General features: G+C 37.2%; 4 protein-coding genes across 21 annotated transcripts in view; 1 reads left to right on the plus strand and 3 right to left on the minus strand.

Annotated features, from left to right (window-relative positions):
• The first annotated feature begins 5,571 nt into the window (after nucleotides 1-5,571).
• Nucleotides 5,572-6,087, plus strand: LOC127788222 (uncharacterized). The gene has a single exon (XM_052316332.1). It carries the CDS (start codon nucleotides 5,572-5,574, stop codon nucleotides 6,085-6,087), a length of 516 nt encoding a protein of 171 aa, XP_052172292.1.
• Nucleotides 6,088-17,155: 11,068 nt separating this feature from the next.
• On the minus strand, nucleotides 17,156-31,347 carry LOC127788553 (pentatricopeptide repeat-containing protein At1g79540). Of its 16 annotated transcripts, none has more exons than XM_052316977.1 (7): nucleotides 30,856-31,342; nucleotides 30,490-30,561; nucleotides 27,579-30,258; nucleotides 20,220-20,397; nucleotides 18,912-18,970; nucleotides 18,135-18,756; nucleotides 17,156-17,703 (listed from the first exon to the last, which is right to left on the minus strand). In XM_052316977.1, the coding sequence occupies exon 3, from the start codon at nucleotides 30,206-30,208 to the stop codon at nucleotides 27,827-27,829; it is 2,382 nt and encodes a 793-aa protein (XP_052172937.1). In that variant the 5' UTR covers nucleotides 30,209-30,258; nucleotides 30,490-30,561; nucleotides 30,856-31,342; the 3' UTR covers nucleotides 17,156-17,703; nucleotides 18,135-18,756; nucleotides 18,912-18,970; nucleotides 20,220-20,397; nucleotides 27,579-27,826. The 16 variants fall into 16 exon arrangements, with proteins under 16 accessions (XP_052172937.1, XP_052172935.1, XP_052172942.1 ...); XM_052316975.1 differs by having other exon boundaries at nucleotides 18,135-18,762; XM_052316982.1 differs by lacking the exon at nucleotides 20,220-20,397.
• A 6,825-nt stretch (nucleotides 31,348-38,172) lies between these two features.
• LOC127788555 (AP2-like ethylene-responsive transcription factor At2g41710) lies at nucleotides 38,173-53,829 on the minus strand. Of its 3 annotated transcripts, none has more exons than XM_052316986.1 (9): nucleotides 53,486-53,829; nucleotides 50,190-50,272; nucleotides 50,047-50,055; nucleotides 49,872-49,960; nucleotides 40,466-40,539; nucleotides 40,344-40,394; nucleotides 39,920-39,975; nucleotides 39,142-39,770; nucleotides 38,173-38,711 (listed from the first exon to the last, which is right to left on the minus strand). In XM_052316986.1, the coding sequence occupies exons 1-9, from the start codon at nucleotides 53,710-53,712 to the stop codon at nucleotides 38,658-38,660; spliced, it is 1,272 nt and encodes a 423-aa protein (XP_052172946.1). In that variant the 5' UTR covers nucleotides 53,713-53,829; the 3' UTR covers nucleotides 38,173-38,657. The 3 variants fall into 3 exon arrangements, with proteins under 3 accessions (XP_052172946.1, XP_052172947.1, XP_052172945.1); XM_052316987.1 differs by having other exon boundaries at nucleotides 39,142-39,764; nucleotides 39,920-39,978; XM_052316985.1 differs by having other exon boundaries at nucleotides 39,920-39,978.
• A 6,650-nt stretch (nucleotides 53,830-60,479) lies between these two features.
• The window catches only part of LOC127788551 (uncharacterized), an 11,502-nt gene continuing 4,801 nt past the window's right edge, over nucleotides 60,480-67,180 (minus strand). Inside the window, exons 11-22 of the mRNA XM_052316965.1 lie at nucleotides 65,840-66,003; nucleotides 65,619-65,736; nucleotides 64,313-64,537; nucleotides 63,912-64,102; nucleotides 63,420-63,587; nucleotides 63,229-63,334; nucleotides 62,875-63,012; nucleotides 62,576-62,734; nucleotides 61,924-62,130; nucleotides 61,289-61,483; nucleotides 61,147-61,218; nucleotides 60,480-60,855 (exon numbers count right to left, since the gene is read on the minus strand). Of these exons, the coding sequence (XP_052172925.1) occupies nucleotides 60,697-60,855; nucleotides 61,147-61,218; nucleotides 61,289-61,483; nucleotides 61,924-62,130; nucleotides 62,576-62,734; nucleotides 62,875-63,012; nucleotides 63,229-63,334; nucleotides 63,420-63,587; nucleotides 63,912-64,102; nucleotides 64,313-64,537; nucleotides 65,619-65,736; nucleotides 65,840-66,003 (1,902 nt within the window). The 3' untranslated portion in view covers nucleotides 60,480-60,696. The remainder of the gene's footprint in view (nucleotides 60,856-61,146; nucleotides 61,219-61,288; nucleotides 61,484-61,923; nucleotides 62,131-62,575; nucleotides 62,735-62,874; nucleotides 63,013-63,228; nucleotides 63,335-63,419; nucleotides 63,588-63,911; nucleotides 64,103-64,312; nucleotides 64,538-65,618; nucleotides 65,737-65,839; nucleotides 66,004-67,180) is intronic.

The following is a 67,180-nucleotide window of genomic DNA, read 5'->3' on the forward strand; positions in this document are numbered from 1 at the left end:
AAAATGCAAGACTCAATTCAATTTCATTTCAGAAAATATAATTTGATTTTTATTTTTAATTTTATAATTATAGATGTCTTGACATTTTGTATTTCAAAAGCCATAGCATTCACTTTTAAAAAATTAGAAAATATCAAAAAAAAAATTTAAAAATAAATACAATGAATTTTTGAAACATAAAATTATATATATATCATTTTATAAAATTATTTTTGAAATGTGTTAGACCGGGAGGTGCTATGGCACACACCAAGAGGGGGAGTGAATTAGATATTTTAAAAACTTGATAAAACTTGAAATCATTTTCATGGAAAATTTGATGCAAGTGAAGATTATTGAAATGCTTGAAATAATAAATGAAATAAAAGCACAAACAAGAGATGAACACAAGAATTTATAGTGGTTCGGCTTAACCCAAGCCTAATCCATTACCTTAACTCTTCACTAAGGATTTTTAAAACAATCCACTATCAACCCCCTACTAAACCCGAGTAGGTCCTCTAGTCATCGACTAGAAAATTTACAAACCTCCCAATCAAATAGGCTCTCTAGCTACACAAGCTAGGAAATATAAGAAATATACAATTGGAGATAATCTAAGAGATGAATCTCTTAGTTACAATATCTCTCAAAATTAAACAAGGCTTAAATAGATGTATATAAATTTAGATCAAAGCCTTGAAGAGAGAAAAATAAAACACAAACGATTTTAAATACAAATGTTAATACAAATGAGAATAACAGTAAGCTTAAATGATTTCATTCTCGTCCATTAGCCTTCTCTTGATCTCCTTGATATGTATATATAAGCATCCCAAGAATCTTACCCAAAACTAGACGTTGGAGAATGAGAAACTAGCCATTGAAGATTGAAAAACTAGCCATTATTGATTTTTGAGAAATGAACAGTCGACAGACAAAATAGGTTAGTCGACTATTTCTTCAAATAAAACTAGGCATAGTCGATAGACAAGAAAGTATAGTCGACTATCTTCTAACACAAATTAACTATAGTCGACAAATACATTCACATAGTCGAAAGAAGAAAAACCATAGTCGACTATTCTTACATGATAGTCAACAGAATGAAAAATAGTCGACATAAGCCATATATAGTCGACATATTATACAAGCATAGTCGACTATCTTTAATAACATAGTCGACTATTGACAGGCATAGTTAACAGCACTAAACCATATAGTCGACTATCAATTTTGAAAAAAAAATGAAAACTTAACTGATAACATGAAGAAACACACTTGATTGATACAAATCATCACAAGATATTTATATTTTCATTTACTTTAATACATAAATATAAATAAGAAAGTACTCTCCATTTAGATTCAATAAAAATATGTAAAAAATTAAAATCCATAAGAATAAGAAAGTAAAATTTGGGTTTTAGTAGAAACTTAGGATTTTGTGATTTTACCACCTCCAAGATATACACTTTCTATTTCTTGAAAAATTTGTTAAAAATAATTTTATCACTAATGAATGTTAGCTGTTGAAATACCAGAAGTTAGTTTTATAAAAAGAAAACATTTTCATATATGTCTTCTTATAAGGTGCTAAACTTCTAGACTTAGAAAAATATGACTTTGAAATCTCGATATTTGAAATTCATTTGGTTTTCATTTTCACAAAGTAATAATTGATATTGAAATTGATTTATGTTAAAAACCACAACCTTGATTCATGACTTAGGGATTAAATAAAGTATTATTTTTCATCATCAAAACTAATATACAAAAGTAAAACAACAAAAGGGACATGCTGTGCATTTTAAGCTAAAGAAAAGATTGAATGGGACGTATTGAATTAGAGACTTTGTATACAACCACGAGTGTCCCCTAACCATATATTTATAAGATTTTATTAATAAAACATTATGTATTACATTAAAATAAAAGTGGTCATGAATTAATATGAGATTTAAAACATATCTTTCTATAGCACCGATCGATATTAAGTACTTCATGGTTTGGGGCTTTAGTCAGTCTATTAATAATCGTTTTTTTCTAGATATATTCGACATTCCCACTTTTTTATTCTAGTTTTTAAGTATAAGTTTGAAATCATTATTTTTGTAATAATATTCTCCAAGTTTCAATGCTTTGTTTTTTCAAGATTGCAAGAAGTTTAGAGCTCAAGATTAGTGAGTTTGTTCCTTTATTAAATTTTTTAGAGATGAAGAACACCAATCACCCAAATAAATAATAATAAACTTTCAAATATATCACAAATAATATACATGTCCAAAAGATAATACTTGTCGTGATGAAATGTCAAATGATACTAAAATGTAACTATGTGACATTAACACACCATGTAGAAATAAGAGACAAAATAATATATATAGGTCGAATCACTTATCTTTAAAAATATAAAATTATATGTTATTTCATGCCTTGCATGCTAACGTGGTTTGTGCCTTGAACCTTAAAAATCATTTTTAAAATTTTTGTCTACATTTTTATAAATTTTTTTGCTTCTTTATTTTTTCTTTCCTTGTGTGCATGTGCAAGTGACACACCCATAATCTACACACCTTTGGACTGACTCGTGTGATTCACGTACCTAAATTTAGCCACTTTCGCTTATCTTTTCTAATGATCGCCTTGTTATCAACTATTATTGTAATTTGTCAATCAACTCTTTTTTTAATCTTTTTTTCCTCTTTCCTTTTTTTATTTCTCTTTCATTTTTTTTTTCTTGGTTGAAACAATTGCTTTTGTCATCACTAGTCGTCAAACTAGTTTTCTAGCAACATGGGTAACTTTCGATGATATTGAAAACCTCGTTTGAAATTCACTAAAACTCTTCAATTTTGTCCTAGTCTCCTATTTTTCTTTTAGGTCTCTATTGACCCTCAATTCCTCCCCCATTTTTACCTAAATGCACCTAATATCAGACAATACTCTATTGACACCTACTTTTCCATCGAACACCCAACATCACTCAAAACTTCACTAAATCACTTGATTTCTACACCAAATTCTTCCTATCTATCTCTTCTATAAAGATCCTCCAACAACAACCCTCAAAATCAATCAAAACTGACTAGTTTGTACACCCAAAAGCCTCAATTGGAATCTTCATTTTATGGTTGATTTCCATTACCCTACCCTCCCCCCAAATCCACCAATCAATATGAGGATATCAACTGGCAATTATTTAATCGACCAAGTTATGTAACATAATTTTTTAATTTAACAATTGATAGTAAAGTTTTGTCTTTTGACAAACTTAACTAACATCTATACCATACTTTTGTTAGGAAATGTAATGAGTGTAATTAACATCTTACTTAAATCTATGAACAAAAATTCTAGGACCACTCAAAAACTCGATTAAGGTGAGTTTAATTTTTATTTTTTAATTTTCCCTCTCTAAATCATTGATACAAATTTGAGCTCCTTTTGTGTCCTTATATAATTATATTGTTTTTTTGTTGTTTAACATTCTAATTGAACTCAATTTCAACTCAATTGAGTAAATTTACCAAATAGTTTTTTTATAAAGTAATTTATAAAAACCACCTATGAGATTTTGAAAATAGAAATTGGTACCTCTCCATTTAGGTAAATGTCATAAGTGAGGTGGAATAGCAAAAAATGCCCCTAGTTTTAAGATTATTTTAAAAATAAAAAAATATTGGTGATCGTTGACAATCACTAGCGGTCGACAAAACCGTAACGATTGTTTGTGGCTTCTATCACCTAGGGTTCTATTCCTAAACCCTAACAATTGTTAGCATTTACATCAAACAGCGAGAGAGATTTTCTTTAGTGACCCAATGATGCTCTTAAATCTACCTATCAATCCCTATCGCGTTCTGTGATGGTCTCAAACCTCATCAACAGTAAGGAAACCCTATCTCTAATGGGGTTGTTAAAAAACCCAAATAGATATGGGTTTCTCTTTCACAATTGGGTTTGCTCTTTCTCTCCAATGACCTTGATAGAGATAAGGTTGCCAATGGCTAGATTAGAGAAAGGGTTTTGAAGTGCATTTGGTCAACTAACCATTGCCATTAAAAAAAAGATCAATATAACCTATTTGATTTTAGTAACGGCTGAACCTAAATGGGTTTTGTCATGGGAGATAAAGATAGGAAGCTATTTAATAATAGTACAATGACAATGGAGTTTTATGGTGGAAGAGCAAAATAAATCAAAACCAAGGGGGTTGTAGGTGACTTCTTCAAGTAACAATGAAGATTAATAATGGTAGTGGAGATAAAGGAGATGACTGGTGATCTTGACCAAATAGTTGATTTGGCTTGGTTCACCATACATTAGTGACAAATAGATGGGGGATGTTGTGGTGTCGATAGAGGAAATGTGTTGGGTCTTCACTCTTGATGGTTTAACAAGACAATATAGAAAGCTTAAAACACTGGCAATAATGCTTATTTTCATTGAATAAAGGCAAGGATCAAATTAACAATAGAGATAGTGGGTTTTGACAGCTTTGGCCAATCCTTAAGTTGAGAGATAGAGAGAAAGGTCAGTGATTTGGGCTGTTGGTTTGACATGCAATGAAATAAATTATAACATAACCTAAAGATTGAGAGTAATTACTGTATTATTTTAAATGTCAAAAATGTCACTTACACTTATCTTAAAACTTAAAAATACCAATTTTTTTTTTTATAATCAAACTCACTTTATAAGTACACAAATTAAATTCACAAATGTGTTAAATTGAACATTCATTGCCCTAAATTGTAAATTCCCATGTGCTTATGGTCCTCCTCCTTGTAAAGATCTCCTCAGCGCTTTGGCCTGTAACCTTTGCATCTGCAGCCACCCTGGAAGACTCACATAAACATGGCGTTGATTTTTCTCTATTAAAACACCAACTTTAAACCCTAAAACCGCATGCCATGAGATGTTGTTGTTGCTCCTGCCACGAAGAAGCTCCCATCCCATCTTCTTCGACCCACTTCCCCATTCATCTCCAACTCAAACCATTCCAAATCCCTCGGCCTCCACGCCACTCCTGATCAAGTCTTCAAAATCATCAATGAAGGAGTTTACTGCAGCTTTTTGTTAGAATAATTTTTTGATTTTTAGGAAAGTCCTAGTCTTTAGGGATAACTACTTGTATTTGAATTATTCCAAGTTTATGTTACCACTTGGCCTTTATTTTCGCCAAAGTGGGTTACTTTCTCATTTTCTATTATTGTATATTAATTGAATGGCTATTTAAGCCAAGGTTACTATCAATAAAACTAAGTCATCCAATCCAGTTTGTTGTGTTCTTGATTTTAGCTTTCACATTGGATCAAGGTTCCCAACAATCTGGTATCAGAGCTCCCACTGGGCCTGACAAAATCAAAGCAACAGTTTTTGAAGTTCTTACAACAGCACAGAAGATGACTACTAAAGAGAGTTTTATACAGCCAGCCATTCCTCGCTTTGATGGTCACTATGACATTGGAGCATGCTAATGGAAAATTTCCTATATTTAAGGAATTTTGGGAGCTAGTGGAGCCTGGTTATGTTGAGCCAGCAAGTGAATCGTTGAAGACATATGCACAATAAAAAAAGAATGACGAGATGAAGCTAAAGGACTTGAAAGTGAAGAACTATCTCTTCCAGGCCATCGATTGCACAATTCTTTACACCATTCTCAAGAAGGATACTGCCTGCTTAATATGGAATGCCATGAAAAAAAAGTTCGAAGGGAATGCAAAGGTCAAGAGGTCTCATCTTCAAGCTCTCCGTAGAGAATTTGAAACTCTTGAGATAAGGTCCGGTGAACGAGTGACAAAGTATTTCTCTAGGGTCATGATAGTGGCAAACAAGATGCGAATTTATGGAGAAGATATGCATGATGTTAAAATGGTGGAGAAAATTCTACGCTCTTTAACTGAGAAGTTTAACTATGTTGTTTGTTCTATTGAGGAGTTAAAGGACATTAATGCTCTCACTATTAATGAGTTACAAAGCTCATCAATAGTACATGAACATAAATTCCAGAGGCACAATGATGAGGAGCAGGCCTTGAAGGTGACACATGAAAAAAGAAGATGTCGTGGTCATGGTGGCTACAGAGGAAGAGGGACAGGTTGAGCAGGTTTCAACAAGGCAACTGTGAAGTGTTACCGATGCCATAATCTTGGACATTTTCAGTATGAATGTCCTTCTGGGAACAAAGAAGCAAACTATGCAGAACTTGATGAAGAAGATGAAATGTTTCTGATGTCTTTATGGAGCTGTATGAGGCCAGAAGAGAAGATGCATGGTTCCCTGATTCAGGGTGTTCTAATCACATGTGCGACAATCTAGCTATGTTCAGTGAACTAGATGAAAAATTTTGGCATTCGGTGAAACTGGGGAACAACACTAAGATGAATGTGATGGGAAAGGGAACTATGAAGCTGTTGCTGAATGGAGTCAATCATGTTGTTGCCGAGGTATACTATATTCCAGAGTTGAGAAATAACCTCTTAAGCATAGGGCAGTTGCAAGAAAGAGGCTTGGCTATTTTGATCAAGGGAGGGATGTGTAAGATATTTCATCCAGCGAAGGGTTTGATCATTCAAACCAACATAAGTGCCAATAGGATGTTTATCTTGTTGACTCAGTCTCAAGTTTCTTCTCAAGCACAATCTAATAAGTGCTTGCACACAAGAGCTCAAAACTTGTCTCATCTTTGGTATCGAAGGTATGGGCATCTAAGCTACAAGGGTTTGAGAACCTTGCTAGATAAAAACATGGTACATGGACTTCTTCAACTCTCTGCCTCAAGTGTGATATGCACTGATGGCATCAACGGGAAACAACACCGTGATCCTATCCCAAAGAGGAGTACTTGGAGAGCAACTTAGAATTTGGAACTTATTCATACGGATATTTGTGGTCCGATCACTCCTACATCTAATAGCAACAAGAGGTACATTTTGTTATTCATTGATGATTATAGCAGAAAAGCTTGGGTGTATTTTCTAGAGGAGAAGTCAGGGGCTTTAAATTCTTTTAAATGCTTTAAGACTATGGTTGAGAAAGAAACATGGATGTTTGTTAAGTGTTTGCACACTAATAGAGGAGGAGAATTCAATTCAAATGAGTTCAATGATTTCAGCAAACAAAGTGGGATTAAGAGGCAATTGACCACCGTTTATACTTTGCAACAGAACAATGTAGCTAAAAGGAAGAATAGAACCATGATGAACATGGTTTGTTCAATGTTATCTGACAAGAACATTCCCAAGACCTTTCGGCTATAGGTAATGAACTGGACTATCTATGTCCTCAATAGGTGTCCTGCATTAGCTGTCAAGGATGTTACACCAGAGGAGGCTTGGAGTGGAGTGAAACCCTCAGTAGATCATTTTCGGGTTTTTGGTTACATAGCACACGTCCATGTTCCAGAAGCAAGAGGACTAAACTTGATAATAAAAGCATTACTTGTGTGCTATTGGGAGTTAGTGAGGAGTCAAAAGATTACATGCTATTTGATCCTATTGTTAAGAGGGTTGTTGTGAGTAAAGATGTAATTTTTGAAGAAGGGAAGCAATGGGATTGGGATGTGAGTTATGAAAAACAAATAGTAGTAGACTTACAATGGGGTGTGAGTGAAAATGAGAATGGAGATGATACTGATGGAGAGGTAGGAAAGACTAGTGACGAGGGAGTTAGAGAAAAAGAAGATGGTCTTAGTGAGGGTGAAGAGAGAATGAGGGAATCGAGGCAACCTCCTACATGGATGGGTGATTATGATAGTGGAGAAGGTCTATCTGAGGATGAAGTTTATATGGCACTAGTGGTATCAACTGATCCATTGTATTTTGAGGAAGATGTGAAGAGTGCAAATTGGAGATTGCCTATGGACAATGAAATCAAATCCTTCGAGAAGAACAAAACATGAACATTCATTGAGCTGCTAGCTAGAGCCAAAAAAATTGGAGTGAAGTGGGTTTATAAAACCAAATACAATGAGCATGGAAAGGTTGATAAGCACAAGGCTCGTTTGGTTGCTAAATGGTACTCTCAAGATCATGGAGTAGACTACACAAAAGTTTTTGCATCAGTGGCAAGGATGGATACTGTGAGGATGATTATTACTCTGGCTACACAGAAGGATTGGAAGATTTTTCAGCTGGATGTTAAGTCAGCTTTTCTCCATAGTGAGTTGAATGAAGATGTTTAGGTGGAGCAGCCAAGAGGGTATGAAAAAAAGGCAGTGAGCATTTGGTTTACAAGTTACATAAAGCCTTGTATAGATTAAAACAAGCTCCACGAGCTTTGTTTAGTCGAATCAAAGCACATTTCATTAGTGAAAGGTTTCAAATGTGTGATAGTAAGCAGACATTATTCACAAAGAGAAGCAGAGAAGAAAAAATTATCATTGTAAGTGTTTATGTTGATGATTTAATTTTTGCTAGTGATGATGAAATTATGATGTCTGAATTTAAAAGCTCTATGCTAAGAGAGTTTGATATGTATGACTTGGGGAAGATGAGTTTTTTTCTTGGGATTGAGGTGCTACAAAAGTCTAATGGTATTTATATATGCCAAAGGAAATATGCCTTGGAGGTTTTGGGAAGGTTTGGTATGATGGAAAGTAATTCGGTGGGCAATCCAATAGTTCTAGGTTTCAAAGTGAGCAAAGATAGAGATGGAGTCCCTATTGATAGATGTACTACAAGCAGTTAGTGGGGAGTTTAATGTATCTCATTGCCATAAGACCTGACATGAAGTTTGTTACTTGTCTCATAACCAGATATATGGCAAAACCAATGAAGATTCATCTACAGGCAGCTAAGAGAGCACTTCGATACTTAAAAGGAACTGTGAACTATGGAATTCATTATAAGAAAAGAGGAGATGGTGAGTTGTTGGAATTTACAGATAGAGACTATGCCAGAGATATGAAGGACATGAAGAGTACATCTGGGTACGTGTTTTTAATGAGTTCAGGTGTTGTTTCATGGTGTTTAAAAAAGCAACCTATTGTGACTTTATCAACCACATAAGTTGAGTTTGTGGCAACTGCAGTCTGTGCTTGTCAAGGAGTCTGGATGAAGAGAATTTTAAAAGAGTTGGGACATTCTGATGGAGGTTGTACTATTGTGATGTGTGACAACAGTTCAACCATCAAGCTGTTTAAGAATCCAGTTATGCATGGTCGCAACAAGCATATTGATGTGAGATTCTATTTCTTAAGGAATCTTACTAAGGATGGTACAATTGAATTAGTTCATTGTGGAAGTCGGGATCAAGTGATGGACATAATGAGCAAACCATTGAAGCTTGAAGCTTATCAGAAGCTTTGAAAATTGCTAGGAGTATGTGAGATTTCTGGAATAAACTAATTGTTTCACTACATTTAGTTTAAGGGAGGGAATGAAGAAGTTTACTGCAGTTTTTTGTTAGAATAATTTCATGATTTTCAAGAAAGTCATAGTCTTTAGAGATAACTACTTGTATTTGAATTGTTCCAAGTTTCTGTTACCACTTGGCCTTTACTTTTGCCAAAGTGGACTGCTTTCTCATTTTCTGTTATCGTGTATTGAATGGCTATTTAAGCCAAGGTTACTGTCAATAAAACTAAGTCATCCAATCCAGTTTGTTGTGTTCTTGATTTTAGCTTTCATATTAGATCAAGGTTCCCAACAATCAACACCACGAGCTGCATGAAATTTGCTCTCGAGAAAGTGTCTTACACTCTACCTTGCAACATTCTGAGCTCTATATTATAGCAACAGCTCGACCCGAAAGTGGGTTTTCATTTCATCATGTGGGTAGCGAATATAAAGTAGTTTCGTTGCTAGAATTCGTTTGATTTTATTGTTGGAATGCTCGTTAAGAATGATGGGGTTGACTTGTAATGGAAAATCCTTTGAAGAGCTCAAGAGTTGCGGTTGTTATATTTCGTCTAATGCTTTCACAATATTGATTAGTGCATATTGGAAGTTGCGTATGGCCGAAAAGGCTGTGGAAGCTTTTGGCAAAATGAAGGACTTTGAATGTGAGTAGTAATTGCATACTTATCACATGATATTACATGTAATGGTTGAAAAAGATGTTGTTTTGTTGGCATTGGCAGTTTATAATATGATGTTGAAGTCGAATTGCCGTCCAAATTATGATACTTATAGCGTTTTAATTGGTGGCAGTGTAAAAGTGGCAACACTCGAGATGCTCTTAAGTTGTTTGATGAAATAACTCAAAAATGTATAATGCCCAATAGGATAACTTGTATTGTGATTTTTTCAAGCTTGTCTCATGCCAACAAAGTCGATGAAGCATATAGACTATTTGAGGGTGTTTACTTGATATAATTACTTATAATGCTCTGCTCAGTGGGTTACGCATGTTGGGTAGAATTGATGAAGCATTTTTGCTCTTAAGGATGGATATGTCCTTGGGATAAATGGGTATAGTTGTTTGATTGATGGTCTATTTAGAACCCGAAGGTTTATTGAGGCCCATGAATAATATTTTTAATAAGATGTAATAATAATTATTGACTTTAAAATAATAATTAATATATTTTATTTTTGAAATCTAATAAGTTTGTAGGTATAAAAATTTGAAATGGAGCCTTTCAGCAAGCAATGAGCATGAATGTCTCTTGGTGCGATTTGGCGCTTTGTACTATTTTAGGCATACGTGAAATTACAGAATTGCCCATATTGCGTACTGCAACTTTTATTATACTAGGGATGAATACTTTTACTTCCACAGTTAGTAGTTTCCCTTCCTGTGCAATCAAACCGATCATCTATTTTCTCGCTCTTTCTCCCTAAGGTTTTGAGTTGAGGCATGGTTGTCCTCTTCGTCTGGACAGGTGCTAAAAACAGAGACTGGCGACAACGGCAACAGTGTAGAAGCCTTCGAAGGTGGTGGCGCAAATATTGCTATATATAAGAGTGAAGACGACAAGCGGAGCTCAATTTATCGAGGTGTCACAAGGTATTCTCTTCTTCTGTTTGTGGATGTGTACAAGTGGTGATGTTTTATACATGTGCAAACGTAGGTGTAGATTGAACAATAATCTACTTGAAATTTGAAGAAGATATGATATGTATGTTTGGAGAAATCAAACTAGTATTGAATCTTGCAAGAGGAACAACTTTTGTTGCCATGCTTTGTGTAAATCACCACCTAATTTCCTTCATTTGAAATAGATAACTTTGTTATAAGCATTTCCCCCTTGCTTAGTGATTCTCTATCAATGGTCATGATTATAAGGTTAAGTTGTTGTTTACGAGATTATTCAAAATTGATACTAAAAGAGTCCTAGTAGGTGGAGTTATGAAATATGATTTGACACTTATATTGCGTACATATTTTATGATGGTATAGGCAACCGACACAATATAATATATGTAATATGTATGATACATTTAAAATTAATGTCTTACACATATAAACATCATGTAACTAAGTTGACTTTGACATGTGTGCTTGTGATCTAGGAAGTAGACTCCTTTGGTGAAGCTTCCAACAAGTCTTCTTGGTGTGTTGAGGCTTTCCATAGTAATCACATTTTAAGTGCTCATTGTCCCCTAAAAAAGTTCATTAAGATTGCTTTGCCTACTCTTGTTCATTGTTGATTTTTCTATAAATGTAGTGTAACATAAAAGTTCTCCTACTCTCTGTCATGACCCAAGGGTAAGTCAGTAAATGTAATGGTAGAACAATTTGTACTAACCTTTAGTGATTAATTAGCTAAGAGGGGGGTTAAGTGGTTAGGTTCACTGTGCAACAAAAACTATTATGTTTAGTTAGTGGGTTGTTACATTGTTAGAAGGCTGTTATGGTTGCTAGAGGCTCTATATAAGAGACCTATGGCAGTAAGACAGGATCACCGAGAATAATGACAAGTATTCTCTTTTAATTCTCTCTCTGATTTTCCTCTTATTCTTTCTCATTCTTTATTTCTCATTTTTCCCCATTCTATCTGTTCCTTATACATTCATTTCTTCTCAAAATTCAATCTGAATTCCTTCAATTGTCCAGCCCACAATCTGAGGGCTTGACAAGTGGTATTAGAGCCAGGCTTTCCTCGAAAACTGAGCAAGGTGATTTCAAGAAGTTGCAATGGAGGCGATAAACTCTTGTGAATCAGAAGCCAACCGTTGTTTGGAAGTGGATCAAATGTGGTGACTCTCGGATCAGATTTTAAAGCTGAAGTAAGGGGTCCATCGATTTGATTGATTTGGACAGACAAAAGTAGGGAGCAATCTGGGTAGGTGAGGCGAATTCAAGATTCCGACAATTGTAGGCGGGCCACGGCCGGGGTAGGCTAGAAAAAAAAATGCGTGAATAAAGCAAGGCTTTAATGAGCAATCTTGATTGCAGGTTTAGGCTGATCAATTCTCAGTTGTTGTTTGATTTGAATTAGAATCGAAAGTGGCTGGCGATTCGATTTGGGGGGTTTGATTCGAAGGCAGGAGTGGACTGTGACGGATGACGGAGGAATTCTACAGAAGTGATTGGGGTAGGCGATTGACCCATGCCATGGCGAATGGCACACAAATGAAGTAGCTTGAGTCTCGCATGGAGGCTTTGGAGTCAGGTATGATGTGCATGTTGGAAGACATGGTGGCCATGAAAATTTAAAGTCAGGAAGATATGGCTACCTTGAAGGATAGCATCTATGAGTTGGAGAAGGGCCAAGAAAAGGCGGGCTATTATGGGTAGAAGATCAAAGGCATGTTTAACATGCTGTTTGCTTTACCACAATTCCGTCTGTCGGCGAATTTTCCTCTAAGAACAAGTCCAGAACCGATCTTCGATCGAGATGGTATTTTTCCCAGACTGGAGGGGGTGCGGCGACAAAAGATAGGCTCATGCCTCGATTGGAAATTCCAATCTTTGAGGGCGTTAAACCAAGATGATGGATTCGCCGTTGCAAGAGATTTTTCAAATTATACCGGATCAGTGAGAAGAAGAAGGTATCCTTGGCGGGAGTGTATCTTAATGATACTGCAGACACATGGTACCAAGGTTGGAGGCAAGCTAAGGGTGGAGTAGTGACTTTGTTGAAATTTTCAAAAGAATTGTGTGGCCAATTTGGTGAGAAGAGAATGGTAGACATGGTGAATGAATTTACCAAATTGAGGGCAGAGGGGTCGATTGAAGACTACCTAAAGAAGTTTGAAGAATTGAGGGTGTTAGTGAGGATGTCTCAACCAAGCTTGATCGAACCCTATTTTGTGTCAAGCTTTACTAGCGAATTGAAAGACGAGCTGTGATCAATGGTCAAGATGATGATGCTGTCAACAGTGAAACAGACAGCTGAGAAGGCAAAGCTCCAAGAGCTTACACTGGAAGCGATTTGCAATAGGTATGCAATGGAAATGTGAATTCAACCTTTGTTTTTTCAACTATTGGAAGGAAATCAAATGCATGTGAATTCTAAGATTTACAAAACCCGAATGCAACCAAATCCATTGCTATAGAGTAGCAATGAAAGTTGGGGTTATGTTATAAATGTGGTGACAAATTCAGCCTTGACCATCGACGCCACAAATGAAGAGGAGGAACCAACAAGAATTGGGTAAGGAATAAGGCTCAATTGTTCTGAATTCTTAGGGTCAAGAATTGTTTGAAGATAAGGGGAATTGTTACAACCTCAAGGGTAAGTCGATAAATGTAATGGCAAAACAATTTGTATTAATCATTAGTGGTTAATTAGCTGGGGGAAGGGGTTAAGTGGTAAGGTTAACTATGCAACAAAAGCTATTATGATTAGTTAGTGGGTTGTTACATTGTTAAAAGGTTGCTATGGTTACTAGAGGCTCTATATAAAAGATCTATAGCAATAAGACAAGATCATCAAGAATAATGACAAGTCTTAGCAATAAGACAAGATCATCAAGAATAATGACAAGTCTTAGCAATAAGACAAGATCATCAAGAATAATGACAAGTCTTTTCTTTCAATTCTCTCTCTGGTCTTCCTCTCATTTTCTATTTTTCCTTTTTTCCCATTCTATTTGTTCCTCCCATATTCATTTCTTCTTGAAATTAATTCGAATACCTTCAATTGTCTAGCCCACAATCTAAGAGCTTGACACTCTCCTCTTAAACATTAAGAATAAGCATGCATCAAAGAAGGAAATGGATCCTTTGCAAGAACTTGGACCCAAATTTTATCATGCTCAACACTAAATTCGACCAAACACACTATGTCAAAGAACTTTTGAGATTTTGTAGCATCTTAGGTCAGTCTGCTTGAAAATCTAAATAGAAGTCATTCCTTGCCACAAGCTACTTAATTCAAGCAAGGCATTGATTGATAGTCGTCTCACTTTTTTTCTTTTTTCTTTTTTGAGCTTATATACTTGTGCATCATTGCCTATTTGAGAGTAAGTCTAAGAAACAACAATCCAAATCTTATCTGCAACATCCAAGAGTATGTACCCACTAGCTATATGTGTTTCATCAAATTGATAAGCTAAGACATGACCAAAGGTGCCAAGGAGGAGAATTTAAAAATAGTTAATACTGTTTGGTTTACAGTTAATTAGTTAGACTAATATCAGTTAATTAGTTACTAGAAACAGAATCCAACTGTTGTTTTATTCTTTCATTCTTTTGTATATAAATACTGTTTGCAGTGATCAATAATATTTGAGAGGGAATTCATTTCGTAACATGTTATCAAATCTATGGTGCTCTCTCTTCCTCTTTCTAGAAAACGATTACTGAAGTCTCGCTTCCCTTGTAAGCTTCCAGGGGAGATTGGTATTGAATCTGATATCTCACATTCCAAAGACATTAAGCTTGTGTGCAAACTACAAAAGTCATTATATGGATTAAAGTAGGCTTCCAAACAGTGGAATGCCAAGTTTATTGATTGTTTGATTCAGTGTGGATTTGTTCAATCAAAGGCAAATTACTCTTTGTTCACTAAACGCATGGGAGAAAACATTGTTGCTTTATTGGTCTATGTAGATGATATTATCATATCAAGCAGCAAAATTGTTCTTATAGCTCCCAATTTAAGCTTAAAGATTTAGGTGAACAAAAATATTTTCGTGGGCTTGAAATAGCCAGATCCAAACATGGAATCTCAATTTCCCAAAGAAAGTAGGTTCTTGAATTGCTAGGAGACTGGTCATTTAGGAGCAAAGCCAAGCAACACACCCATGAAGTAAATCACAAGCTGGTTCATAATGATACAGACTTATTGCAAGATCCAGCAATGTACATGCAATTTGTGGGAAAGTTGTTATACTTAACATTAATAAGGTCTGATATTAGCTATGTTGTTCACATTTTAACTCAATTCGTGGAGAAACCAACAACTATACATTTGAATGCTTGAGATACCTTAAGTCATCACCAAGACAAGGTATACTTATGGCATTATCTTCAAATTTGATCCTAAGAGCATACTTAGATAGTGATTGGGGAGGGTGCAGTGAAACAAGAAAGTCTTTGACAAGATTTTGTACTTGTAGATGCTTTGGTTAGTTGGAAATCAAAGAAACAGTAAACACTGGAAGGAAGCTCCGCAGAAGCTGAATATAGAGCAATAGCTGTGACTATATGTGAGATTATGTGGTTATTATATCTGTTAAACAACTTCAAAGTTCATCACGAGGAATCAATGCATCTGTATTGCAATAATGTTTCAGCATTGCATATCTCCAAGAATCCAATATTTCACGAAAGAACAAAGCATATTGAACTAGATTGCCATTTTGTTAGACAAAAGGTGCGCGCAAAAGTAATAAAGCTATTGCTAGCAAATATATTCACAAAAAGCATTGCATCTATCTCAATTTCACAGTTTACTGGACAAGATGAACATTCATAACATATATGCTTATCTCGTGGGGGAGTGTCAAAGAGGAGAATTTAAAAGTAGTTAATTACTGTTTTGTTTATAGTTAATTACTTAGACAAATATCAATTAATTAGTTACTAGAAATAGAATCCAGCTGTTGTTTTATTCTTTCATTCTTTTGAGAGAGTTCATTTCGTAACACAAGGAATTCTCAAACTTCCCATTCGTTGATGGTAGACAATCATTAGTTGGTTTCTTCTTTCTCTTGTCGGGCAGTCTCGAGCTTTGATGAACAATATGTACGATTGAGACCAAGGGATACAATTTTTGTTGCCATCTAATTTTACAGTAGTAATCTAAAGTGAGGGGACATCATTTGGTAGCCTAAGCCTGCTCCAACTATTTCCTTCCCTGGATTGTGAAGCATCACTAATTTTTCTGATGTCCATGGAGAAGAGTAAATACCAAAACTGCAAGAATCTTAATTCAAGAAAGTAGGTGCACCAAGAGGGACTGGGTCCAACAAAAAGACAACCCTCAAGCAACAAGGATTGATCTAATTTAGCAAGGACAGGCCAGAAAACAGCAATTTACCACGACTATCACGCACTAACAGGCCAAAAACGCTTCATGCAAATTAATCGAAAGAAACAACCCTCCAGTGCCAAATGAACGTTCTCAAGCCAATGGTTGAAGTTAGATTATCACCAAAAAAATCAGCATTGAAGAAATTACACCAGGTTTTGCTACCAAATAAAATATGCCAATTGACTGTCAAAAGGTTTTGCTCGCTAGTGAGAAATAAGGTGGTCAAGGGAGGGAAAATTTGTAGGTTTAAGCATGTATTTTCTTGTCACATATTGCTATATTTATACTAGTTGGAGGAGGAAGAATAACAAAACTGTAATACTAAAAATAAAATATTGGCTAAATTCCACCCAACATTCATGAGGTTTGGCAAAAAGGCATAGAGTACCCTCGTGTGTTTTTGGAAATGGCAGCATGCTGCCAAGAGGGTTGCACCCCAAAAAAATTTCATCTAGAATTCTTTCTAGGCAACCTCTCATGAACTACTAAAAAGTTACACTCGCTCAGTTACCTAAAGCAACCCTTCTCCTTTATTTAAGATTGACACCTTCAACACTAGAAGTATTGAGGGAATTACTAAATCTACGGTGGAGTTAGTTTCTTGTGTTACCAATGATCATTTTGTCAGCCCTTATTTGGTTGCATATATTGGCAATCAAGAACTGTATTAGAAAGCTGTGAAAAAATACATTGAAATGCCTGTGTGAATGAACTTCTTAAATGCCACGTCATGGAAAGTTTCACTTCCCATATCCACCACTCAAAGCAGTACTCATTAATAGGAACACAGCCATAGAGAAGTAGGAATGAAATATTTGATGTTCTAGGCTCTCTCGAAAAGAACTTTGATGAGTAAATTCGTAGATAGAATTACAATATTAAGCCCAGATCATCTAGTTCACCCTTCATATAGAGCATGGTATTTTACCAACTATCAGGGCACCTAGTACTTGGCTCCAATTTTCAACTTAACATGTGTATATTCACCAAGTGTTGATCCTCGGTTTCCTATGCAACATACTTGAACTATTTTCAAAGAAACAAACCTTGTCAACTTGGTCGTGATATAGTACATATGCTCTGTGCTCTGAAATAAGAGGATGAGAATTTCTTGCCGTGCATTCTGATGCATAGCTCAATCTTCAAAACCTAGCAATCCAGTACAAGCATGCAACCATAGATAGTATCTTCTCATTGTCGTGCAAGTCTCAGATGTTGATAAATTTCTTTGTTCATTGATGAGCTCAAACCAAGAAATTCCTCCCAACCTGCTGCCATGATAGCAGAACAGATTGTTATTCCTCCTGCTGGAAGTAGGTATAGTTTGAACTCGCCTCCATCTCTGTAACCTGCAGGAGAGTTTAAAATTTTCGTGAGGTGAATTTCGAAACAAACCCATCAAACAAAGACAAAAAGAAAGAAGTCAATAGTAACCCATCAAAAAGATTTAGAAGTGAGGAGTGGGTTCATTCTTGTTGAATTAAAATTTAGCAATTTAGGCTACTATAGCATCAAGGAACAGTATCTTCCCAGAGATGTGTATATATCAGAATTCAACTCAAAGGACACCTTAGAAAATTTCTCTATGAAATAAAACTAAAAAATGACCTCAATTTGGAATTGAATTCATAATTCTCTCAAGATAACAGCTTCACATTTTTGCCACTAACTATTGAGAACACCAGAACACTCGTCTCACATTCTCAAGATTGCAGATAGTACAAGAATCATTTTTGACATTCAACTAATAAATAAGCACACTTCACTAGAGTATACCAACCTCAGTGGTACAAGAATGTCCGGCAGGAAGAACAGGAACTAGTGTTGTCCAAAGAATGGGATCTGATAAGGGATTGATGGTATTGTAGTTGGTTAGAAGTGTTGCAGACAAAAAAGGAGCCATTGGGTATATATTTCTCTGAAGAGGCAGTCCCCCACTGGAAACGAGTGCAACCCCAACTCCCTCACTTCTGCCATCATGACTTGATTTATCAATGGCCTTGCCATAGGCTTTTTTGTTGATATTGCATTTATTTTCTCATTCTCATCATTGTCGGTGTGCTTCTCTTGCTTCTTTGATGCTCTCTCTTGTAAACTCTTGTAGGCAGCAGACCGTGACAATATGCTATGGCTGACAATGCAGAGCTTTTGTTCTTTGCTTAATGGAAAACGCCCAATTTGGGCATCTGGTAGGGCTCAGTGGGGCGGACCACCCACTCCAATATTTTAAGTTCACTGCCAATATCATCGGAATGACCATGCTTTGTTTCCTCTGAAGATTTTGTGAGAGAATCCGATTGATGGCTTTTGCTGGGGCCCCACCACTCAGTAACCCGTCAGATCAATCTTTCTATCGATGCAAAAACCAGCAGCATAGTCACTTTCTGTTGCTGCATCTTCACCTGTACCTTTCGCAAATGAAACAGTTTCATGTTACTCTTAGAAGAAATACAAAATACAAGGAAGAAAAAGATGTCAAATTTTGCTTAAAATAAATTCATAATGTTGCTCTCCTTGAGGCAAACCTGTCTAAAGATTTAATTTCCTTGAAAATTACCGTATTTTATGCTGTTCAAGTAATCAGGTCCAGCCATTCGAAGCAATGGGTCCCATCTACTGCATTGTGGAGGTGCATAGTATGGAGCAGAGAAGCAGAATATATCGCAATAAATCAATTGTACTGGATGTAGTAAAGATTTACGCATTCATAAAGGAGGTTCAACCATGCATAAGCTAAAGCCATAACTATCAATGACCGGAACAGACCAATAAAGTGAATTTAATGTGTCAAAACTTCAGTGTGGGAAGGATGCTAACAGTTGAACAATATATAATGTATTATCTATACATACTATAAATAAAAATATATAATATTTATTATATAATTATACATATATATCACAATTATTATTACTATATAATAAAATAATGTGTTATTATATACAATAATATATGTATATACGTTATATCATATTTTATTTATAATATATCATATATTATTTATTTTACTTATTATCTATAATATATTGTTTATTATATATTACAAAAATAAAAAATATAATATATATTATAAGTGACCTTATTTTGGATTACAAATACTTAATAAATATATCTTAAGAAAAAAAGATTTCATTTTAAGTAATAGAGGTATTTTTTAAAATTTAGAGTATTTTTCAATAAAAGTGTCAAAAACACCAATAATAGCAATGTTTCTAAGTATTCCAATTCTTACTTTCTCATGCATACAAAACACAAGAATGTTACTATCCTATAAATATGATTCCCAAGAGAATAAAAGTTAGGAAGGCACCAAATGCCACATCAAAATAGACGGAGAAGCTTTCACATAATAAATCATTTTTTTTTTTTGTAATGTGGGAAACTCGAGGGGTCCCTAGTACATAGATGGCCTTCAGTTGGGACTATTCCACCCTTTCTAAAACCCATAGTCCATCTGGATGCCAAGTGTATGGGCAGATTCACCGCGAGCTAAAGCTTGGAGCTTAGCCACTCGAATAGACACAAGCAATTACACAGTCTTACATGGAGGCAAAATCGAACTCACGACCTCGTGATATCCTAAGATCCTAAATGCGTGTAGTGGACCGTCTAATTTAGCACAAAATAGATACAAATCTAATTTAGCAAGAAGTATGCCTCTTGCTTGGCAGGTCGTTGAGTTAGCTACATTCACAAATTGTTGGAACCTTTCACAGCCTTGATTCAGATTGAAGAATGAATGAATGACCATCTTGTTACATACAAATGAATAATAAACTTTTATAACATAGAATCAGAGCTATCTTCTCATCAAGTTTTATTCAAAGCACAACTTAACACAAGACTGAGAATGTATCTTAATTACCACTGCAACAGATTAGGCTCTCTAGAAGTATAAATATGTCGATGTATCAATTGCATTTGTTGTATCTCTGCAGAGAATGGATAGTTTCGATGATTAAGCGAGGGGGCTCCAGATCTTTCTCCTGGGGAGGGTTCCCTTGCAGTCATTGCATTTGTGAGGCAAAAGTATTGTCCAGAATCTACAAGGCAAGGAGGTGAAGAGTGAATTAGGCACGTTAAACCTGTTTGTTCTGCTTAACGCGAAATATTTTGAAGCTACAAGCATCAATCAAATGACTTGGGCTACAACAGTTTTTGCACATTTGCTAACAAGGATTGGTTTCAAAAGTGAGGGAGGCGAGGGATTGAAAAAGCACAACTTGCTGTGTCTGAGTTCTGGAAGATATATAACCTTGCCATGCATACAAGCCACTTCTAACCCTAACAAATTCAAGTATAGGAAGCAACTTGGTTTTAAGAGAAACTTACCCCAATAAGTTGTTCAAAGAAGAAAGTAATTATGGTTTTCATGCTCGTATACAGTGCACAGTCCTATATTTTCTGGTAAACAGAAGCTCTTGTTGTCTTTCATTTGAAGTGATGTTAAAGGCACAAGAGTGTTAAAGAACAAGGACAGTGGTCCTTGGTGCTGGACATGAGGTAAATCCTTAGCACCAAGGCACCAGACGCTAGGGCTTGGTGCTAAAACTAAATGTCAGATCCTCGATGTGATTAGGCACCTTCTCGTAATTGAGAGAAGGCCGAATAGGCGGGAAGGAGAAATAAGGGAGGGAAAAGAGAGAAAGAGAGAGATTAAGAGAGACAGAATTTGAGAGAGAAAAAGGAGGAAAAAGATCAATGTAGAATTCTTACTTGATCCCCATCCTCGGTAGCTTTCTTTATTTATAAGGGAGGCGGTTAGTACATCTTCTAGAACAACCAATTGGCCCGCCAAGTGGCCATGTGCCTAAGCTATGATTCTCTACATCCTTTATTCCATACATCAGAGTAGCTAACCCAACTAACTGAAGGACTAATTACAATATTATCCCCATGGTTGTGACAACTCCCCCCTCCTTGAATTATTTCTTGTTCCCAAGAAATTGAAGGAGACTAGTAACCTGAGGAAACCGCTGTAGAAGATCGGGAAGGTACTCCCAAGTTGTGTGGTTGGGATGCAAATGTGTCCACTGCACCAGAACTTGTGTGAGTGACATAGAATCTTGGTAGGTCACCCGTTTTTCCAGTATGGCTTTAGACTCTGCTTCAACAATGGAATCTTCCTAGAGTTTTGGCAGCTCCTGGCTGACTCCTGCTGTTATGCCAGTAGCCTTCTTTAAGAGAGAGACGTGGAAGACTGGGTGCAACCCCACGCCCTCTGGAAGAAGTAGCCGGTATGCCACTGGTCCGACCTTCTCAATAATCTTGAAGGGTCCATAGTATTTAGGACTGCGTTTAGGGATAGGCCCCTTGGCAAAAAAGATGCCGTTGAAATCGCTTTACTTTCAAAAGAACCTCGTCGCCTACTTCAAAATTACGATCCGTGCGGTGCCTATTCGCTAGTTGTTTCATGCGATGCTGAGCTGAAGTAAGCTCTTGTTTAAGAACTTGCAAGGCCTCTTGTCTTGCCTATAAGTATTGATCCACGGTAGTTTCTGCAGGGCTGTAGTGCACGATAGCCGGAATTATGGGAGGGGGATATCCGAAGAGAGCTTCAAAGGGAGTTCTCTTGTGGGTCGTGTGGTAATTGGTGTTGTACCACCACTGGGCCAATGCGATCCATCTATTCCAGCTCCAGGGTCGAGTGAAGCATAAGCACCTTAGGTATGTTTCGAGACACTGATTAACCATTTCTGTTTGGCCATTGGTCTCCGGATAGTAAGCTGATGACAGCTGTAACCCAATGCCCAATCCGTGAAGTAGGGTTTTCCAAAATTGGCTAGTGAAAATCTTGTCTCTATCTGAGATGATGGCCCATGGCACTCCGTGTAGCTTAAATACATGGTCCATTAGTTTTCGGGCTACCTCTGTAGTCGTAAAGGGATGCGCCAATGCAATGAAGTGACCAAACTTGGTGACTCGATTGACCACCACCAATATAGTGTCAAAGCCTTCTGACTTGGGCAACCCTTCGATAAAATCCATGGTTATTTGCTCCCACACTTGGGAAGGTATCTGCAAAGGTTGGAGGAGGCCGGGGTAAGGCACTTGCTCGTGTTTATATCGTTGGTAGGTGGTACATCTTAAGACATGCTGAGTTACATCCTTCTTGAGTCCCGGCCAGTAGAAGAGTTGCTTCACCCGATGATAGGTTACATTTAGTCTTGAGTGACCCCCTATAGGAGAGTCATGTAGAGACTGTAGGATATTTTTCTTTAATTGCTCATCGTCCCTAATGACCACCCTACTGTTGTATCTAAGCAATCCTTCCTTCAGTGTATACCTCAAGTCCTCCTGGGTTTGTACCGATAGTCGAACCAGTAATTCTTGGATCCAGTTAGTCTTTTTGTAGCTGGCAATTATGCTTTGCACCCAATCTGGTATCAAGGTTGAAATGGCATGGGCACTACCCTGCGCTTCTCTTCTAAACAAAGCATCTACTACCAAATTTTCTCGTCCCTTCCTGTATTGGATCACATAATCAAATCCCATGAGCATTGAAATCCCTTTTCTTTGTAGTTGATTGTGAGCCCTTTGTTGGGATAGGAATTTAAGGCTTTCGTGGTCGGTTCGGATGATGAAAGGCCGACCTTTTAAGTAGTATCTCCACTTCTCCACTGCCATTAGGACGGCTAGCAGTTCCTTGTCGTAAATGCTTAGGCCTACATGTCTTGGAGCTAAAGCTTGACTCAAATAGGATATCAGCCTACCCTCCTAGATTAAGACTGCCCCAACCCCTGAATCGCAAGCATCCGCCTCCAATATAAATTCCTTGGAAAAGTCTGGTAGTGTTAAAATGGGTGCCTTGGTCATGGCCTCTTTAAGAGATGCAAAAGCATTGTCAGCATCAACTCCCCATTGGAAGCTGTTCTTCTTTAGCAAACTGGTGAGTGGGTTTACTGATCAAGCCATACCCTTGTATGAACCTTCAGTAGTAGCCTGTGAGCCCTAAGAATCCCCTCAACTCTTTGAGGGTCTTGGGTTTGGGCCATTGTGACATAGCTGCGATTTTCTAAGGGTTTGTACTGACCCCTTGCCTTGAAATGATATGGCCAAGATACTCCACTCTTGCCTCGACGAAAGTACACTTGGACCTTTTCACATAGAGTTGATGGTGTTTGAGGATTTCAAAAGCCTTCCTTAGGTGGTTTAGGTGCTGATCAAGGCTGGAACTATATACTAAAATGTCATCAAAGAAAACCAACACAAATTTTCGAAGGTATGGAGCAAAGATATGGTTCATGAGGGCTTGAAATGTTGCAGGGGCATTTGTGAGGCCAAAGGGCATGACTAAGAACTCGTAATGTCCTTGGTGGGTACGGAAAGCTATTTTGAGGTAGTCTTTTGGGTTCATTCGAATTTGGTGGTATCCCGAAGTGAGGTCCAGTTTGGAAAAAACAGATGCTCCAGCTAGCTCGTTAAGGAGATCTTCGATGATGAGAATGGGGAATTTGTTTTTGACGGTGATGGAGTTAAGTTGCCGGTAATCCACACAGAACCTCCATGACCCGTCTTTTTTCTTTACTAATAAGACGGGAGATGCAAAAGGACTTTGGCTGGGCTGTATCAAGGATTTGGATAGCATTTCCTTGATTAGTTTTTCAATTTCGGCTTTCTGTATAAGGGAGTAGCGATAGGCTCGGAGATTTATAGGTGCACTGTTTGGTTTAAGGTGTATGGAATGGTTAAGGAATCTGGGAGGGGGGAGTGTGGCAGGTGTGGCAAATAATTCCTCAAACTCCATTAACAATGTGTGAATTGGGCCATTAGAGTGTACCTGATGGTCCGTCGAGGGTAAAGATTTGGCCCAGTGTTGCTTCCCACTGCCCAACCTGCATGGTGCAATTTCCTCCTCTTCACCAGCATCCATTTCTCGGGCATATAGGGAGTGTAACTGCCCTATGGTTGTTCCCCCCTGCTCCAACAGTCTTTGCAGTCTCTTTCCCGTCATTGCTTTGCATTCCCCTGTTCCTTGGCATCCCACTAGAGTTATCTTCTGGCCTTCCCTATCAAAGGTGACTTCCAAGGTATTGAAATCAAAGACCAATGGACTCACCGTTCGCATCCAATCCACCCCTAGGACCACATGACATCCCCCTAATCTTAGGATTCGTAGATCAATAGAGAACTCATGCCCATTCATCACCCATCTGAACCCCACGCATTTTGATTGACTCACCATCTAGCTTCCGTTAGCTATCAAGACAGAGAGTGGAGCGATCTCCTGTAAGGGGCATTGTAATGCAGTGGCCGTCTCCTCATCAAGGAAAGTATGAGTGCTACCACTGTTAATGAGGACTACCAACGCCCTCTTCCCTACTAGTCCTTTCACCTTAAGCACCTTACCCGAAGCCTGGCCTCGCAGCGCATGCATAGACAATTCACCCCCTTTTTCATTCTTGTCGAGTTCTCCTTGTTCTTCCTCCTCAACTTCCTCCCGATCTTCTTCCCCCGGCCCTTCCATTGTCAACAACATCCTTTTACATTGGTGGCCCGCTCCATACTTTTCTCCGCATCTGAAGCAAAGTCCCAATTGCCTCTTCTGCTCTATAGTTAGAGCCTTGGCAGGTAATTGGATTGGTGGATTTCTTCCTGATGTACCATTCCTAGGCCAGGATTGGTTGTTACTTCTATTCATCCCCGCGTAGGGGGTATCCTCCCTCCCTCCCTCCTTTAGCCGACAATCGATGCCTCTTGGCAAAGGTTTCTAGCGACAATTCGTGGAGTTTAGCCTATTCCGCGGCTTGCCCCACTGATGTTGGATAAAGCATCTTGACCATAGGTCGGATCAAGTCATCCAACCTGCTGATGAAGCTAGATACAAAATAACTTTCATCCAAGGACAGGTTAGCTAGCAACAATAGCGATTGTAGCTCTTCGAATCGTACCTGGTATTCTTCCACCATTCCCCTCTATTTTAGCTTATTGAATTCTTCAATAACGTCCGTTCTAGTCTTCTCCCCAAATCGACTACAGAGCCCATTAATGAACTCTGGCCAACTCCACTCAGCCCTTTCCCAGCTCCAATTCTGGAACCATGCATCCACTACATCATCTAGGTAAGCAGCTGCGGTGTTCACCTTCTCTCCCTTAGCCACCCGATATTGGTAAAAAACTCTCTCACACCATCAGATCCACCATCGCAGCCTATCCCTTTCAAACAGAGGGATCTCCATTCTTGGTCCTTGTAGCGTGAAGTGATTTCCACCTCCTCCACGGTTCAAATTGTGTTGATCAGTCTCCATTCCTTCTTCGGTCTCTCCATGACCGTTATACCTTCGTCTCTCCCTTAGCGTCATCAAGATTGGCACCGATGATGCTCTAGGAGGAAAATCCGTGGGTAAACTAGCATGCGGTTGTTGAACAAAGAGGCTTAAGGCAGCACTCAATTGCTGATTAAGCTGTTGGCTGAGCCCCGCAATCTCCTCCCGTAGCCCAGTCACTACTCGATCCACTGTTCGATCCAAATTAGTAACATATTCCGATCGACTTCGATTAATCTCCTCTTGTATGTTTCTGATGCCCAACTCTAATAGATCCAGACAGTCCTCCACCTGCTCCCGATACTGTCGCATTCCACCCTCCATAGCCTCTAACCTAGATTTCATCTGTTTCGCCCTGGTGCCGTCAGCCATCCTTAGCGCTCAGGTCATCGGCTCTGATACCAATTGTTAGATTCTCGATCTGATTAGGCACCTTCTCGTAATTGAGAGAAGGCTGAATAGGCGGGAAGGAGAAATAAGGGAGGGAAAAGAGAGAGATTAAGAGAGACGTAATTTGAGAGAGGAAAAGGAGGGAAAAGATCAATGTAGAATTCTTACTTGATCCCCATCCTCGGTAGCTTTCTTTATTTATAAGGGAGGCAGTTAGTACATCTTCTAGAATAGCCAATTGGCCATGTGCCTAAGCTATGATTCTCTACATCCTTTATTCCATACATCTGAGTAACTAACCCAACTAACTGAAGGACTAATTACAATATTACCCCCATGGCTGTGACACTAGAATTTTGGGTTATTGAGCTGCATTATATTATGCTGCATATATGCTAAGCCACAGTACTGTATGTTGCATTTCAGGCATTGTGCTGCATGAATGACCTACTTAATGGCTTTATCACATGCACAGTTAATGTGCTTGTGCAGAAGAAGGGAAAAACTGAGAAAAAAAGAACCCCCAGGTTGCGCTGAGTTGCTGTAATGAAGAATATATGAGGGTTTTTGTACTACAATGTAATTATTTTAAGCCACACAAATGTAGCTTGAGACTTTAGGAATGCTTGTAAGCATTTTGAGAAACAGCTGGGTGAAATGAACTGGTTACAATCAATGACTAATAACAGGTCCATTTGATGAATTCATATGCTCATAAGTACAGACAGAAGCTTAAAATGTATATGATCATGCCTTGTTGCAGGCTTGAGTTAGTCTGTAACTCATATGGTGACACTAAGAAAGCAGGGAAAATGGCCCAAAGGCCAAGTTGGGAGTGGAGGACTGAAGTGGCTGAGCACCATATGAAGCATTTCGACCCTTCATTTTCCTTATGATATATGGTCTCTCCAGCCACAACTGTTTTTTATTGGGCAAAGGTAAACACAACACTGAACGAAATAAGGAAAATGGGATTTACCAACAGTGAGAATCACTGTCATGTTTTGTGTAATGAGTCAAAATCCTGCAGCTGGGCTAGGAGTTCCCAGCATTGTCCAAGGCACTTCTTGGTTGAGACTAAAGAAAGTTCAGAATTTCAGTGACAATTCTCAACCTGTTGCCTCATCAGGGCAGCTTGTCTGGATAGGACATGATGTTGTGAAAGGACTCATGGTTGAGTTTAGGGGAGATCAACATGAGGTAGCTAAGGATTGACTATATCCAATGCCCATTAACTCTTTGCAAATGCCCATGAGAGTCACCTAGACAAGTTGATTAATATGCATATTAAGTTTAGGGGACAACGAATTTGACCATGCTATGCTGCCATATTCAAATATATAAACCAGAGAATAGATATCCATAAACAAAAGAAGAAAAGATATATATATATATATGGAGTTCACTCTAACATATTATTTTCTAGCAAAGTTTCAATCATTGACAACAGGAAAATTTTAAAAAATGCAAAGTATTTGAGACTGATGAGAGAAGTAAATCACTAACTGCAAAAAAATTAAAGCTAAATAAGAGAACTAAGTTACAAAAGAATGTAAGGGATGAGTTACCCAATTTCTAGATGCAGACGTAATACTCCACGCCATCCATGTTTCCATTGCCCCTAACGTCTCACAATTAACTTAAGGCAATGGTATACCAAGTACAACTATCTATGGGGATTCCACAGACAAGTGGGTTAATGGTAAGTCCTGTTGGCATCTTTGAATTTTACACCAATTGTCCTAATGTAAACAGGATGTCAGAAACCATGCTGCGGAATTGTTTCCAGATTGTAAAGCCACTCCAGTGACAACATTTATCCTAGTGAGGCATTTTCCATTTCTTGTGTTTTTTTATAATGATCATGTAAAAGGGACTTGGTCTTGCTATGGATATAGGCTTCCAAATCATATCCCACTGATTTCATTCCATCTAACAGATCAAGGGCATGCTTAGCTCTTCCTTGACAAAGTAAAAGACAATTCAGCAGCTTATTGCAAATGTGTGGCATCAATATGAAACCCTTCTCCAAAGTGTAAAAGAAAATATTTATTGCTTTGTCAAAATTCTGTTCTTTACAGAGGCCATGGATCAATATGACACAACTCGGGGGAGAAACAGAGACCCCCCACTCCTTAAGTATAGAGAACACCTTCAAAGCTTCATCCAACTTTCCTGACTGACACAACCCGACAAGCCAAATGTTATAAGGTGCAGAATCAAAATAACTCAAGTTGAATTCCATTTCAAGTAGGCCTTGAACTACCTTTTCTAGTTCTCCTTTCTCAAAATGCTCCTCAACTCTTTTAATTGCTTGATGTTCTCGTCCAGGAAGGCTCCTCAAATACTTCAGCCAAAGATTGAATGCAACAGAGGTTTTCTTCTTTCGACAAGACCAAGTCATAAGTGACTTGTAAATTGCTGAGCTGGGTGGACACCCATTCTTTGTCATTTGATCCAAGATCCCAAAGGCATCCTCTTCTCTGTCAACCCTTTGAAGCCCATCAATGAGTGTGCCATATGTAACTGAATCAGGGGAATTCCCCTTGAGTTGGAGTTCCTTGAAGAGCTTAAAAGCTCCATTGATATTTCCTGCTTTGCTGAATCCATTGATCAGAATGTTGTATGTCATAATGTTTGGCATAACCCCACTATCAGCAAGCTGCATTAAAAGTTTATAAGCCTTAAGAATCAATCCCATGTCACACAATCTTGCCACCATTGACTGGAGGCTAGCACTGTCAAGAACCTTATCCACACCTTGAGAAAGCCGAAGGAACAATGATGGATTTCTTCCAATTTCCATCTTGCAAAATAGAAGGTGAGCATCCTCTAGTTTACCAACCTTGCAAAGGCCATTGATAAGAGCATTGAAGGTCACAAGAGAAGGGAAGCACCCAACTTTCTCCATCTCATTGAATATTTCTTGTGCCTCCCCGACTAAACCATTTCTGCACATGCCACATATAAGAATAGTGTAAGTGCAAGTGTTAGGGAAACAATCATGCTTTGAGATTTCAAGTTGAAGGGACCGAGCTTGGTCCAAGAGACCCATATCACAAAACCCTTTGATCAGAGTATTGTAACAACGAGTATCTGGTACCACACCGCTCTCAGTCATAACCCTCAACAACTTCAATGCATCCTTGACCTTGCCCTGTTCAGACAATCCCCGAATCATAATAGTATACAATACAAGGTCCAACTTGATGTTATCCTTGGACAATTTCAAAAACAATTCATGGGCCTCAGTAAACCTCCGGGCTCTAAATAGACCATCTATCAAACAACTATACCCATTTATCCCAAGGACATGTCCATCCTTCTTAAGACACCTTAAGAGCAAAAATGCTTCATCAATTCTACCCAACTTGCATAACCCGCTAAGCAAAGCATTATAAGTAATTATATCAGGTGAACACCCACCACTTCTCATTGTATCAAATAGTCTATATGCTTCATCGACTCTGTTGGCATGACACAAGCCTGAAAGAATCACAGTATAAGTTATCCTATTGGGCATTATACCTCTTTGAGTCATTTCATCAAACAACTTAAGAGCATCATGAGTGTTGCCACTTTTACATAGCCCACCAATTAAAATGCTAAAACTAGCGCAATTTGGACGGCAATTCAACTTCAACATCATATTATAAACCGCCAATGCCAACAAAACAACCTCTTTTTCAACCATTACATGTAATATCATGTTATAAGCACGCAATTGCGGCTCACATTCGAAGTCCTTCATTTTGCCAAAAACTTCCACTGCCTTTTCGGCCATACGCAACTTCCAGTATGCACTAATCAATACCACAAAAGCATCAGACGAAACACGACGACCACAACTCTTGAGCTCGTTGAGGATTTTCCAATACAAGTCAACCCCATCATCCTTAACGAGCATTCCAACAATAAAATCAAATGAGTTCCAGCAACGAAATCGATTTCTATTAGCTGCCCACATGAAGAAACGAAAACCCACTTCCGGGTCGGGTTGTTGCTGCAGTACAGAGCTCAAAATGTTGCAAGGTAGAGTGTAAGCCACCTTCTCGAGAGCAGACTCCATGCAGCTCGCGGTGTTGATGATTTTGAGGACTTGATCGGGAGTGGTGTGGAGGCCGAGGGATTTGGAGTGGTTTGAGTTGGAGATGAGTGGGGAAGTGCGTCGGCGAAGAGGAGGTGGGAGCTTCTTCATGGCAGCAACAATAGCATCTCATGTAGTGTTGTACCTGAGATTTTGGAGCTCTGAGTTGAAATGTAAAAATGAGCCTCTCGAATCATAATATACATTCAAATTTTATTTTTTCATAATAAAGCATAAAAAAATAAATAAATAAATATTCATACTATATCAAATAATAAAATCAAAAATTTTCTAAATGATCAATTAAAACTACTTCTTCCCTCTCTATTATTTTGTTGCTATTAAAGTATTTAAATAGATCACCGGCTTGACATTAAACTAATGATTCTTACCTTTGTTTCCTTTTTCTTTTTTGAGCTCCAGACATATGTTTAAGAGGCATGATTTGCAACTACTGCTTAAGCCTAATAAAAGGAAAAAAATATTATGACAATACACAGCACGCTTAAACAATAATAACGCTAAACTTAATTTCTGAATTCTAAAAACCGTAAAAAAAAAAAAAGAAGTAAAAATCTATCAATAATCCAACAAGTCAAGAACAATTCACAAATTCAAAAAACATGCCAACAATGATTTAATAATTTGCCCACAAGGCAACAAGTTACCAACAATCTAAAAACTAGCGCATAAAAGCGGACAAGGCAACACCATTCATTTATATGCCGACATTGAGAATCACAGAAGAGAAAACATACCAGTTGTACAGATCCAGGCGGCGGGCTCGGATGAAGCAGTCAAGCAGATCAGGAAGTTCCGGGGGGCTAAAACATTGGAAGACAGATATCAGAGGCGGCAAGCGAGAAAGAAAGGAGAGAGAAGCCGGGGGCGGGGGGGGGGGGGGTTACGCAGGGCAGGGTGTCACTGTCAGCAAGCGAGCGCGAGAGAGAGGCAGCGAGCGAGCGAGCGAGAGAGAGAGGGACTCAGGTCAGGGAGAAGGGTTTGCTGCGTTCGCAGAAGGGCAGGGGCGGGCGGAGCAGGGTTTGCAGAGTGGGTGGGCGCTGATTGGGGGTGGGCTGCAAAAAAAATTAGCCCAGATTTATGGGCCCGAAAAATCACAAAAATTCGGCCCTGAAACAACCGCCTCTTGGGCCTCACTGTAGGCCCAGGCCTTATCTCATGGCATGAGGTTTTGGGGTTTTAGGATTGAAGGTTGGCGTTTTGATGGAGAGAAATCGACGCCATGTTTGTGTGAGTCTTCCATGGTGGCTGCAGATGCAGAGGTTACTGGCTAAAGCGCTGAGGAAATCTCTGTGGGAGGAGGAAGAAAGGGGGTGAGATTGAGTGTGACGCTCTTACCGTAAACACGTTGGAATTTACAATTTAGCATGATGAATATTCAATTAACACATTTGTAAATTTAATTTGTGTACTTATGAAGCGAGTTTGATTATAAAAAAAAAAATTACTTGATATTTTTAAGCTTTAAGATAAATGTAGGTGATATTTTTGATATTTAAAATAATGTAGTAACTACTATCAATATTTAAATTATGTTGTAATTTCTCTCGTTATGTCCTAAATCACTGACATTTCTATCATTTTCTCAATTTAGGGATCGGCCAAAGCTATCAAAACCTACCATCTTTATTATCAATTTGATCATTTGCCTTCATTCAATGAAAAGAAGCATTATTGCCGCTGTTCTAAGCTTTTTTTATCCTATTGTTAAACCATTGAAAATAAATGCTCAAAACATTTTATCTATCGACACTACAAGATCCCTTATCTCTTTTGTCACTAACATATGGTGAACCCAATCAAATCAAAACTCTTAGGTCAAGATCATTGATTATCTCCTCATCTCCACTACCATTATTAATCTTCGTCGTTACCTAAAGAAGTCACCTAGCATCGGTTTTGATTTATTTTGCTTTGCCACCATAAAACTCCATTGCCTTTGTACTTTTGCTAAATAGCTCTCTATCTCTCTCCCATGACAAAACCCATATAGGTTTAGCCATTACTAAAATCAAATAGGTTATATTGATCTCTTTCTTAGTGGCAATGGTTAGTCGACCAAATTCACCTTCAAAACCTCTCTCTAATTTAGCCATTGCCAATCTCATCTCTATCAAGATTATTGGAGAAAAGAAGCAAACCCAATTGTGAAAGGAAACCCCATCTCTATTGGGGTTTTATTATTGTTAATGAGGTTTGAGACTATCACAGATCACAATAAAGGTGAATTGGGTTTGATCAATTGATTCAAGAGCATTTTTGGATAACTAAAACAAATCTCTTTATTTGATGTAAATCTTGACAATTGTTGGGATTTAGTTAAAGAACCCTAAGTGATGGAACCCACCAACAATTGTTAGGGTATTGTCAACCACTTGTGATTGTCAGTGATTGCCAATGTTTTTTTTATTTTTAAAATAATCTTAAAATTAGGGACATTTTTTGTTATTTTATTTCACTTTGTGACATTTACCTAAATGGAGAGGTACCGATTTCTATTTTCCAAATCTCATAGGTGGTTTTTTAAATTACTCTATAAAAAACTATTTGGTAAATTTACTCAATTGAGTTAAAATTGAATTTAATTAGAATGTTAAACAACAAAAAAACAATATAATTATATAAGGATACAAAAGGAGCTCAAATTTATACCAATGACTTAGAGTGGACAAAATTGAAAAATAAAAATTAAACTCACCTTAGCCAAGTTTTTGAGTGGTCTTAATTTTTTTGTTCATAAATTTAAGTAAAACATTAATTATACTATTAACATATTCTAACAAAAGTATAATATAGATGTTAGTTAGGTGCGTCGAGAGACAAAACTTTACTATTAGTCACTAGATTAAAAAATTATGTTAGATAACTTGGTCAGTGAAATGACGGGAAATTGTCATTCAATGGGTCGAGAGATTAAACAAATAATGATTTGATGACAAAAATTTTATCCATAAGCCAAAACCATGTGGTTTTTGCCACCTCGTAGACTAAGTAATCTAACATAGTTAACGATCAATTATAATAATAATAAATAATTATTTATATTTGAAAATAAATAATAAGCACATCACTTAATATGTAATATCAACTTTATAAATATATATAAACTTTTTTAAAATTAAATTACTACCCTAATTTAATTTCATAAATCTATGAGCACATCACTTAATACGTAATATCTAAATTTTTTTACAAATTTTTATAGAAATATATATTTATAATAAATATATGAAAAAATGATGAATAAATGGCAAAATGGTGAATTACTAAAATTAAGGAATTGAAAGTGCAATTCAAAACAAACTCAAGAGGTAGAATCTCCAATTTCAAAAGGCAACAATGGAATTAAGAACTCTAACAAGGGCTACATTGCAATTGTTAGGGGCACAAGTGAATAAACTAAAAATAAATGAGAGGTTCAGACACAATTTTCTCAAGATATGCAAGACCTAAAAGTAAAGTTCAGAAACTTTTGGGAGGCTAAAGTGGAAATTTGACAAATTGAGGGAATGGAACTATCATACTACGTTGGTGATACCACAACCTGTAATGCAAGCTAGGTGAGGGCACTCGAGTGCTTTATGATTGCTAGTAGATTCCCTCCTATTGATTGATGGATTTGGGGAAGGGGTTGGATAATGGAAATCAACCATAAAATGATGGTTCCAATAGAAGATTTGGGGTGTACAAATTGATTAGTTTTGATTGATTTTGAGGGTTGTTGTTGGAGGGTCTCTTTGGAAGGGGGAGTAGCTTTTAGAAAATGCTATTAAAATAACTTAAAAGGTGGGTAGCGTTTAAACTCTTAAATGTTGCCAAAAGCGTAAAAAAATAAGTTATGTAACTTATAAGCTATTATTCTCTCTTTTCTCTCTCTCCATAGGGTTTTGAGTTGAGGCATGGTTGTTCTTTTTGTTTGGATAGGCGTTGAAAGTGGAGACTGGCGGCAGCAGCAGTGGAGAAGCCTTCGAAGGCGGTGGCGCGAATATTGCTATATAGAAAAGTGAAGAAACCAAGCGCAACTCCATTAACCGAGGTGTTACAAGGTATCATCTTCTCTTGTTTGTGGATGTGTCCCTATGGTGATATTTTATACATGTTAAGCGCGGGTATAGATTGAACAATTTTTTACTTAAAACTTGAATAAGATTTGATATACATGTTTAGAGAAATCAAACTAGTATTCAATCTTGCAAGGGGAATGACTTTTGTCGTTATGTTTTGTGTAAATCACCTCCTAATTTCCTTCATTTGAAATGGAGAACTTTGTTATACGCATTTCCTCCTTGCTTAGTGATTCTGTGTCGATGGCCATGATTATAAGGTTAAGTTGTTGTTTACGAGATTATTCAAAATTAATGCTAAAAAAGTCCTCAAATGTGGAGTTATGAAATATGATTTGACACTTATATCGCGTACATATTTTATGATGATATCAATAACTGCGCACAATATAATATATCTAATATATATGATACTCACACCTTCTCTCACACATTTAAAATTATTATGTCTTACACCCCATATAAATATCATGTAACTAAGATCACTCTTACATGTGTGCTTGTGATCTAGGAGGCTGACTCCTTTGGTGAAGCATCCAACAAGCCTTTCTTATGTGTTTAGGCTTTCCACAAAAATTACATTTTAAGTGCTCATTGTCCCCTAAAAAAAAGTTCATTAAGATTGCTTTGTCTACTCTTGTTCATTGCTAATTTTTCTAGAAAAGTAGTGTAACATAGAAGTTCTCTTGCTCTCCTTTTGAACATTAAGAATGAGCTTGTCTCAAGGATGAAAATGGATCCTTTGCAAGAACTTGGACCCAAATTTGATCATACACAACACTAAGTTCGGCCAAACACATTGTCAAAGAAAACTTTTAAGATTTCGTGGCATCTTGAGTCATTCTGCTTGAAAATCCAGATAAAAGTCATTCCTCGCCATAAGCTACTTAATTCAAGCTCAACCTTTTTTTTTTTGAGCTCATATACTTGTGCATCATTGCCTATTTTGAGAGTGAGTTTGAGAAACAACATTCCAAATCTTATTTGCAACGTCCAAGAGTATGTGCCCACTAGCTATATGTGTTTCATCAAATTGAAAAGCTAAGACATGACCAAGGTGTCAAGAAGGAGAATTTAAAAGTAGTTAATGCTATTTTTTTTATAGTTAATTAGTTAGACTAATATCAATTAATTAGCTATAAGAAACAGAATTCAGCTGTTGCTTTATTCTTTCATTCTTTTGTATATAAATACTGTTTACAATCATTAATAATATTTAAGAGTTCATTTCGTAACATGGTAGAGCTGTGGTGCTCTCATTTTCTCTCTTCAGAAAACGATTACTAAAGTCTCGCTTCTCTTGTAAGCTTCTAGAGGAGACTGGTATTGAATCCGATATCTCACATTCCAAAGACTAGCTTGTGTGCAAACTACAAAAGTCATTACATGAATTAAAGCAGGCTTCCAGACAGTAAAATGCCAAATTTACTAATTGGTTGACACAGCATGGATTTGTTCAATCAAAAATAGATTATTCTTTATTCACTAACACATGGGACAAAACACTGTTGGCTTACGTTGATGGTATTATGATAGCAAGCAACAAAATTGTTCTTATTGAAGATCTGTTAAAGAAATACTTCAGTTCCTAATTTAAGCTTAGGGTGTGTTTGATTGGTGGTGGAAAGTGGGGCAAAATTTCAATTTCATGGAATTTCAATTCTCACTCTATCCCCCTAAGAATTTCAATTCCTTGATTTTAAAAGAAAATTTTCATTTTTTGAACTAAGATGGAATTCAAATTCCATGAAAACAAAAAAAAAACTAATTGATGGAATTTCCTAGAATTTGGATGAAAAATGGATTTCACCTCCATTTTCCATCCTTATCAGACGCACTCTTAAACATTTAGGTGACCTCAAATATTTTCTTGGGCTTGAAATAGTTAGATCCAAACATGGAATCTCAGTTTTCAAAGAAAGTATGTTCTAGAATTGCTAGAAGATTGGTCATTTGGGAGCAAAGCCAAGCAACACAGCCATGGAATTAAATCACAAGTTGGTTTATACTGATACAGACTTATTGCAAGACCAACAATATACAAACAGCTTGTAGGAAAATTGTTATACTTAACATTAACAAAGCCTGATATTAGTTATGTTGTTCACATTTTAACTCAATTCATGGACAAACCAGCAACTATACATTTGAATGTTGCATACAAAGTTTTGAGATACTTTAAGTCAGCACCAAGACATGGTATACTTATGCCGTTTTCTTCAAATTTGATCCTAAGAGCACACTCAGATAGTGATTGGGGAGGGTACAATGAAACAAGAAAGTCTTTGATATGATTTTGTATTTTTCTTGGAGATGCTTTGGTATGTTGGAAATCAAATAAACAATAGATAGTGGCAAGAAGCTTTGCAGAAGCAGAATATAGAGCAATGGTTGTGACTATATGTGAGATTATATGGTTATTATATTTGTTAAACTACTTCAAAGTTCACCATGAGGAATCAATGCATCTATATTGTGTTAATGTTTCAGTATTACATATCTCCAAGAATCGAGTATTTCACGAAAGAACAAAACACATTGAACTGGATTGCCATTTTGTTAGACAAAATGTGTTTTCATTGCAGGAGTAATCTCCAGCTAACAGATATGTTCACAAAAGCATTGCGCCCATCTCAATTTCAGTCTACTAGACAAGATGAGCATTCATAACATATATCCTCGTCTTGAGGGAGAGTGTCAAGAAGGAGAATTTAAAAATAGTTAATACTGTTTTGTTTATAGTTAATTAGTTAGACTAATATCAATTAATTAGTTACTAGAAATAGAATCCAGCTGTTGTTTTATTCTCTCACTTTTTTCCCATTTGTTGATGGTAGACAATCATTAGTTGGTTTCTTCTTTCTCTTGTCAGGCAGTCTCGAACTTTGATGAACAATATGTACTATCGAGACCAAGGGATATAATTTTTGTTGCCATCTAATTTTACAGGAGTAATCTAAAGAGAGGGGACATCATTCAGTAGCCTAAGCCCGCCCCAACTATTTCCTTCCCTGGATTGTGAAGAATCACTAATTTCTGATGTCCATGGAGAAGAGTAAATACCAAAACTGCGAGAATCTTAATTAAAGAAAGTAGGTGCACCAAGAGGGATTGGGTCCAACAAAAAGACAACCCTCAAGCAACAAGAATGGACCTAATTTAGCAAGGACAGGCCAGAAAACAGCAATTTACCATGACTGTCACACACTAACAGGCCAAAAACGCTTCATCCATATTAATGGAAAGAAACAACTCTCCAATGCCAAATGAACGTTCTCAAACCAATGCTTGAAGTTAGATCATCACCAAAAAAAAAAAATCAGAATTGAAGAAATTACACCAGGTTTTGCTACCAAATAAAATATGCCAATTGACTGTCAAAAAATGACTGAAAGTTAACGGTTTTGCTCGCTAGTGAGAAATAAGGTGGTCAATGGACGGAAAATTTGTAGGTTTAAGCATGTATTTTCTTTTCACCTATGGCTATATTTATACTAGTTGGAGGAAGAATAATACAACTGTAATACTAAAAATAAAATATTGGCTAAATTCCACCCAACATTCATGAGGTTTGACAAAAAGGCATAGAGTACCCTCGGGTGTTTTTGGAAATGACAGCATGCTGCTAAGAGGGCCAAAAAAGTTTGATTTAGAATTCTTCCTAGAGCAACCTCTCATGAACTACTAAAAAGTTACACTCTCTCAGTTACCTAAAGCAACCCTTCTCTTTTATTTAAGACTAGAAGTATTGAGGGAATTACTAAATCTACGGTGAAGTTGGTTTCTTGTGTTACCAATGATCATTTTGTCAGCCCTTATTTGGTTATGATATTGGCTATCAAGAACTGTAATAGAAAGCTGTAAAAAAATACATTGAAATGCCTGTGTGAATGAACTTCCTAAATGCCACGTCATGGAAAGTTTCACTTCCCATATCCACCACTTAAAGCAGTACTCATTAGTAGGAACACAGCCATAGAGAAGTCGGAATGAAATATTCAATGTTCTAGGCTCTCACTAAAAGAACTTTGATGAGCGAATTCGTAGATAGCATTACAAAAAGCCCAGATCATCTAGTCCACCCTTCATATAGAGCATGGTATTTTACCAACTATCAGGGCACCTAGTACTTGGCTCCAATTTTCAACTTAACATGTGTATATTCACAAAGTGTTGATCCTTGGTTTCCTATGTAACATACTTTAACTATTTTCAAAGAAACAAACCTTGTCAACTTGGTTGTGATATAGTACATATGCTCTGTGCTCTGAAATAAGAGGATGAGAATTTCTTGCCGTGCATTCTGATGCATAGCTCAATCTTCAAAACCTAGCAATCCAGTACAAGCATGCAACCATAGATAGTATCTTCTCATCATCGTGCCAGTCTCAGATGTTGATAATTTTCTTTGTTCATCGATGAGCTCAAACCAAGAAATTCCTCCCAACCTGTTGCCATGATAGCAGAACAGATTGTTATTCCTCCTGCTGGAAGTAGGTATAGTTTGAACTGGACTCCGTCTTTGTAACCTGCAGGAGAGTTTAAAATTTTCGTGAAGTGAATTTCGAAACAAACCCATCAAACAAAGACAAAAATAAATAAGTCAATAGTAACCCACCAAAAAGATTTAAAAGTGAGGAGTGGGTTCATTCTTGTTGAATTAAAATTTAGCAATTTAGGCTACTATAGCATCGAGGAACAGTATAGTTCCAGAGATGTGCATATATCAGAATTCAACTCAAAGGACACCTTAGAAAATTTTTCTATGAAATAAAAGTTAAAAATGACCTCAATTTGGAATTGGATTCATAATTTTCTCAAGATAACAGCTTCACGTTTTTGCCACTAAATATTGAGAAAACCAGAACACTGTCTCACATTCTCAAGATTGCAGCTAGTACAAGAATTATTTTTGACATTCAACTAATAAATCAGCACATTTCATTAGAGTATACCAACCTCATTGGTACGAGAAAGTCCGGCAGGAAGAACAGGAACCAGTGTTGTCCAAAGAATGGGATCTGATAAGGGATCGATGGTATTGTAGTTGGTCAGAAGTGGTGCAGACAAAAAAGGAGGCATTGGGTATATATTTCTCTGAAGAGGCAGTCCCCCACTGGTGCCGAGTGCAACCCCAACTCCCTCACTTCTTCCATCATGACTTGATTTATCAATTGCCTTGCCATAGGCTTTTTTGTTGATATTGCATTTATTTTCATTCTCATCGTTGTCGGTGTGCTTCTCTTGCTTCTTTGATGCTTTCTCTTGTAAACTCTTGTAGGCAGCAGACCGTGACAATATGCTCATGGCTGACAATGCAGAGCCTTTGTTCTTTGCTTCGTGGAAAACGCCCAATTTGGGCATCTGGTAGGGTTCAGTGGGCTGGACCACCCACTCCAATATTTTAAGTTCACTGCCAATATCATCAGAATGACCATGTTTTGTTTCCTCTGAAGATTTTGTGAGAGAATCCGATTGACGGCTTTTGCTGGGGCCCCACCACTTGATGTAAGCCGTCAGATCAATCTTTCTATCAATGCAAAAACCAGCAGCATAGTCACTTTCTGTTGCTGCATCTTCCCCTGTACCTTTGGCACATGAAACAATTTCATGTTACTCTTAGAATAAATACAAAATACAAGGAAGCAAAATATGTCAAATTTTGTTTAAAATAAATTCATAATGTTGCTCTCCTGGAGGCAAACCTTTCTAAAGATTTAATTTCCTTGAAACTTACCATATTTTATGCTGTTCAAGTAATCAGGTCCAGGCATTCGAAGCGATGGGTCCCATCTACTGCATTGTGGAGGTGCATGGCATGGAGCAGAGAAGCAGAATATATCGCAATAAATCAAATGTACTGGATGTAGTAAAAATTTATGCATTCGTAAAGGAGGTTCAACCATGCATAAGCTAAAGCCATAACAATCAATGACCGGAACAGACCAATAAAGTGAATTTAGTGTGTGTCAAAACATCAGTGTGGGAAGCATGCTAACAGTTGAACACGTAACAAACCAGTTAGATACAGCCACTATGGGACCTGAGCCAAAAGAAAGAAAAAAAGAGGCACAGTATTTATGAAAACCAAATCATCACTATTTTCTAAGAGAGATTATCTGTAATGAAGTTATACCATTTCCCTCGGTATTTAAATGTACCTGGGAAGTCCACGATATTTGGAGATTCCTCTTGAGAAACCACTACTCTTCCTGCAAAGGGCACATACTATAAGCACAGGAACAGTCAAGAACAACAGCAAATTTGAAGAGCTTAGACAGACCTTCTTAGAGATGCAAGGTATTCCTCTCTTGAGACATTCTGCATCTCTTCCAGATCTCTTGTATAATCCGTGACCTGCATCCAATATTGTGCCATCAGCATATGAAAGTCACCAGGAATCAAGAAAAGAGACCTTTGATTTATCAAAGAAACCAGTCAGTCTCCATTTGGAAAACTATGGATTTAACTGATGAATTCATTAACCAACAATAAAGATATATACATGAAGAAAATGATAAACCAGAAAAGAAGGTTCCCAGTTACTATATCTGGTAATATTTCCAAAATTCTTTTAGATAACTTCAAGTGATATGACAAACTCTGGCTGGGGATGTTATCCACTGCCGGTCCCAAGCCCGGATAAAAGAGAGTTGTGTTAGGTAGCCGACAGCCAACGTAAAACCTAGTCGGATCCGAAACATGAACTCTAGACAAACTATGAAAAACCGTTAGGGCATAATCTTTTATAGTGAAGCGCTACACTGTCCACGTGTAGTATCAAGTGAGCTAGGGCCAGTGCATCGGCGCTCAGATGAAATGACAAATGAGCAAGGGTTCTTGCATTTGCTTGGACGGATGCGGGTAAAAAAGCTAGTCCAAAATCAAAATAAAAAACGAAATCAAATTCAAAGTCAAAACCAAAATCAAAATTATAGATTAAAGATTAAAGATTGGGTCATGGAACATAGGAACATTAACAGGCAAAGCTATGGAAGTGGTAGATATGATGATTAGGAGAAAGATTAATATTGTGTGTCTTCAAGAGACGAGATGGGTAGGAAAAAAAATAAAAAATTTATCCGAAATTGGATATAAAATATGGTACACAGGAAACGATCAAGCGAAAAATGGAGTAGAGATTATTATAGATAAAAACTTAGTAGATGAGGTAGTGGATGTAAAGAGAATAGGGGATAGGATTATTATGGTGAAGGTTGGTCTAGGAAGAATGACTATAAATATCTTTAGTACATATGTACCGCAAGTGGGGTTATGTGAGGAGATAAAAGCAACATTCTAGGAAAACCTAAAGGAACTCATACAAATGATACCAAGAGCAGAGAAAGTGATTATAGAAAGTGACTTAAATGGTCACGTGAGTAGAGACGGAAGCGACTATAAGAGAGGTACATGGAGAGTATGAATTCAGGAAAATTAATAATGAAGGTAAGTTTATTCTAGATTTTGTTATGGCATATGAGCTCATTATAACCAATACTAAGTTCAAAAAATGGGACGAACACTTAATCACATATAAAAATGTAACATCAAGCACCCAAATAGATTACTTCCTCATGAGACAAGAGGATCGGTTATGTTGTAGGGATTGTAAGGTGATACCAGGGGAGTGTTTGACTACGCAACATAGACTTTTGATACTTAACGTCCAAGTAAGAAATTAGAAGAGAAAAAATCACATAAAATAAAATCCAAGAATTAGGTGGTGGGATTTAAAAGAGGAGAAACAATTAATCTTCAAAGAAAGATTAAGGGGTAAAAGAGAATAGAATGGAGAAGGACATGCAAACCAAATGTGGAGAGAAATTGCTACTGCCCTGAGAAGCATGGCAAAGGTAGTCCTTGGAGAGACAAATGGTAGAGCCCCAAACCTTAAGGAGTCTTAGTGGTGGAATGAAGAGGTATAGTTGAAAATTAGAAATATGAAAACTTACTATAAGGCTGTATATTAGTGCAGCAATGAAGAAAACCTAAAAGTTATAAAGAAACGAAAAAGGCAACAAAAAGAATTGTTAGTGAAGCAAGGTCAAAAGCATATGAGAATCTATATAAAAGACTTGATACAAAAGATGGAGAAATAGATATATATAAATTAGCTAAAGCAAGAGAAAGAAAAACAAGGGATCTAAACCAAGTGAAATACATAAAAGATGAAAACCAAAATGTATTAGTGAATAAGGGAGCGATTAAAGAGAGATGGAAGGAGTATTTCACAAAATTATTCAATGATGGTAGGGACACAAGAGTTAGGTTGGGACATCTTAGTAACTCCGAAAGGAACGTGAGCTATACATATTGACGCATAAGTTCAAAAGAAATAAGACAAACATTAAAAAAGATAAAATTTATTGATTTCGTTACCAATAGAAGCATGGAAATGCATGGGAGAAGGGGGCATCTCCTGGCTAACGAAATTATTTAACGCGATCCTTAAATCAAAAAAGATGCCAGATGAGTGGAGGAAGAGTATTTTGGTTCCTATATACAAGAACAAAGGAGATGTTCAAAACTGTGAAAATTACAGAGGAATTAAGTTAATGAACCATACCATGAAACTCTGGGAGAGTAATAAAGCAGAGGCTCAGAAAAGAAACAGACGTCTCGAAAAATCAGTTTGATTTCATGCCTGGTAGGTCAACAATGAAAGCTATATATCTACTGAGGCACCTAATGAAATGGTATCGGAATGATCAGAAGGACCTGCATCTGGTGTTTATAGATCTAAAAAATGCCTACAATAGGGTCCCTAGAGAAGTATTATGGAGGGTTTTAGAGAAGAAATGAGTCCGAATAGCTTATATACAAGCCCTTAAGGACATGTATCACGGTGCAAAGACAATGGTCAAAATATGTGAAGGGGATACTGAACCATTTAAAATTACAATGGAACTGCATCAAGGTTTTGCACTAAGTTCATACTTATTTGCTTTAGTAATGGATGAACTCACTAAACACATTCAGACAGAGGTACCATGATGTACGTTATTTGCAGATGACATAGTGTTGGTGGATGAAACAAAAGAGGGAGTGAACACTAAGCTTGAGTTGTGGAGAAACAATTTAGAATCTAAGGGATTTAAATTAAATAGAAAGAAAATAGAATATATGGAATGTAAATTTAGTAAGAATGCAAGAGTAGAGGATGTTATAATAAAATTGGAAGACCAAATCATACAAAGAAAATACCATTTTCGATATTTGGGATCAATGATTCAAAAAGATAGAGAAATTCATGAGGTTGTCATGCATAGAATTAAGGTAGGTTGGCTAAAATGGAGAAATGCATCGGGGGTGTTATGTGATGGTAAAATCCCATTAAAATTGAAAGGAAAATTCTATAAGACAGCTATAAGACCAGTTTTGTTGTATGGCTCAAAATATTAGGCAGTCAAATACCAGCATGAGCAAAAGACGGGTGTAGCGGAGATGAGTGTCATGTACCGAGATGTTGGGGGGTAGCAACTAGCGGTATGAATAATATGTAATTAGGCTAATAGAGGTTGAGTTTCTATATTTCGCATAGCTAGAAGAATGTTCCAGCATGCTATAGCCTAGTTGTAAGTGCACATGGCTCGGGCCAACCGTTTTTGGCGCCCAAGTTGCTGGATCAGTATAAATAGTTGATCCAGGCGCTAAAATGAGCATGTTGAATGAAATTGGAAATAAGTTTCCCTCCCATTCTCTCTAAATTTCCTCTCTAAATCCTCTCTCCGATCTAATCTCTCCTTTTCTCCCTAAAATCTCCCTATTCTCTCTTGATTTCCGTTCTCAATTCCCTCGAGAATTCCATTGTCAGACTCGTGATCTGACAAATTGGTCTCAGAGCACTTTCCAGTGGAAAGTATTCAGTGTAGAGACGATGGCCAACGGCATGAGGATGAGGCAGATGGAGTTATAGATCCAACAGGTGATCGCTACGATGGCGGAAGTCCAAGTTCGGGTGGAGACGATGGAGGAAAAGATTGGTACGGTGGTGGATCGTAAGTTGGAAGGGATCACAGATAAGATCAAGGAGGAGATGCAAGGGATGCGCAAGCAAAACAATGTGTTGCGCGATCAATTGCAGCAGTTTATGATCATGTTTTCCGATCAACATCAGGTGAGGATTTCGCCAAACTTTCCTCCCAAGGTGCACACTGAACCAATTCTACCAAGAATTGGTACTAGTCGGCAAAATGTAGCTCCACCGGAGGAGGAGATAGACCTATCGGTGGAGGAAGAAAATGTGGGGAAGAATAGGCCAGGAGGCAATGCTCACTCAAACCATACCAGATTTCCAGTACCGCGATTGGAACTACCGGTGTTTGAAGGACAGAAACCTCGATGGTGGATCAAGAGGTGTGAGAAGATGTTTGGGATCCATCAAGTGACTGAAAACCAAAAGGTAGCATTAGCCTCTGCATACCTCAATGACTCCAGGGACATTTGGTTCCAAGGGTGGTCTAAAGTGAGGGAGTCTTACAGCTGGGAAGAATTCTCCAAAGGCCTTTGTGCGAGGTTCAGAGAAAGGGGTATGATGAATGTAGTAGAAGAGTTTAATCGCCTTATAATCGCCTTAGGCAGGAAGGCACAGTGATGGAATACCAGATGAAGTTCGAAGAACTTAAATCCTTAATGCTAAGCAAGATACCATACCTTACCGATGAGTACTTTGTGTCTAGTTTCATGGGGGGATTGACTAATGAATTAAGATCAACGGTGAAGGTACTAAGGCCCCAAACGGTGCAAGAGGCTGCTGAGGGAGCTGCCTTGCAAGAATTAATGTTTGAGGCACTGATGAGGAAACAGAGAGTACAAAACAGGGGAGGGGTGCCAAGTGTTATGCAATATGGGGATAAATTCGCAAGACGGGGACCCTCCCCGGGAAGGGAGGAACAGAGGGTCGATTTCAGGCATTACCACCTCCAAGACCTAATTTGCAGTCCTAGGACAAAGTTATTGAACAACGGAGACAAGCGGGGTTGTGTTTCAAGTGTGGGGATAAATACTTCGTGGGGCCCCAATGTAAGAAGCAATTGCTATTGCTAGAAGGAGAAGAGCAAGGGGACAAGGAGGGCCTCACATTGACAGAAGGAACAGACGAAGAGGATAACGGAGCAATTTCGTTACATGCCATCAAGGGAACTACTAGTAGCAAAATTATCAAGGTGGAAGGCAAGGTACCAGAAGATAACCTTATGGTGTTAATCGACAGTGGGAGTACCCACAGTTTTATTGATGAAGGGATTGCTAGAAAGATGAAGTGTAAGGTGGCCAGTACCCAACCACTTTCAGTTACGGTGGCTAATGGAAACAAAGTACTGAGCACATCAGCTTGTTTAGGATTCTGTTGGCAAACACAGGGTGAAGCATTCGAAGTTGACTTGAGGTTGTTGAAGTTAGGGGGTTGTCATGTAGTGTTGGAGGTGGATTGGATGAAATGAGTGAGTCCAATTAGTTTCGATTTTAACAAAATAGAGGTATCAATAGACAAGGAGGGCCGGGGGGTGGTCCTCCAAGGTAGTATGGAGGTGGGATCCTGCAACATGATAAAAGGGAAGAAACTCCATCAGCTTCTGAGGAGAAAAATATCCCAAGTAGCTCACTTGTTCTTGATTGAGGCCAAGGAAGAAGGGACAAAAACAGAGATAGATCACCCCAGGAATGACCAAATACAACCACAAGAGGCATGGCAGGTATCTGATCTGACCTTACTTGAGTTATTACTGATTGAATATCAAGACCTATTTGTAGAACCTAAGTCTCTTCCTCTTGAGCGACCCCTAGATCATTCCATTCCCCTAAAACCAAATGTGGAGCCTGTCAACATAAGATCTTATCGATACCCACCCAAACTAAAAATTGAAAATTTGGTGAGAGAAATGCTCTCCCAATCAATTATCAAACCCAGCCGAAGCCTTTTTGCTTCTCTTGTTCTCTTGGTTCGAAAGAAAAATAGAACATGGCGTTTTTGTGTTGATTACCGACAACTCAACACCATTACTGTTAAAGACAAATTTCCAATACCCATTATTGAAGACTTTCTTGATGAACTCAAACATGCCACCATTTTTTCTAAGCTTGACCTCCGCTCAAGTTACCACCAAATAAGAATGAACCCACTTGACATTCCAAAAATTGTTTTTTGAACTCATCATGGGCACCATGAATTCATGGTAATGCCATTCGACCTTACTAATGCCCCAACTACATTTCAAGCACTAATGAACCGAGTATTCGAACCATTCCTCATAAAATTTATCCTAGTATTATTTGATGACATATTGATATACAACTCCTCTTTTGACCAACACTTAGAGCACCTTAGGACTACTTTTCAGATCCTGCAATTCAACCGGTTGTATCTCAAAAGGTCTAAGTGTGCTTTTGCACAAGCACAAGTTGAATATATGGGGCATGTGATATCGACAACAGGGGTGGGAACGGATCCTAAGAAAATTAAGGCTATTGTCAATTGGCCTAAGCCCACAAACATCCGAGCTCTAAGGGGTTTTTTAGGACTAATCGGATATTACCGCAAATTTGTAAAAGACTATGGAACGATCAGTAAACCAAATGGGATTGGAGGACAGAGGAGGCATTTGATCAACTCAAGGACGCTATGAGTAAAGTTCCAATTCTCGGGCTACCGGATTTTGGCAAGCCCTTTATACTTTGGAGACTGATGCCAGCAGAGTGGGTGTAGGGGCAATATGATCTCAGGAGGGCAGACCCTTGGCTTTTCTCAGCCAAGCTCTCTAGGCCCCAGACACCAATGTCTCAACATATATGATAACAAACTTCTAGCGGTGTTAATGGTAGTGGAAAAGTGGAGACATTATCTAGAGGGATGACGGTTTATCATTAAGACTAACCATGAAAGTCTTAAGTTCCTCTCACAACAGAAACTTCACTCTCATCTTAAAAAAAAAAGGGAATTGCAAGATTGATGGGGCTGGATTATATTATTCAATATCAAAGGGGGTAAGGAAAATGTGGTTGCGAACGCGTTACCTCGCTGCCATGAAGGGGGGACACTGGCAGCCATCACTGCAGTAATACTGGATTGGGTCCAGGAGGTTTCAAAGAGTTACCAGCAAAGATCATGGGCCAAGGAACTATTAGAGCAGTTGAGTGTAAATGGGAACTGCAAACCCGATTACGCTTTATCTAATGGACTGATTAGGTACAAAGGAAGATTGGTAGTAGGGGTGAATATGACTTTAAGGAGTCAGATACTGCAATCATTACACAGCTCTCCGTTGGGGGGACACTCCAGGATACAGAACACTTACCAGAGAGTACGTCAGACATTCTACTGGCCACAACTCAAGAAGTTTGTGATTGATTTTGTGATGTGTGCAAGAGGTGCAAACACGAGATCGTAGCTCAGCCAGGTCTACTACAACCACTACCAATCCCCGAAGGGGCTTGGACCAATATAACCATGGATTTTATTGAGGGCTACCTAGATCAGAAGGAAAGGATTGCATCTTGGTAATCGTGGACAGGTTTACTAAATTCAGCCATTTCATAGGCTTATCCCACCCTTTCACTGCTCAGGAGGTAGCACGAGTCTTCTTGGACAACATAGTAAAGATGCATGGGGTGCCTCAATCTATAGTATCGAACATGGACAAGGTCTTTAGTAATGCTTTCTAGCGAGAACTACTTAAATCTCTAGGCATTAAGTTACATATGTCTACTGCCTATCACCCCCAATCGGATGGGTAGTCAAAAAGTGTGAATCAGTGTCTAGAATCCTACCTGAGGTGTCTGTGTTTCATGCAGCCAAAAGAGTGGCACAAGTGATTATCGGTAGCCCGGTGGTGGTACAACTCGTGCCACCATAGCTCCATAAATATGAGTCCATTCGAGGCTTTGTATGGGTACAAACTAGTACTATTACTGACAGTAAGGAAACCATCGACAGTGACAGAAGGGGGGGGCATACATGCAGCAAAGGCAAGAGTAGTAAAGTTCTTGAAGGCTGAATTAACAAAGGCTAGGAATAGAATGAAACAAATGGCTGACCAGAGAAGGAGTGAGAGAACCTTTTCAGAAGGTAAGGAAGTCTATCTCAAACTTAACCCCCAACAGCTCAAAAATATTACCAAGCAGCCGGTGTCTAAACTGAGTCCTAAATTCTTTGGCCCCTACCTAGTGCTGGCAAAAGTGGGTTCGGTGGCCTACAGATTGCAACTACCGGAAGGGTGCCAATTACACTCGATCTTCCACGTATCCTTACTCAAGAAAGGAGTGGGCTCGCTGCCAGTCAGTCACATACTTCCCGAAAGTACCAACGAAGAAGAAGGATCCAACATCCCTACTACCATCCTAGACAGGAGAGTCATTTACAGACATGGGGCGCCTATTATTTAAGTACTAGTCAAATGGTCTTCACATCAACCAGAGACTTGGGAGTACCTACCTGATCTCCTAGAGTAGTTTCCAAATTCGGCCAGCCTACTACACATTTCTTGAGGACAAGAAATGATTGACGGAGGAGGTAGTTGTCATGTATCGAGACATTGGGGGGTAGTAGCTAGCGGTATGAATAATATGTAATTAGGCTAATAGATGTTGAGTTTCTATATTTCGCATAGCTGGAAGAATGTTCCAGCATGCCATAGCCTAGTTGTAAGCGCACATGGCTCGGGCCAATCGTTTTTGGTGCCTAAGTTGCTAGATCAGTATAAATAGCTTATCCAGGCGCTAAAATGAGCATGTTAAATGAAATTGGAAATAAGTTTCCCTCTCATTCTCTCTAAATTTCCTCTAAATCCTCTCTCCGATCTAATCTTTCATTTTCTCCCTAAAATCTCCCTATTCTCTCTTGATTTCCGTTCTCAATTCCCTCGAGAATTCCATTGTCAAACTCATGATCTGACAATGAGGATGCTAAGATGGATGTGTGGCCATACAAAAAAAGATAAAATTAGAAATGAGGTTATTTGTAATGAGGTAGGAGTAGTGCCAATCAAGGAAAATATGAGAGAGACTAGACTAAGATAGTTTGGTCATGTGAGAAGAAGACCAAGAGATGCTCATGTGAGAAGAGTTGATGAAATAGAACAATTAGTCAAAAAAAGAGGTAGAGGCAGACCCAAGAAAACTTTGAGAGAGACATTAAAGTTTGATATGAAGTGTGAGGGCGTAAATGAAGATATGACAAAAGACAGAAATAGATGGAAGTCTAGAATTCATGTAGTCAATCCCACATAGTGGGATAAAGGTTGGATATGTTGTTGTTGTTGTTAACTTCAAGAGATATGACACCAATTGAGCTCACTAACAAATAGAACCTAAAAGTACATACATAAAGAAAATGATAAACATAACAACAGGAATGTTAGGACTCAACTTTACAATATTTCAGCATCATTTTTTAAATTCTCTTACATAATTTAAAAGATTTATGACACTACTGCTTCTCTTAACAGCCATCTTATCCGAAAACTTAACACTTGCAGTTTAAGTCTTATCTTATTTATTTCTTCTATACTCCTGTTCTCTTGTGCACCCTGATCAATTCATTCTGCTGGTTTTTTGTCTCTTCTGTGCAATATGTGATTACATGCATGTGAAAGCTTGATATTTATTCAGAATAGCTCAAGCTTTAGGGACTGCTAGCTACATATTGCTCTAAAAGTGTTGCTAATATAAGGATCAGATGTCTGGTCTCTCACTGGAAAATTGATGAGGGTCCCTGGGCCCCAGTATTTCAAGGCTGCAAGATCATAAGCTCTGGCTGCAGCCTCCTCATCATCATAAGCACCTGTAATTCCCTTTTTTCTTAGAAGAGCCCAGTTGAAATAAAGATGAAAGCAGCTCTGAAAAAAAAGTAGAAAATTACCTACTCACCTAAGTAAACTGTGGCAATGGATTGTTCACAGATATATTTCCAATTTTGTGCAAATGCGAACAAAAAATTCCAAGATGTCAGATTTCACAATAAGAAGGGCCAAAAAATTAAATATTCACATGTAATATACACAGATATGGACCTTGCTTTCCCTTCTTGTTCTGATTTTGGTTCCAGGTGCTTTTATCCCAAAGGTGAGCTTCATAACGACCAGTCCATCTATGCCTGTAATATCTCATCAAACAAAGAGCAAGTTACGATTTCAAAAGAAGTGAATTAAATTTTTTAAATAAAATTGCTCAACTGATAAACTGCTAAATTGCTCATGAAAGTTTTTTTTACAGCTTCTTTCTAATACAGTTCTTGATACCAATATATGCAAACAAATAATGGCTGACAAAATTATCAGTGGTAACACATGAAACTAACTCCACCATAGATTTAGTAATTCCCTCAATACTTCCGGTGTTGAAGGTGTCCATCTTAATAATAGTTAGTATCAAACCCAAATAGAGGAGGAGGATTGTGTTAGGTACCAGAGAGGTAGAGTAAAACTTGTTGGATCAAAATATCATGAACTCTAGATAAAGGAGAAAACTGTTGGGGTGTAACCCTCTTAGCAGCATGCTGCATTGCCTGAGTGCAGTTAAAAATGAGCTACGTCTTGCTGCATCAACACCTAGATGTAGTGTTAAATATGCAAAGGTTCTCACATTTTTATGGAAAAAAGAAGTTAGTACAGGATCATAGAATAAGAATTGGTGCATGAAATATTGGACTTCAACAAGGAATTCTATGAAAATGATGGATGTGATGTATGGAAAAATTAATATCTTGTAGCTCCAAGATACAAGATGGATTGGAGAACAGACCAAACTGTTAACATGGTCTATATAAACTTTGGTACTCAAGGAAGGATTTTGCAAGTAATAGAGTAGGAATTCTTATGGATAATACCTTTAAGAATGGAGGCAATGGAAGTGAAGAGAATAGGAGACATGATTATTGCAGTGAAAGTCATTCTAGAAGATGAAGCTATGAATATTTAGTACATTCAAACTGCAAGTTGGGTTGAGAGAAGAAATGGACAAAATATTTTGGATGATTTAGAGTTGTCGACATAATCTCCTCCCTCCCTCCGGCAACCAGCCATGGCTAGAATAGAATCAATGGGTTCCAAAATCTAGTGGTGATTGGGTTCATTGAGAGAAGAGGTGTCATCGTCCTTGGCCCCCCCCCCCCCCCCCCCCAAAAAAAAAAAAAAAAAAAAACTCTCTCTTCATTGGCTAAACCCCATCACGACAATGGTTGTCATGGGTCCAACAAAACCTCACCATACTAGCCGGCAGGGGGAGAAAGGGGGTGTCATCGTTGTCAGGAAAAGGGGTTTATAGAGAGGGAATGCAAGAGAGAAAGTGAAGAGGGTATTTTTTGGTATTTTTCAAATTTTACCAGCCATTTATGTGACATTAGAGGGAAAGTGAAGTGAGCTTGATAAAGTCAAGAGAACTGTCATTTCCAAAATCACGGGGGTACTCTGTGCCTTTTTGCCAAACCTCATGAGTGTTAGATGGAATTTACCCAATATTTTATTTGTAGTATTACAGTTGTATTCTTCTTCCTCCAGCTAGTACAAATAGAGCAATAGGTGAAAACCAAATACATGCTTAAACCTACAAATTTTCCCTCCGATTTCTTCCTCCTCTCATCTATATTTTCTTTCTTCTCTCAATAATTCTCTATCTTTCAACTTGATATCAACAATTGTGTCATAATGACTTCAACAAGGCCATTGACCACCTTCTTTCTCATGACCGAGCAAAACCTTCAACTTTTGAGGACTTTCAGTCACTTTTGGCAGTCAATTGGCAGATTTTATTCAGCAGCAAAACCTGGAGAGTTGTTTCTTTCCATTAATATGAATGAAGTACTTTTGGCCTGTTAGTGTGATGGTAAGCTGCTGTTTTCTGGCCTGTCCTTGCTAAATTACGTCTATTCTTGTTACTTGAGGGTTGTGTTTTTGTTGGAACCAGTCCCTATTGGTGCACCTACTTTCTTGAATTAAGATTCTCACAGTTTTGGTATTTACTCTCCTCCATGGACATCAGAGATTAGTGATGCTTCACAATCCAGGGAAGGAAATAGTAGGAGCAGGCTTAGGCTATTGAATGATGTCTCCTCACTTTAGATGACTCCTATAAAGTTAGATGGCAACAACAATTTATACATCCCTTGTCTCATGCGTATTGTTCAACAAAGCTCGAGACTGCCTGATAGCAGAAAGAAGAAACCAACTAATGATTGTCTACCATCAACAAGTGGAAAGTTGAGAATTCCTCGGTCATGTCTTAGCTTATCAATTCGCCATCACACATATAGCTAGTGTGTACATACTCTTGGACAGATAAGATTTGGAATGCTGTTTCTGAGACTTAGTTTCAAATAGGCAATGATGCAAAAGTATATGAGCTCAGAAAAAATGTGAGTTTACTACTGATCAATACTTTGTTTGAATTAAGTAGCTTGGGGCAAGGATTGACTTCTATCCATATTTTCAAGTAGAATGCCCTAAAGCTGTTGCCAAATCTCAAAAGTTCTTCGACAGAGTTTGCTTGGCTCAATTTAGTGTTGAGTATGATCAAATTAGGGTCCAAGTTCTTGCCAAGGATCCATTTCCATCCTTGAGGCAGGCTCATTCCTAATGTTCAACAAGAGGAGAGCAGGCGAACTTGTATGTTACACTCTACTCTTCTAGCAAAATCAGCAATGAACAAGAGTGGACAAAACTGTCTTAATGAACAATTTTAGGGGGGGAAGGAAAACTTAAAAAGTGCTATAGTGGAAAGCCTACACACACTAGAAAGGCTTGTTGGAAGCTTCATGGCTGACCAACTAGGGGATGGGGCACCAAAGGAGTCAGCCTCCTAGATCACAAGCACACATGTCAGAGTCACCTTAGTTACATGATGTCATATGTGTAAGACATAATACTTTTAAATGAGTGAGATAAGATGCGACTATCACACATATAACATATATTATATTGTGCCTGGCTGCCTATACTGTCACAATTTTGAATCATATTTCATAACTCCACCTGCTAGGACTCTTTAGTATCAATTTTGAATAATCCTGTAAACAACTTAACCTTATAATCATAGCCATCGGCACAGAATCACTAAGCAAGGGGGAAAATCCCCATAACAAAAGTTTTCCATTTCGAAGGAACGAAATTAGATGGTGATTTACACAAAGCATAGCATAGCATAGCAGCAAAAGCCGTTCCCCTTGCAAGATTCAGTACTAGTTTAATTTCTCTAAGGATATGAATCAAATCTTACTCAAGTTTAAGTAGAAAATTCTTCAATCGACGCCTGCGCTTGCGTATGTATAAAACATCATCACAGGAACATATCCACAAACAGGCGGAGAGGATACCTTGTGACGCCTCGGTAAATGGAGCTGCGCTTGCCGGCGGCACAAGGGGGCATCTTGCTGATTCGCTCCTTGGCCGTACACCCTCTCTCTTTCTTAGCCTTCTTCACTCCCCTATAGAGCAATATCTGATCGTTCATAACCGCGCCACCGCCTTCGGAGGGTTCTCCGCTGCCGCTGCCGCTTCCAGTCTCCGCTTTCAGCGCCGGTTCAGACGAAGAGGACGCCATGACTCAACTCAAAACCCTAGATAGAGAGAGGGACAGAGAGGGAGGGAGAGAGAGAGAGAGTGAGAGTGAAAGGACTGGTTTGATTTCACAGAGAGAGAGAGGGAGAGGGGAAATCAACAGTTGAATCCTGTGGAAGCTCTAAATGACTGATTCCTCCCCGATGTTTCCACGAAATTACGATTTGGTAGAATGTGACGGAAAGGTTATGAAAATTCGCAACGGCTAATGACGCGATAAGGGCGATTTTGTAATTTACCTGCATTTGAAACTGTACAAAACGCCACGTGGAACGCAGTACACCCTCTGCCCCTCTGGTCTCCTCCTCGCATCCCAAGGTAACACGTACGCGTGCTCCTTAAACGGTCAGATATTCAATTTTTTTTTTCTAAATTTAAAATATTTTTTTTGATATATATTTAAAATATATTCTTATAACAAATATCTATACATATATATATGGCTCAACTTTTCATCTTACTTTTAGTGTGACATATTTATAATATTATATTAAAATATTTTTTAAAAAATAATATTTTTTATAAAATACTATAAATGTAAATAATTAACATTTAAATTATATGAAAATAAAAACAAGAAAGGAATAGAATACGAAATTGATACGAAAAATGTTAATTTTTTAAAAAAAAGGTAAAATAGAAAAATGAGAAAAAAATATGTAAATAAAAAAAAATATTAAAGTTTTTTTTTAAATATAATTTTTAATATAAAAATAGTTAAATTAACGTAAATTTATAATATATTCAAACAAATTCTAAAATAAATTAAGAAATTTAATTTAGATGAATTTTTTTTATCTCTGCTTATAGATGAAAATAAGTTTTTAATATTTTTCTATTATTATGAAATGGCCATAAACAATTTTTGAAATCGAAAAAATAGTTCATAAACATTTTTTTAACATTTTGAAAATATTAAAATAGCACAGCAAAAAAAATTTCATTAGCATTACTCATATAAACCCAAATTAAGATCAAAGACAAGACATTCTCTGACAATCGACAATATAGAACAAATTCTGCACCACTACAACAACTCCTCCACAAGATCTAAATAATAGAAGAAGAAGAAAAATGAGGAGAAAGAAAAGTAAGAGTCCGAGCTACGATTTAAAGCCACAAAACAGCAGCTCCCAATATCATTATACCTCAACCATGCCCCTGTGAACCATCATCCAATTGTTAGAACAGTAGGTTCTATGGCACACACCAAGAGGGAGAATGAATTAGTTATTTTAAAAAAACTTGATTGATAAAACTTTGAAATCCTTTTGATTGAAAATGAAAAACTCAATACACGTGAGGATAATGAAATGCTAGCAATGATAAACAAATAAAAAGAAACATAAGCAAGAGAGAACACAAAGATTTATAGTGGTTCGGCTTAACCCAAGCCTAATCCACTACCTTAGCTCCTCACTAAGGATTTTTCAAACCATCCACTATCAACCCCCTACTCAACTCGAGTAGGTCCTCTAGTCCGAGACTAGGAATTACAACCTCCCACTCAAATAGGCCCTCTAGCTACACAAGTTAGGAAAATAACAACGATACAAATGAAAAAGAAAAGTTAAGAGTTAACACTCTTAGTTACAAGTTCTCTCACAATGAAAACTAGGCTTAAGAATAGATTTACAATGATAGAACAAAGCCTTGCATAGAAAAATATAACAATGAAAGCACAGAGAACAATGTAAGCACGAATAAAATGATTTGTAATATTTAGATCATCTTGTTTCCGTCCATTAGCCTTCTCTTGATCATTCATGACATGTATATATAAGTGTTCCACAAAGTTGAAGAGAAATATAGCCGTTTGGAGCCGTTGGGATTTGTAAAAATAGCCGTTGGAAGCTTTCTACAAAACACATAGTCGACAGAGAAAATAAGTTAGTCGACTATTTCTTCAAATAAAACTAGGCATAGTCGACAGATGAGAAAGCATAGTCGACTATTTTTCAACAAAAACTTCTCATAGTCGACAGATCCTTTTACATAGTCGACAGATCAAAAATTACAAAGAAAATTTTGAATATCATGTACAAACATAGTCGACAGATGCAAAAATAGTCGACAGATGCAAGATATAGTCGACAGACTGAACAAGCATAGTCGATTATCCTTATGCATAGTCGACAGATTGAAGCACACAGTCGACAGATGAGAAAGATTTTCAACAGAATGAATTTTGAAAACATTACAACATATTTACTTTAATACATAAATGTAAATAAGAAAGTACCCCCATTTGGATTCAATAAAAATATCAAAAAAATCAAAATCCATAAGAATACAAAAGTAGAATTTGGATTTTAGTAGGAATTTAGGATTTTGCGATTTTACCACCTCCAAGATATACACTTTTCATTTCTTGAAAAATTCGTTAAAAATCATTTTATCACTAATGAATGTTAGTTATTGAATTACCGGGAGTTAGTTTTCTAAAAATGAAACATTTTCATATATGTCTCCTTATAAGGTGCTAGTCTTCCAGACTTAGAAAAAATATTGAAACGTTATCAAAATGAGTTTCAAGACACGATGCATGAACTAAAGGATTTTTCATACGATTAAGTTTCAAACCAAAACCTTTCATGCATGCTTCAAAATATGAAAGCTTATTCTGAAGAATGAGATTAACATAAATGATTTTTCATACTTAAGATTGGATTTTCATCAAACACATTTATGTTCAAGTTGGTCTTTTACCTTAGAATAATTTTAGCTCTATGTTGACCAGTGATTTCAAAGCTAATTTGAAAATCATTTTAGGAGATTCTTTTAAAACTAAATACTTGACTTTGCAAATCTCTAACTAATATAGAAAATCATAAATCTTTTTGGTTTTCATTTTAACAAAGCATTTGAAATTGATTTTTGTTGAAAACCATATACTTGACTCATGACTTAGGGATAAAACAAGATATTGTTTTTCATCATCAAAACTAAACACAAGGGTAGAACATCACCAATAATCTCTCAAAACATTAGATTTCATTCAAACAATACAACCTTAAGCAACTATAAGGGAAAAAAAAAAAGAATTCTGAACACCCATTCCGCAAGCCAGAAAAATGAATAAGGCAAAGGAAAAGGACTGCAACAATAACAGGCTCAACCACAGAGCAACAACAGTGTCGTTTCAACTAAGACTTGTAACCTCACTTAGAGTTTGATAAGATGGGACCAATAGTTTATCGTGTAAAACTTGGGATGACTTTTCTTTTCCACTCTTAATTAGGACACTTCCATTCAGGGGTGGATCTTGGAGCAGATATGGGGGGGGGGGGGGGAGGGGCCCAGATCCATGAGTATTTCAACCCTCCTCCTCCCCCCAAATGGGCCAAATCTGCCTTGTAGATCTGGAGGAGGGCTAAATCTGGGGGGGGGGGGGGGGGGCTGCAGCCTATGCCTACCCCCCATAAATTCGCCCCTACTTCCATTTGAACTTTATTTCTCCTTGCAGGCTTATATTGTCATACAGCTATGCTTGAGTGGCGATCACTCCTTGAGGAGTATCAAGAGTGGAAAGAACAGTAATAGTAAATGTGCTCGTTAGCAACAGGCAACTGGCTTTTGATTCCAGAAACAAGCTATACACAATAAGCCAGGCATCAAGCAACTGGCTTGAGTGGGGGATAAGGGAAGGGAAACTTTCCATGACATGGCATTTAGGAAGTTCATTCATAGACATTTCAATGTTATGTTTTAAATTTGACTAATTTACAAACCTTATGTTCATTTTTAGGAAGAACAAACCTTTCTAATTGTTCCATATAGACCTACTCATCGAGATCTCCATTCAAGAATGTTGTTTTGACATCCATCAAATGAACTTGTAGGTTATAAATTGATGCTAACATAAAAATAATTCTAACTGAAGTAATTCTTGCTACCGGTCCATTTGTATCAAAGTAATCAATATATTTCTTTTGTCGAAAACCTTTAGCCACTAACTTAGCTTTGTAAGTGTGTAAAATACCATTCGTGTGATACTTTCTACGAAATACCCACTTACCATCGATAGGTTTAGAAGCTGGAACTATATCAACAAGTTTCCAAGTGTGGTTTGACATTATTGAATCCAATTTATCTCTAATTGCATCTTTCCAAAAACTTGCATCTCTCGAAGTCATAGCGTCCTTATAAGTTTTTGGATCATCTTCCACTGAAGAATAATGGGAATTATGCTCACAACTTGATTTCTATCACCTTCAACAAGGTAAAAAGAAATACATTAGAGAGTCAATATCATTCGTTTCAAGAGTTTTTGATCTTTGAACTCTAATGCTTCTCCTTGCTTCACTAGGTTCTTTGTCAATCTCTTGTGAATTAGATTGTTTTGAGATGTCTCTTCTAACGTTGATTTACTAAGTAAGGATTGAACTCTATTATCTGAGGCTAATGGGATTGAACTCTATTACCTGAGGCTAATAGATGTTCAAAGAATTCCACATCTCTAGATTAAAAAATGACATCGAACTATAAATTTAAAAGTCTATAAGCTTTGCTATTTGAGGCATAACCTACAAAAGCACACTTGATCCCTCTAGGTCCAACTTGGTCCTTTTTGGATCACTATTCTTGCAATATGCAAGACACCCCCACACTTTAAAATACCCTATATTGGGCTTTCTTTCCTTCCATAACTCATATGGAGAAATATGATTTTTCTTTAAATGAATTCTATTTAAAATATGACAAATAATAAGAAGTGCTTCGCCGCACAAATTAAAAAGAAATTTAGCATGCAACAACAATGCATTTATCATTTCTAATTAAGTTTTATTTCTTCTTTCTATTAAGCCATTTTGTTCAGGTGTTCCAGGAGCTAAACATTAATGAATTATGTCATTTTCTTCACAAAATACATTAAATTCATTAGGAAAATATTATCCTCTTCTATCACTTCTTAATATTTTAATTTTCTTGCTTAGTTGGTTTTTAACTTCAGTCTTATAATTCTTAAATACATTAAATGCCTCATCTTTGTGTTTTAACAAATATACATATGTATATTTTGAACAATCATCAATAAATGTAATAAAGTATTTTTTTTCACCTCTAGTTAACATGCCATTTAACTCACATATATCCCGAATGGATTAAGTCTAGCAAATTAGTGTTTGTTTCAACACTTTTAAATGGCTTCTTAATCATTTTAGATTTAATACATAATTCACATTTTTTACATTCATTAACATCACATGAAATCAATCCACATTTTACCACTTTTTAATGGTGCTTAAGCCAACATACATTAATCTTTGATGCCATAATGAAATTGAATCAAACATGTAAATAGAAACACTATTCTTATTATTATTAAAGTATAAGGACCAAATTGAATCATGCACTACTCTTATTATTAGAGTATTGAAAATATGTGACGAGATTAACACACTTATTGTGAAGAGTTGCTTTCAGAGGCCTTGGGCCTTTAGCCTTAATCGCCTAAAAAAAAAGGGATGTGGTGAAGAAATGTTTCAGGTAGACCACTACTATGTACCCATCTTACCCTAATAAGACAACTAATTCAAGAAGTTTTCCAAAGCCAATGGGTATGGGTTGATGTTCACTTTTGTAGTAATAAACATTGGAGATTTAATCCAAGCAAATCAATTATTTATCGTTGATTCATTTATCTTGCTCTCAATTTAGTGTTTGCACTTGCACAATGATCCAAATTGACTAATAAAAGAATTTTGTGATTTTTTATGGTGTTTGGGTAAAAGTTAAAAAAAAATTGCTAATAGGCTGATTTATCCTCAACTTTTGGTCGTTTTTCAATTTTAGCGCATTTTAATAATTACTTCAATTTAGTCCTCATACTTTAATATTGATGTCAATTTTATCATCAATTGATATATCAGTAAAACGACGTCATTTTGCCTTGCTTTTGCTGTAAACCATAAGACAAAATAATATCGTTTCTCTAATATGTCAATTATTGGACAAATTAGCACGCCACGTCAGTTGGGCCACACGCTAAATCAATCGAGAATAAAATTTACATCAATCTTAAAGTACGACGACCAAATTGAAGCAATTCTCAAAATAGGATAAAATTGTAAAATGACCCTAAGTTGAGGATAAACCAAGCTATTAGCCCTATATTTAATATATTACAAAAATATATATATAATATATATATTTTATGTGACCTTATTTTGGATCACAAGTACTTAGTAAATATATCTTAAGAATAAAAAATTTCATTTTAAGTCATAGGGGTATTTTTTAAATTTTAGAGTGTTTTTCAATGAAGTGTCGAAAACACCAAACACAACAATGTTTCTTTCTAAGTTTTTTAATTCATACCTTTTCATGTATATCAAACATAAGAATCTTACTATCCCATAATTGTGATTCTCAAGAGAATAAAAATTAGGAAGGTATACACCTCAAAACAGACGAAGCAGCTTTCACACAATGCATCATTTTTTTTTTTTTTTGGGTAATGTGGGAAACTCAAGGGGTTCCTAATACATAGATGCCTTTCGGCTCGGACTATCCCACCCTCTCTAAAACCTATAGTCCACCTGGACTTGCCCTGGGTGTACGGACATGTTTGTTGTGAGTCGAAGTCACTACTTAGCCTCTCAGATAGACATAGACAATTGCATGGTCCCGCATGGAGGCAAAATCGAACCCACAAACTCGTGGTATCCTAAGCTCCTGAACGTGTGCAAGAGACTGTCTAATTTAGCACGGAATAGATACAAATCTAATTTAGCAAGGAATGTGTTTCTAGCTTGGCAAGTCATTGAGTTAGCTACATTCACAAATTGTTGGAACCTTTCACAGCCTTGATTGAGATTGAAGAATGAATAAATGAATGACCATCTTATTACATACAAATGAATAATACACTTTTATAACACAGAATCAGAGCTATCTTCTCATCAAGTTTTATTCAGCACAACTTAACACAAGATTAACTACCACTGCAACAGATAGGGGCTCTCTAGAAGTATAAATATGTGGATGTATCAGTTGCATTTGTTGTATCTCTGCAGAGAATGGATCGAGCTTCGATGATTGAGCGAGGGGGCTCCAGATCTTTCTCCTGGAGAGCATTCCCTTGCAGTCGCTGCATTTGTGAGGCAAAAGTGTCATCCAGAATCTACGAGGCAAGGAGGCGAAGAGTGAATTAGGCACGTTAAACCTGTTTGTTCTGCTTAACGCAATATACTTTGAAGCTACAAACATCAATCAAATGATTTGGGCTACAACAGTTTTTGCACATTTGCTAACAAGGATTGGTTTCAAAAGGGGCGATGGATTGAAAAGTCACAACTTCTTGTTGTCTGAATACTGGAAAATATATAATCCTTGCCAATGCCATACATACAAGCCACTTCTAATCCTAACAAATTCAAGCACAGGAAGCAAATTAGTTTTAAGAGAAACTTACCCCAAGAGCATAATAAGAGCCACTGTACCAGACTCGATTCTCTTTCCTCCCCTCCAGAAATTTCAACACGATCTAGTAATTAAAAACAAGCAAATGCATTAGACCCATGCGCAAACAGAAACAAGGCAAATGTATAACTCACCTGTCCCATTCGGTCCCAGAATCCACGACAAGTTGCAACAAATATCCGGCTTGTAAAGACCTCGTGCAGGTTGGCTATGGAGTCGATGAGTTGTAAACTTAGACCCTGCATTCTTTCACGGACCTCAGCCTCTCCATCAGCTTCCTTTGTTTCTTCTAGAATCCTCTTTAGCTGTGTGTTGCGGTTAGCTTGCATCTGAAAAAAAAATTGTCCATGTATATTAACTGCAGTTCTCTTGAAGTCATGCAAATGGCATATGCACCCAACAAGGATTTAGAACTTGTATATTCTGCAGCTCTAACTGAATCTATGCTGTTAAGAGTAGAGGCTTAGTAATAAAGCATGAGAGATATTGACCTGGACTGCCATGCCTATCATTCAGTTCAACATATTTACCAGATGCTTGGAAATAAATGATTTTACCTACATGTTCAGAAGTAAACCAAAAACTAAAGTCCTCACAATTATTTACGTTGTTTCTATTAAGCATGTTGGCTTTCAAATTGATATTCCCAAGTCCCCTTTCATCCTTGCTAAGAATTACGATTTAACTTATGGATGATAGTCATCATACCCATAATAGCTACTTGTTGCTTCACCAAAAGCAGAAAAATGTAGCCAGGGTTTGTGCTTACATTGTGGACCAGCTTGACTACTGTTGCCTGCATATAGTTTTTGTACTTGGTTCTCAGTAATACCGTTATGCCATTCATCTGCTCCCCAAAATGCAACTTCTTGTCTCCAACAACAGGTAGATAGGATGCCCAAGACTTCAAGATGTCCTCAACCTTGCAGTGTAGAACATCAAGAATTCTCTTGATGGTGTTCAAGAAAGTTCCCAACTGCCAGGAAGGACAAAAGAAAACCAGTTAGATATTTTTTTTTTCATGAGTTAGGAGCACATTTATTATTTGGGGCAATACTTTCCTCAGTCTGACTTAATGTATGCCAGAGATGGCCCGAGTTTTATTCTTTTTAGTTGATAGAACCTACTTTAACAATATCCTCACCATTCACCATATATATCTCCAGCTGAATGATATACAGCAATGCACAGTTTTTTTCTTTTTTAAAAAAATTCTGCCATCTGATTGAGAAATTTCTGGCCAAATTGGGCCTTAGTTCAGTTCAGGCATGTGGTTCACATTATAAACCAGGTGCAATCTCTATGCATTCAAATTGGACATTTGATATGCTGTGTGCAGCCTAATTCAGTTGACAAATACTGACTGGTTGTAAAATCCTATATTACTATGATCAAAAGTAATAGGTTTCTTCAGCACTTACTTGGCTTGGAACAGAGTAAAGAGCATTTGATTGTCTTCCTGTCAATTTCTGAACCTGCATCCCAAGCCTTTTGGGAATGCTATCTTTCAGAGGAGTCAAGATATCACTATACTGCTTTTCCAACGCTTTTATGATTGCTCTTTCCACATTTGCGATGGCCTTGTGAAAATAAATAAAATAATTAGAAAATCACAAATTACAGCATAGATATATAAGAGAAGAACCATATGTATATGTCCATGTAAATATGTCTAGTACTTTTGGCTCATGGTAACTACTGAGACAGATTTGGAACTCACAGTCTCCAGAACCAATGAATATTGAGGCCATCGATTCATCACAACTTCGTACTCAATAAGCATTTCCTTGAGTTTATCATACATTTCCTCAGCAAATGGTGAGGTACAATGGTTTGTAAGCACTCCAGACCATGGAACCTGCTAGAAGCAGATCCTTAACAGTTAGTATGTCGTTGATTCATTCCAATTAGGTCAACTGAAACAATAGCATCTGGTAGATTTTTGCAAGAACGTAATATTCATTCATTTGATTGTGATACATACAATTGATCTTTACTTAAATGAGAATAAGGTGCTATACATGGAATAATGTCTGATAATGCCCATATGAGAATGCTTATAAGAGGAAGTTACCTTCTCTGCCTTGCAAAGCTCAAGCAAGTTGAGTTGCATATCCTGTACCCAAACCATAATATAATTATGGTACAAATTTCTGGAGTCTACACCACCTTGCATTGGACTGAGAGGAAAAGAAGGTATAGTGTGAGAATCAAAATATTCAATTTTCAATGGGGACAAATAGGTGCTGCTAAAATTTCTCAAACCTGCAGTTCCAAGACTCGAGATTCCTTTCAAAATCAGCAGTTGCTATCAAGAGTTCATTTACGTGTGACAGGGGACCAGGTGGAGGCCATGCAGAAAGAAAATCTCTAAGACGCTTGCACAACTCGGTGCTGTACACTGCAGCTGTGATGCTTGACAGGTCAATTGAACTGAAAAAGGGAACACATGCCATAAGATTGTGATTGGTATCAAGCTTGAGAAGTGATGAGATATTTTGTCTCTGCATCTACGAGACTATCCAAACATTGGTCTTTGTAAAACTGGTTCTTAAAAATATAGATAATCAGACGATTTTGCAGAAGCTTAGTGAAGCTAATTTCCCCTTCTCATTTTTTTCTTTTCTTTTCACTCTTGTAGACAGGTTATAACTTGAACAGAGTGAAGGAAAACTTTCGATATCAATTTTAAAGTTAAATATGAGATTTAAAACCACTGATTCAGAAATATGGTTGTCGAGTGAGAGACTTTCCCACCTAGGGAGTATATGCTGATTGTGGATCTTAATATCTGCCTGAATCTCGTTGCCTATGTTTGCACAAAGGTTCTTCATCTTTAGATATGCTGTGGAGATTGTAATGGAGTCCAGAATAAAACCCTCTGAGTTGCTTGACACAAACTCATCAGTCTCCACCATGTGCTTGCGGCACCTCTTTGCTGCTGCTGTCTGCAAAGTAAATACTATCCGGTTTATATAGAACCTGGAAGTCATGTATCAAAGGAAGTATACTTTTCATTAATCTCCTACTTAAGAGTCTATAAACATTTTTTCACTCCTTGGTAAACTGATGCTGGACATTATTTCATATTCTATGAATATATCACCTTTCCTTATTTTAGTAGAATATATAAACCCTAAACCCTAGGAATGGCTCACCTGCAAATAGTTTCTCAACATTGCCTGTGCATCCTGAGCAAGTATATCATGAAGAAGAGTGTATACTTGCACAGCAGGCACTAAAGCTGGTGCAGCAACCTCTGGTATTGAATCAAATATGTTAGCCAAACCTGTAGGTGATTTTTCATCTAATGACTTGTAGTTCTCAAAGACAGTTTCCAAGAGACTCTCGACTTTGGTCTCACAGTCCAGCAATACACTTTTCTGCAGACACAGTTGAAGAAGTAGGTCATGTTAACTAGTATAAAAAAGTCAGACAAAATAGTTTGTGGTGAACAACCAATGGAGGAAATATCACAAAACAAGAAGACAAATTAAACATGTCTGAGCATCTGTTCTGTGCAGCAGAAAGTCACAGACAATTCTGGATGGCACAACTATGTTCATTGAATATTGACCACACATGAAGGATGGGTCAAATTTCTGTTGCTGAGAATAGCATAAACACTAGTAAAGAGCTGAAATGCAATAATTTAAATTATATCAAACCAATAAGCACTTAGAGAATTAGCAATGAGGAATTAGAACAAATTACTGAAATGTTTGTAACAAGTCTGGTTAAGTCCAAATCCTTGGCATTTGTTAAATTGTTAACCACCATCTCATTTAAAAGCCTAAGCTTACAAGTAGAGGGTTAACTTCATCTTTTGTATTATTATTTTTACTCTCAACACATCCCCTAACGTATGTCAGGCTTCATTGCATAACTTGTCAAAACACATGTAATTATTTAAATACTGGGTTAGCAACAAAGTTTGAACTCAACACCTTTATCTAATTTGATACCACGTTAATTGTTAACTACGATCTCATCTAAAAACTTAAGCATAGAGATAAAGTGCGCTAACTTCATCTTTTATATAATTTTTTTACTCTCAACAGTATTTATTTGGAGATTTTGTCCCCATGTCATTATTAAAAAGTGTTGGTCAACTCAGTATGTGCCCCAGTTTTGAAAATTATTCTCCAAACCAACATTTGAGATCTGCAGAAACAAAATTAATTACCCTTGTGTTTGATCTGTTGTCATGTTGGTCATGTCACATCCTTGACAACTTTTGTTGTTTTAATATATTTTAGCTACCTAATTTACCTTTTTTCTTTACTACTTGCAAAACAAAAAATTCTACTTATGAGCAAGTAACTGCATAAAATGGGTGTTTTGAGAGGCTTAAGTTGTTCTCATATGCCAATTTATGCGTAATAGAAACTATTTGCTCACAAGAATTACAAGTATCATTCTGGAGATAACAGAAATTATGCTGAGTTGTTTGAATAGGCTTACCTCTTGTCTGGTTAAGTTTTTCTCAGTCCTGGCCTTTATAACAGGCACAAGCAACTCATACAGAAGCTCTAAGCAATCTTTTGTGGGAGTTGCCACATTCATGACGTATGAGAGATATCTACAAAGTTCATAGTAGAGTGAAAACATGCGATGTGCACCAAGAACCAGGAGAGTACTACAACAAATATTAGTCAACATGGTGGAAGTTATTGTTTCAGTACCTCAGCTTTGTGTATGAATCAGAAACTCCATAGTAGTCAGCAAATTCGTTCAGTAGCCATTTCCACGGTCCATCTATCCTTAAGTTTCGTGCATGAAAGTGTTGGGCACGCATGGCAGCCTCCAGCAGCAGATCATATGCCAGAGTTTCCACAATAGGTCCACTCTGTTATAAGTTAAAATGACAATAAGCAGTTACTGCTTGGGGGTAATCAAGAACTAAAAGTCTCTGCTTCTGCACATGCCAAATCTAAGTCCTTTACAACTTTGAAAGTAACTGAATATAAAACAACATGAAACTAGGACTACAACCAAATGTGAAACATTTTGTTTATTTGGAATCAATCACAATTACTAGTCCAGTTCATTCATAAATGAGACCTATGTATGCTATTATACGCGCTGTCATTGTTATCCCTACAAACTGATAGATTAACGTTTGTTAAAATGATCAAGATAAGGTCGGAATGCTTTCCGGACCAAGATATGGAATAGTCAAGATAAGGTTGGGAAGCATTTCAATATTTTTATCAAGTTGTTTGTTAAATTTTTTAAAATGCACTAGAGGACACAATCGTCATTTTTTTTTTATCTATAAAGACCAAGATATGCTTATCTTGAGGGGGGGAGAGATAAGCATATCTTGAACAAGCAAGATAAGAAGTCACGTGACTTCTTTTCCAATGATCACCAGATAAGTTTAACAAACAGATTGAAAAGACCAAACATCCAGGATACTTTTCATATCCCACCTTTTCTGGTCTATATCTTGGTTAACAAACACTACCAATATGAATGTATGAGTTGTGAGACTGTCTTACATTGATGCTGACTCTTTACATCAAAGGAAACTAGAAAAAGGTGAAAACTTTTATCACTTGGTATTATAGCTACTACTACAATGCAAATGGCTCTGAGAGGAAATAAACAATTTCCTTACGAACTAAAGCCTGCCATTTGATTTCAAGGCTTTCTTTCTTATTATCAAGCTTAATTGAAGAAACTCGTGAATGATTCACGTAGATACAAAATGTAAACTTGCCACTTTTCCCTTGAATAACTATACGTGTAACATCATGGCTCCTCACCAAATAGTGCTAGCTGAAGGTGATTATTGGGTTCATAGGACCAAAAACCACACCCATGACCTCCCTAGTAATATTGATCTGGTATTGGATTGTGACAAATTCCCCTCCTTTACTGCCTTCTTTGCCAAGCTGGAAATTCCATATCTCAATCAGACCCAGGTTAGTCTCAAACACTTTCCTAAGCCACGCCCACTTGACAGTAGTCTTGGGTTAGCTCTAATTTCACTTGTAACACATGTCCTCACCTAAAAGCGC

This window comes from Diospyros lotus, chromosome 13, assembly GCF_014633365.1.
Source record: "Diospyros lotus cultivar Yz01 chromosome 13, ASM1463336v1, whole genome shotgun sequence".
Lineage (NCBI taxonomy): Eukaryota > Viridiplantae > Streptophyta > Magnoliopsida > Ericales > Ebenaceae > Diospyros > Diospyros lotus.

Bases quoted from the DNA above. Each gene is read 5' to 3' on its own strand.
- LOC127788553 (XM_052316973.1), bottom strand. From the start codon at position 30,208: ATGAAGAAGCTCCCACCTCCTCTTCGCCGACGCACTTCCCCACTCATC.
- LOC127788555 (XM_052316985.1), bottom strand. From the start codon at position 53,712: ATGGCGTCCTCTTCGTCTGAACCGGCGCTGAAAGCGGAGACTGGAAGC. The intron at 39,979-40,343 runs GTACATTTAAAT...TCCACAATGCAG, and splicing joins AAATATCGTGGACTTCCCAG to TAGATGGGACCCATCGCTTC. The intron at 38,712-39,141 runs GTTGGTATACTC...ACTCTCCTGCAG, and splicing joins GACTTTCTCGTACCAATGAG to GTTACAAAGACGGAGTCCAG.
- LOC127788222 (XM_052316332.1), top strand. From the start codon at position 5,572: ATGAAGCTAAAGGACTTGAAAGTGAAGAACTATCTCTTCCAGGCCATC.